Source organism: Passer montanus, unplaced genomic scaffold (assembly GCF_014805655.1).
Source record: "Passer montanus isolate IOZ18808 unplaced genomic scaffold, ASM1480565v1 scaffold15, whole genome shotgun sequence".
Taxonomy (NCBI): Eukaryota; Metazoa; Chordata; class Aves; order Passeriformes; family Passeridae; genus Passer; species Passer montanus.
In genome coordinates this window covers 10583060-10640304 of record NW_024362051.1, presented here as the reverse complement: position 1 = coordinate 10640304, position 57245 = coordinate 10583060, and the positions used below count along the sequence as shown (strand labels likewise).

The 57245-nt window shown below is 47.1% G+C and overlaps 3 protein-coding genes across 5 annotated transcripts; 2 read left to right on the top strand and 1 right to left on the bottom strand.

The window, feature by feature from the left end:
- Nucleotides 1-53: 53 nt before the first annotated feature.
- On the top strand, nucleotides 54-7691 carry SOX30 (SRY-box transcription factor 30). Of its 2 annotated transcripts, none has more exons than XM_039701859.1 (5): nucleotides 54-787; nucleotides 1948-2187; nucleotides 3543-3716; nucleotides 4846-5323; nucleotides 7257-7691. In XM_039701859.1, exons 1-5 carry the CDS (start codon nucleotides 181-183, stop codon nucleotides 7624-7626), a joined length of 1869 nt encoding a protein of 622 aa, XP_039557793.1. In that variant the 5' UTR covers nucleotides 54-180; the 3' UTR covers nucleotides 7627-7691. The 2 variants fall into 2 exon arrangements, with proteins under 2 accessions (XP_039557793.1, XP_039557794.1); XM_039701860.1 differs by having other exon boundaries at nucleotides 660-787; nucleotides 1852-2187.
- Nucleotides 7692-12312: 4621 nt separating this feature from the next.
- ADAM19 (ADAM metallopeptidase domain 19) lies at nucleotides 12313-45068 on the top strand. Its single transcript, XM_039701693.1, has 23 exons — nucleotides 12313-12394; nucleotides 12653-12732; nucleotides 15844-15914; nucleotides 25329-25407; nucleotides 26942-27018; nucleotides 28680-28872; nucleotides 29307-29372; nucleotides 30663-30734; nucleotides 31548-31714; nucleotides 32609-32693; nucleotides 32940-33079; nucleotides 34317-34494; nucleotides 35299-35388; nucleotides 36575-36770; nucleotides 37031-37139; nucleotides 37626-37818; nucleotides 38375-38455; nucleotides 38959-39067; nucleotides 39170-39305; nucleotides 39521-39587; nucleotides 40200-40406; nucleotides 41763-41909; nucleotides 42647-45068. The coding sequence occupies exons 1-23, from the start codon at nucleotides 12334-12336 to the stop codon at nucleotides 42719-42721; spliced, it is 2679 nt and encodes an 892-aa protein (XP_039557627.1). The 5' UTR covers nucleotides 12313-12333; the 3' UTR covers nucleotides 42722-45068.
- A 147-nt stretch (nucleotides 45069-45215) lies between these two features.
- NIPAL4 (NIPA like domain containing 4) lies at nucleotides 45216-54027 on the bottom strand. Of its 2 annotated transcripts, XM_039701695.1 has the most exons (7): nucleotides 53947-54027; nucleotides 51997-52245; nucleotides 50040-50096; nucleotides 48625-48715; nucleotides 47293-47453; nucleotides 46611-47194; nucleotides 45216-46186 (listed from the first exon to the last, which is right to left on the bottom strand). In XM_039701695.1, the coding sequence occupies exons 1-7, from the start codon at nucleotides 53981-53983 to the stop codon at nucleotides 46175-46177; spliced, it is 1191 nt and encodes a 396-aa protein (XP_039557629.1). In that variant the 5' UTR covers nucleotides 53984-54027; the 3' UTR covers nucleotides 45216-46174. The 2 variants fall into 2 exon arrangements, with proteins under 2 accessions (XP_039557629.1, XP_039557628.1); XM_039701694.1 differs by lacking the exon at nucleotides 45216-46186 and having other exon boundaries at nucleotides 46199-47194.
- Between the last annotated feature and the right edge of the window lie 3218 nt (nucleotides 54028-57245).

Sequence of the window (57245 nt, the reverse complement as noted above, 5' to 3'; positions counted from 1 at the left end):
GTGCTGGGACCCCGGGGGGGGCGGGGCGGGGGGACAGCGCGAACGAGCCGGCGGGGCTGGGGCTCGGTGCGCGGGGCCCCGCGGTTGGTGCGAGATGCGGGTTCGGTGCGCGCCGGCGGCGCGGGGCCGCGGGGAGCGTTGGCGCAACGGTGGCGGCGGCCGAGGAGCGGCGGCGGAGCGATGGAGCGCAGGGTCAGGCACTGCCGCTTCCGCGCCCGGGCGAGCCCCGCCTCGCCCCCCAGGCACAGGGAGGTCATGGGCCCCCTCGGAGGGCTGCGCGTCCCAGTGCAGGAGCACCCGAGCCGGCCCGGGCACAGCGAGGGAGCGGCGAAGAAGAGCAGGTGCATCTCGGCTCCGGCGGCGGTTGAGAAAGAGGCCCGGAGTGCTGTCAGGAGAGACAGGGACCATGAGAGGGGCAGCGGTGACCGCCAGAACGAGGAGAAGGTCCTGGAGCAAACTGGGAATAAGTCCTGGAGAAGAGCTGCCGTCCAAACGGAGCGAGCCAACGCGACCTATGAGGCCCGCCCAGTGAAGGGGGAGAAGAGCGATGCCCCGGCTGCATCCCTGTGCGAGCTTGGGAACCCTCCGCAAGATCAGAATATCCCGGTCTTGTTTCAGCCCTTACCTGCCAGGTCCCATGTCCAGCTCCAAGGCCCGCTTTCCTCGCAGCTGATGCATGTGACTCCAGTGCCGGTAAAACAAGTGCCAGTTCAATTGCAGCCTCTACTGCAGCGGCCAAAGATTGAAACAAAAAACGTTCCCCTCACAGTCCTGCCCTCGGATTCAGGTATTATGGTCAGAGAGCTTGCAGGGTGACTGGTTTGAGGCAGGAGAACACAAATGGAAAGGTCATGTTGGAAAACCATCCCTTTGCATAGGCTGGGTTTAGCACAAGTCTTGCACAGCATAAGACACAAAAGCATGGGAGCACAGAGTTCTGTGGTGGTTTGTTACAGTCAAGGCAGTTTTGTCACGTTCCTCCTGCCTGCATGAAACCCCTTAGGACAGCATTCAGAATTACACTGAGTTGTGATTGCAGTTTTAAGGTCAGGAATCTGCTTGATTTTTAAAGCTATAAAGTAGTCATATATCTCTCTGCAAAGTTCTGGACCTGTTAAATGAAGAGCATTTTGAAACATCTATATTAGAAGGGGTTTTTTTAATATCTAGACAGTCAAAATTAATTAAGTAAGGTCTTAAAGACTTTTTCCTTTTATCAGTGATGTGAAAGAGTTAATTTTTAAAATTTTTCCAGGAGGAAATTGCTTGCTCAGGGATCAGTTTTAAGGGCCTGTGGATTCATCATATTGCCAGCTCAATTTAAATGTAGCCTGTGTTTACAAAGAGCCAAAGCCAGGTATCACGTAACAATCATTTGGGAATACATGTTCCTCCAACAAAATAAGTGCCCAAATCCAAAAAAACCCCCACAAACATATATATTTGTATCTCAAAAAACCCCAACTCAACAAAACACAAGCAGAAACCCAAAACATCAACAACTGTGGTTGAGAGGGCAGGGAGTGCACAGGTGTGGGACTAAGCAGCCTCCCCATCCTTAGTGCTAGTCCCTGCATCCTTAGGGTTTGGTTACTTAGTTCTGGTGGTGATAATAAATTTGCAGTGGTGTGGTCTGTGCCATGCAACAATTAGTTTATAATTTCATAAGAAAACAAGCCAACTGAAATCCAAACTAGTGTGTTAGCAGTCCCTGTTTATATACTTTTTAAAAAAATTATATGTAACAAAAGCCAGGTAACTGATTCCTTGTGCAGTGACTCAGCCAAGGGCAGTGCAGGATTTTGTAGGAGCTGCTCTCCAGATGTGCACTGAGTTTCATCTGTTCCACAGCTCTGGTGATGCTGTTACCAAACACCCTGTGGGTGTGACACTGAGTGTGAGCTGCTGTGATGGAAGGTGATGATCTTTCCTTGCCTTGTTGCACAGGGATGCCAGACACTCCATTCAGCAAGACCAAGAGTGGCCGTGTGAAGCGTCCCATGAACGCGTTCATGGTGTGGGCCAGGATCCACAGGGCTGCTGTGGCCAAAGCCAACCCGGGGGCCAACAACGCCGAGATCAGCGTTCAGCTCGGCCTGGAGTGGAGCAAACTCACTGAAGAGCAGAAGCAGCCCTATTACGAGGAAGCTAACAAAATAAAACTGAGGCACAGGGAGGAATTTCCTGGTAAACATCTTAGTTATTTACCTGAATGATTTAGAAGTGCGGGGCTTTTTTGGAAAATTGATCTCTTGCATTATGGCAATTAATAGAGATGGAAAAAAAGTACAGGTATTTCAAGCACACAATCCTTCTGGGTGCTTGAAATGATGAATTTTTTAAAGCATCCAAAATGCTGGTGCTTAGAACACTGCAGCTATAGCAGCTTTTTTGAATGCTTTAATAGTCTTAATGGCCAGAGAGTGAGTTTGTGTGGCCTGCTGCATCATTCCTTGCTCCAGAAACAGCTGCCCAGGTGGCCTGTGGTGACACATGTGTCCATTTCTTAAAAGCAGGAAAGGGAAATGTCACAGGAAGCACAAACAGCATTGTATTCTGTGGGATTCTGCAACATGTAGACTTGAGGTTCCCACATAATGGTGTGGAAAATGTTTCACAGCATTTGTCAAGTATTAAAATTTGTACTCTTAACAATTTAATTTATCCAGAAGATAACAGAATGTAAAACACTTTAAAAAAGCTGTTGAGATACCAGGTGTTGTGATCCTTTCTCTCTCTGTTGTCATAATGCTGCTTGTTCATGATCCTGTCTAATCTTTGTAAACAAAGAAAAGAGCATCACTCTCCCTCTCTCCTTGCATCTTTCAAAAAAAAAGAAAAAAAACCTGTTTCTTTAAAGTTGCATTAAGAATTAACCTGTCTAGGAAACTCAAAGAAAAGAGCATCACTCTCCCTCTCTCCTTGCATCTTTCAAAAAAAAGGAAAAAAACACGTTTCTTTAAAGTTGCGTTAAGAATTAACCTGTCTAAGAAACCAAATAGCTCAGTGTAAATTCATAATATGTTCTTGTGACTGTTAGTGTTTGGTTAATGTTGTCGGGCAAAGGCAAACCTGCTCTTCCACAATCTGTCCAGGGTTCCCAGTGGATCATATTTTCTATGTCTTGTAACCTGCAGATATATGTGAGACTTAAGGGGTTAAGGAAACCATGAGGAAAGACCACATTTGAGTAGCCGTGGTTTTCCTCCACACTGCCCACAGTACAGTATCATGTTCTCCTTAATGTGGTTTCCTCAGCTGGGCCACATCACTCCCCAGTGTTTGGTATTTTTTTGTCTCACAAGCAGCTACCACTTGGTAACTTCTAAACAATACCCAAATATTTCTGTTTCATTTCCATCTCCAGTAAAATTCCCCATTTCTAGCTCACAAAAACAAGTGGAGCATTGCCATTGCCTCAAGGAGCAGGTTTTGGATTTGTCTTATCAGATCCTTCAGAATTACAGATAACATCGCTTTAGATAAATAATTAAACCATCCAAAATATTGGATGTCTGCATCTTTTTTTTCATCTCTGACAGGTTGGGTTTATCAGCCAAACAAAAAGAAGTGTTCTCCACCACCTGGCGCTGCTGCATTTTCAGGCACTTCCCAGAGTACCATCGCTACAAATCCAGCTGGCACCCTTTCCTTCTCAACACCTACTTACTCTTTTGTCAACACCAGTGTTAAGAACAGTATTGGACGTCCAATCTGTGAGTTTTCAGTAGTGAATTATTTTAAAAATTCAGAATTTACCTGTTCCAGTAGTGACAAGGCAAGGGGGAATGGCTTCAAATTGAAAGAGAGTAGGTTTAGATTAGATACTGGGAAGAAACTTTGCTGTGAGTGTGGTGAGGCCCTGGCACAGGTTGCCCAGAGAAGGTGTGATTATTTACCAACACTTCTTTGTACTTAAGATGCTAAGCTACAGCTGCTTCTTTCCCTCGTTTGGTCTCCACCTTACAGATACCCTGGAAGGATCCTTTTTTACAAAAAGTCCACACTGGCAGTGAAATAGTGTGAGAGCCCCAGACCAGTGCAAGAGCTGATCTGCTTGTTCCTTAGAGAAAGAGCTCTGGCTCTGTCAGTGCAGGGACAGTGGATTTCAACTGAGCAAATAGCTCAGATCCAGGCAATGGCATTTTCCTCTTTAAGCATCCTGGAAAGGGCTGCTTTCTTTGCAATGAGACAAGAAAACGGAATGCCTGATTATTCTGTGTGGTAATACTTGGAGATACCAAAACAAAAGAATGCTAAGCTTTGTTCTTATGAAGTTCTGAGTTAGTGATGTCTGAAAATTGCTGTGCAATGTGTTTTGAAATCTTTCCCTATAAAGGCAGCCCTGTTGATGAGGTGTGATTTGAAAGTGTACATTGAAGTTTGTGCTCTGCAAAACATTTCAAAGTAAAAAGTGTTTAGTGGGTACATTCATTGATGAAATAAGGAAACATATTGGGGATTAGGGTGTTTTAGGCTCCTCAGCACACAGATTTGTTACAAATTTGGCTCACTTCACATCAGTAGACTTGTGAGGTCTTCTGAGCTGAAGGCACACTCCATCCCATTGGTGGGGCCTTACTAGGACAAGACAGAGCCTCACCAGAGCAATGGACCCACATCAGCCACTTCCTTCCTCCCGTGGGTTTCTGTGCATGAAGCTTTGCTGTGTGGGCTCCAAAGCCATCTCTCAGAATGGTGCCTCATTAGGTGTATGACATGAGTTGCTGGGAAATTTCAGGGGGAATTATTCTGTCTGTACCCAGAAATGCTGTGGTTTGCTCTGATGCTGTTTATCAGAACTCTCTGTTCCTGTCTGATAAGTATCTGTTTTATTTCCTGAAGGTGAGTCTCCCGCCATCCATCTGCCGGCTTCTTCCATCCAGCACGCTGTGCCCATGACCCTTTTCCAGACCACGGCTGCAAGCACCACATCAGTGGCAGTTGCAGTTCCAACCCTGCCCCTGCACCCTGTAGTTTCATCACAGCACTTTGCTGAACCTGCTCAGACAGAAGCTTTTGTATCACCTGGGCTCAATTTCTCCCTGAAGAGACCTGCACCCGTTTTCGCTGAGAGCTTCAGCAACAGAAACCCGAGTAACATCAGCAGCACTAGTGGCAGGTTTTCTGTCTCTAGCACTGAGATCCCAGGGATTTCTGTTTTTCCTAGAGGCGTAGCTCTTCCCCAGGCTACCCCTTTTATTCCCTCACCTGCCTACGTGTCTGCTCCCATTGGACAACCAGCCAGTTTGTTTGGAGGAGCTCCTCAGTTTCCATTTTGCCACCCTTCCTTTATACCTGGACCTCGCTGTTTCCCCTCAAGGTAATGAAACCATTTCAATACCAGTAAGAAAAAATGCTGAAAGGCAGAGAATCTTTTCACTTGCAGACAGCAGGTGGAGCATTCAGAGGGAAAGGAGCTCTGACCTTCCTGTAGCTGCTGTGTGCTGGGACCCCCTGGCCTCAGCCTGCTCGTAATACGTGCCCAGTTACTGAAGGCTCCATAGAACTGCTGCAGTAATTGGCACTCCCAAGGCCATGGAAAACAGAAGTATCTTCTTTCCACTTTACGGGTCTAAGTGCAGTTGATTTCAGCAGAAGAGCATTAGGTAGAGATAATGTAAATATAGTTTGAAAGTGGTTAGATAGAATTGGTGGGTGTGTCCTGGAGGTGTCTCCTGGGTACACTGTGAGTGCCATAAGTGCTAATATTTCTGAAACCCAGCCTGGTGGGAAGTGTCTGCAGAATTCCTGTGTAAGTAGTAATTCCCAGTTCTTCCTTTTCAGTCAATCAGAGGTCCCCTAATCAAAGAATTTCCAGGCTAACACACGTGGTGTCCTGTGGGTGTTTGTGGGCTGAGCATGCACAGGAAGCAGCAGTGCCCTGGTGCAGGTGGCAGCTCAAACACCAGGCATCTGTTGCTTATTCTTTACAAGGCATAATTTTGCTTTCATGAGTGTGCAATAGCAAACCTAACAAATTATTACGATTTTTAGACTTAAATTTTGCCTGTTCATGCACTGTTGTTCTCACTAGCAGCAGCAGCCAATATGTTCCTGTGGCAATAAGACCACCTGGTCTTTAATTAGGGCTAATGATGACCCATCAAAGTCAGAAGAACTTAATGACAAGTGCAATACAAGACATTTCTATTTTTGAGGTCCTTTAAGGAAACACAGAACACATATTCCCAAAATTGCTAAAAATGATCTTTGCTCAGCCCTTGGTAGAATTAAATGAGATGGTTTTGTGAGGCCTCTGAGAGAGAAGAGTTCTTGTAGCATAAAAGACTGTTCTGATGTTCTGATTTCACACATTAATGGACTTCTGAAGTCCATTAATGCCATCTGAATGCCAGCTTTGCAAATGCCAGGGTCTTTCTAATACAGTGATTTATAAGTTCTCTGTCCTATAAACTAATTTCTTGCATACAAGAGTCATGATTTCTGAACTGAAAGTGCAGATGTATGCACTAAAAATTTAAATATTAGATTGGAATGATGATTAGTCCCCTTGAAACCTCAAGAGCTATTGTATCAATGTCTTTACAATGCCTGCACTGTGGAGCTCTATTACTTCTTCACATATTTTTGTTTTCTTCAATTAACAATGTAGTTAATTTCTCTAAAACACTGTAAATTACAATCCCTGTGTCTTTCTGCATCAGAATAAAAATTCAGGTGTCTGCCACTGGAGGAATGCAGTTCCATTTGACATAGTAACTTCCTGCAATTTACCATGTGTTTACTTTTAAAAAATGTATTACTATGCATTCTTTAAATATTAACATTGACAAGCACATATTGGGCACAAGGACTTCCTGTTCTGTTTGCTAACAGTGTAACAGATGTAAGATCTCACTAAAAATTACAAATAAGAGCATTTTACCCCAGGTCTGTCACAAAATTTGGCATACAGAAATTACACAAACTGACTTTTGATGATTTTTAAAATTAATCTGAGTATGTTGGTTAACTCATTGTATGCTGGTTTATCTATGATTTTATTTGATTGATAAATACAGTGGGGTTTATGTTTGTTCTCAGAGCAACCTTGTGTGTGCATGAGGTTGAAGAGATGCTTATGCACAGAAATGGAATCTGAGCTACTCTTGTCCTGGCTCTAGTGCTGAAACTAGGTGTGGTTTTAAATTTGTGTGTTTTAAAGAACAGGATAAGCTGAGTAGCACAGACCATCAGTGTCCTTGTGCAGCCTTGCATTTCTGAAAGCCAACCTTGAATCTCTTCCCTTGCAGCACATTCCCACTCAGAGCTCCCTTTGGCTACGGGAATTTCTCCAGCTCAGTGCCTCAGTGCTTTGGCTTTTATGAGGAGAGGAACCAGAGGCAGGAGGTGATATTTTCCACTCTGGATGAAGACTATAGTTTCAGGGCATACTCAGAGGAGAGGCTGTGTGAGAACCAGCGTGTCTGTGGGAGCCCTGAGGTGGTGTCCTGCCAGAGCACCTGCAGCGAGGAGCGAGTGCTGAGCCCCCTGCCACAGCTGGACGTGGAGGTGGTAGAGGAGGTTCTGCCATCCCCCCCATCTACTCCCTCCAGCACTTACATTGTCAATGTAACTGACAGTGATGAGGAAGAGGAAGTAAAGTTTTTTCAAGTATTGTAATTTTTAAAACTTATTATAATCCAAAGAGATATTATAGAATGGGAAATAAATGTTTTCCTCAACACAACTTTTTCAGTCAGCGTGTTCAATGGGAAACCCAGGTAGCTTTAGTAAGTTGCACAGGTCCTCATCTTTTGAAGAGTCTGATGAGCTGTTTGTGTAAGGGGAAAGTCTTATAAATAGCACAAAATGCCTGTTCATTTCTAAATTCTCACTGAAAGCTGATATGGCCTGCAGGAATGCATGTGGCCAAATGTACAAATCCCTCCAGAAGTATGTTTTGGGGTATAAAACAGCTGTTTGTGAGATTATTCTCCAGATCTAACTTCCCTCTTCTCTCATCTTTCTTTTTATACCCCGTGGAGTAGGATATCAGACATATTTCAATGCACCAGAATCTAGAATGGTGCAATGTTGTGATTTATTCTACCAAGGCCAGAGAAAGGGAAGACTGGTTTAACATATCCTGGATATACTAATGGGAAACTACTTGTGAGGGTGATCCCTTCTTCCCTCCCAGCTAGAGCTGATGTCCTGGAGTGGTTGTGAGGGACCTGTGTCTGCAGGTCTGTGTCACTGCAGCCAGCCCTCAGCTGAGCTCTCTTGAAGGCTCTTCTGTCTTGTCTACACCAGAAGTGAAAATTACACAAACAACCCACTCAAACCTGGCTTCCTCTGCATCATCCCTCAGCATGTCTGGTAGCTCTGCAGCCGGGAAAATGTGATAGAAGAGGTTTTTAGTTCCCATTTCTAGGTGATTTGCAGTTCACCCACAAATCTTCCCGTCATGCAGATTCCTGAAGTGCCAAGTATCTGTGCTGTTACTTCTCCTGAAATGTGGGAAGTGGCTGGTGTTGGCAGGGCCAGTGCCTTGGTGGCTGTGTGCCCTCCTGCAAGTCTTCATGGCAGTGCAGAGGGTAATTGGGACATAAAAGGGACATGTTCTACTCTCTTATAATTATTTTCTTCCTAACTGTCCACCTTAATCTAAACTAAAAGCCACCTTGCTTCCTTCTCAGCTTGAAAAACAGATGAAGATTTTCTGTACAAAGTTTGTTTTCCTCCTGCTACTGTAAAAGTCTAAAGACATTTGATGCTTCCCAGTACATCACTCATCCATTTACAAAGACAACTTTCTTCTTCTAAATTACTGGATAGTTTTATGGAGTGGATGTTATTAAAAACCCTTGTGCTGTTATGCCTGTTTCCCTTTTCTTATTAGAATTAACAATTTCAATATAGGCACTGTTGTGTTGGAGAGGGTTGCAGGCAGCACAGACAGGATTAGAAGTGTTTCACATGTGGAAATTGAGTTAAAAGATGTGTCTGCAAATATAATCATCTTCAAGTTCACTTGCCTGTTGGAATGAAGCAAAAGTCATAGCAGAAAGTGGTAGCAGTGACCCACCCTTTAAAAGAAGCACAGGGAGTGCTTTGATACCCTTCTGCTATCAGCACATCAGGACAAGCCCTTGTCTAGCTCCTGATCATCTTACAGCACTTCTCCCTCTTTGGCAGGACAGCTGCTCCAGGGCCCTTCCAAATATTCCTGCTGTCCTACATGGGTGGTGGAAAAGCAGAGCTGAACAGAATATTCTGGGTCAGCTGAAGCTGCTCTCAACTGTCAAGACACTGGATAAAGGAGTTAATTCTTGAATCTCCAGTTTCCTTCACTGATTCACAGCCTCCTTCCTTTGATCATTTCAAATGATCTGAACTAGAAGAATGTTCTGTAAAATGGGAGATTTCACATTCCACTCGAGTCAGCCAAAGTTGTAACATTTCTCTCATCAGTGAGAGTGTGTGTAGTGCAGAGGTTAGGCAGGACAGTCCTCTCCCTTCTCCCTTCTCCTGCTAAGGTTTGATTCTGGGAAAAGTTTCCTTCAGTGTCAGCAGGAGTCTTCTCAGAGCACTTTGTTCCACAGCCTTTCCTAATAGAGTTCACATGAAATATTACTGAGCTGTGGTACATGTCTCTGTCATTCTCTGCTCAAGTCTGGTTCTTGAACAGGCATTTTCCTCTCCCTGGGTCCATTTCTGTCTAAGTGCCTAATTCCTGATTTACTATGAACATAAAGGGACAATCCTCATCTTTTGCACTCCAGCTATCAACAATAGCATTAAATCATCTTGAAAATTTGTCAAGCAAGTGCAGCACCCCCTCTGCAAAAGCTCTGTCATCAGCTTTGCCCTGGGGAGGCTGAAACACCTCACCCTTGCTCTGGCTGCTGCATGGAGGCTGCTGCTCCATGCCTTGGCCATGGGGATGTAACAGATGAGGGAACAAAGCAGATTTGAAATTCCCAGCTGATACTCCTAATCAGACAGTTTGGATCCTGGAGGAAATGAGTCTGAGCCTGTGTAATTCTTAGATAACCAGGAGTCTGACCTTGTTCTGTGAAATCCAGCAAGATTTAGGGGAAGAGCTTTTGAAGAGGTGGGCACAGGCAGGATCTGGGATCTGACTCACCCTGTGCCAGAAACAGCATTACAGCACCTGGGCACTGTTAATAAGGCTAAAATACCCTGAATTTTTCTATACAAAAATGTCTCAGTAATGTAAGTAATATATTTTATATATATATATATATACACACACATATATATATGTATATATGCATATATGTGTGTATATATATATAAACCTAAACCTATATATAACCACTGCACAGCCTGTCATTATATTTTTATACAGGGAGTTTCTGGTGGTTTTAAAGTGAGATATCCGTTCTCATATTACCAAGATCCAAAGGTAAAAATATCACTATATAACAAATGCAAATATTACACATATTTTATTTTTATGATACTTGACTGCTGAAAACAATCATAACCAGATAGTTGTTGGCCTATGTATTTTAATAATCTTAATATAAGGCTCATTTTATTCCATTTTGTGCTTTTTTGAGCTGATCTTCTTTTAGAGAAATATATAGCTAAATTTGTGTCTAAATTTGGCTTGCATTTTTACTTATTTATAATATAGACATGCACAATAGTGGCATTGTTTTCTTCTATATTACAGGCAGCTATAAATAAGTAGGGGAATTCACAGGAAAATAAAAATCAAGATTTCCCTTCAGGATATTCCATATGATTAGAGAGGAGCTGAAATTTTCCCCCTGCATTTTTTGCTCTTCGAAACAAGAGGATTTACTTGTGCCGTGAAAATTCATGACCTCTCTATGGGCCAGCTAAAATGTCACTTATAGCCCTCTCACCCTGATTATTCCCTCTAGGTGTCCCTACCGTGCCTGACTTTCCTCTGCCAGGGTGATACCAGGAATAATCTGACCTTCACAGGATCAGAGAGATTCAGTTTGTGCAGTGCTGGGGGACAAAGGGGACATATGTGAGATATAAACTAAAATGGTACCTGCAAAAGGGAACAGTCACCTTTCCTTTGGGCAGCCCTGGCAGGAGCCCACAAAAACCTTCAGCATAAAATATATTAAAGTTTTCAATAGCATAAATAATATTCTGGACAAGAGACAAAATCATTACTGTTATCTGGCAAACCTTGATTTTGAAGGGAGTATTCACTTCCTACCAGCCTGATTTACTTATACACTCTACCCTTAACCTCTCCACATGCAAATTGTCCCCATTTCTCGTTTCCCTGGTGGTTCACCTACACAGACAATTGAAGCACAGAGATGAATAGAGTGGAAAATGCAGATCAATGTCTGTCTGAAGAGTGTGGTTAAGAGGTAATGGCTCTTCCTGCCACTCGGGGCTGACCCCATAAAAATCCGTGTCAGCCAAGCCTGGCAGCCTTGAGTGGGGCTGCAGCTGAGCTGGCTGTCACTCCCTGACACAGGACAGGCAGTCTGTGGGCTCAGCGTGTGCAAGGAGCTCCTACAGCACCATGGAGTCCCCCAGTGTTTGCAGCTGGTACCTCGGCGTGGCCCCACTAGCTTGGGCTCTCCTGTCCTGCCGTGACCCCGACCCCAGGGGCTGATTCAGCAGCCGTGCACCCCCCAGGCGCTCAGCTCCCTGAAGGGCAGGGATCCAGCAAAGAGGCGATGTGTGGACTTCAAGCCTTGGCTCAGCCCTGAAGGATGCAGGAGAAGACAGGGATGCTCCTTCGGGAGCCTCATGGCAGGATATATCCCCGTGGATATCCCTGAAGGGCAGCACTGGGAATACGAGCTCTGGATGTTCCCAAGTCCTTCCTCAAGCCTGGCCCTCCCATCGACCATAAAGGGGAGAGCGGCAGAGAACATCCTTTTGCTTCTGCCCTTTTATACAGGCACATAAAACTCTATCCTGTATCCTTTCCAGTATCCAAGAGTAATGTATTTCGCAGAAATTTAGGATGTCTCTGGAACCATGGAATCAGCTATGATAGGATTGCACATAAATACAGCAAACAAATAAATAAACAGCTCTTCCTTCCCCCAGCTCTCCCCTTTTTCCTAGCTTTGGAAGCACAATGGATTTCCGCGCTGGCGAAGGCGCTGGAGGGGAGGTTTTGCAGAGGGAGCCCCAGGGAGTGCTCGGGTTTCCCCCTGCCCCGGAGCGGGCACAGAGCCCGGCGGGGCAGAGCCGCTGGACCACCGGGAGTATCCCGGGATGTGCGGAGGGAGAGCAAGAGAGGAGGGGGCTGCGGGGCGGACGGAGCCCGGAGCGGTGGGAGGGGACAGGCGGCGCCGGGCGGGTTTATAGGGCGGCGGCGGCGGCCGAGAGCGGTCCCTGCCCGGAGCCATGCGGGGCCGGGGGCTGCTCTGCGGCATCGCCCTCTCGCTGCTGCTGCGGCCGCCGCCCCGTGAGTGCGGGGTGCCCTTTCCGAGTGCGGGGTGCCCGGCCCGGAGCTGTGCGGCAGCGCTCCGGCTGCGGGAGCGCCCGGGGAGGGAGGCTGGGAGGATGGATAGATGGATGGATGGATGGGTGAGTGGGTGGGTGGGTTGGGGCATCCTCCTGCTTTTCCTACAACCAGCGCAGAGCTCCCTCTCCTCTCCCGCCCCGGCTCCGTGCTGCCTGAGCCCCGGGCCGGGATGCTGAGCCGCTCCCCTTGTCTCCGCAGCCGCGGCCGCCGAGGAGCGGCCCCAGCCCGAGGTGGTGGTGCCGCGCTGGGCAGCCCCGGGTGGCCCCGGCAGCCCCAAGGTAGGTCCAGCGCTTGGTCTCTGTTTTGTTGGCGGACCTGCCTTTGGGGGCAGGGGGTGTCGCGGGTGGCGCAGCACCTGGCGAGGCGCGGTTGGGCTTTGCTAAGCCGTGGGGATGAGCAAGGAGCTGCCATGGCTCCTGCAGATCGCAGGAAAGGCTGAGCGAGCTGGCTGGTGCATCTGGGAACTGCATTCAGCCTGCCTTCTGCTGTGCCTTAAAGCCTCGGTCTGTGTCTGTGAAAGGGGAGCGGGGCCGTGCATTTAGGTGGCATTTAGGGAACGGCTGGATAGAGTGAAAGGGGAGCGGGGCCGTGCATTTAGGGAACGGCTGGATAGCAGGATCTGCTGTAGGAGAAGATAAGCCCAGAAAGCCATCTGTGTCCTGGACTGCACCAAAACAAGTGTGACCAGCAGGTCAAGGGAGAGGATGTGACCCTGTGCTCTGGTCAGGTGAGACCCCACCTGCCGTGTCTGGGATCCCCAGCACAGGAATGATATCGACCTGTTGGAGCCAGGGCTGGGCAGTGAAGATGCTCCAAGGGCTGTAACATCTCTCCTATGAAGACAGACTGAGAGAGTTGGGGGTTGTTCATCCTGGAGAACTCTCTGGAAAGACCTTGTAGCATCTTTCAGTACCTAAGAGAGCTACAAGAGAGCTGGAGAGGGACTTTTTACAAGGGTGTGGATTGACAGAACAAGGAAGAATGATTTTAAGCTGAAAAAGGGCTGGTTTAGATTAGATATTTGACAGAAATTTTTGACTGTGAACTGACAAGGCACTGGGAGAGGTTGCCCAGAGAAACTGTGGATGCACCATCCCTGGATGTGTGCAAGGCCAGGCTGGATGGGGCTTGGAGCCATCTTTCCTAGTGGAAGGTGTTCCAGCCCGATGGCATGGGGGTGGAACAAGAGGATCTTTAAGATCCCTTCCAGCCCAAACCATTCTCTGGTTCTGTGAATCCCAGCTGTGGGGGTGCTTCACTAAGTAAGAAAAGCCAGCCAGCAGCTCAGGTGGGTTTGGCTGTGCCTCAGACACTGTGTTACTGCAGCTCTCACCCCTGCTGCTGTTCCATGGGTGGATGAAGGGATATCTCAGCAGCCTCCAGACTCTGACAATCACTGAGGTCCAGATAACATCAAACACAAAACACAGTTCCCTTTCCCAGGCTTGGTGTTGCTGCAATCAAGAAGTAATTGCAGTTGTGAGATTGACAGAAAGAGGAAAGTCCACAGGGTGTTTTTTACATTGTGAACCAAAAAAAAAAAAAGGAAGCTCAGCATTATGGAGACATGTCATTTTTCTTGAATATAGTGGTGTTATTTGGGAATTTACTAATGGGTCTTTTCCATAATATGAGACTTTCTAAAACTTATCATTGTGTCCTATAACACACAAAACCCTCTACAACGACTCTCTTGTGATCTCAGTTCTTTTCAAAATGCCCTTGTGATACTGCCTGCAGGTTTTGGTTCTGTTATTGATAGTGATGCAAATACATCTGGAGAGCATTTCCCCTCACATAAATTTGCTGGGTCTCAGGGGTCGCACTTGGTTTGTTTCAGGCAAGTTCCCATTGGCTTTGAAATGAGTGTTAGCAAAGCTTATATACAGCTGGGATATTTCATTTACACAGCAATTGATGGACTGAAGCAGTGGGATTACTGAAGCAGGAGGGAGGGTGATATGAGTAATAATGATGTTAGCACAACCTTTGTGAAGAGATTTTATGGTGATGGAGACCCTCAGCTATTGGCAAGGCAGCCTTACAGTGCTTTCATGTTAGTGACTGAAGCACAGACCTACCCTCAGATGAATTGTGCACCTGTGATTTAGTAAAAGAAGCTCTGCCTGTTGCAATTATCCCTTTTTGTATATCCTAAATGTATTAATTTGCTTTGCATCATCTGCGTGGGCCTGATGCCACGTCCTGGAAACTGAAGGATGAGCAAAACCCAGAATATGAGCAGGGAGATGATGAAAAGAAATACTTATATTTGCTGAAATGGCAAGTGAGCATAACTCGGGGCTGACAGAACATCCCATTCAGTCAGTCTTGCTTTCTTTAATTTTCAATGTTCTGTTCCTCAAAGTCTCCTCCAACACTGATTCAGAAAATACTCGGGGTTAATAATTTCACCAACCCTCATGATTTCTTTATTCTTCCAGCTGAATAAAGTGCACTGTTATATTAATATGAGCTATTTCTCTTCTGGGGAATTTCTTCATCCATTTTCTCTGTGAGAAAGCATTCAGACTTGGAAACCCCAAGCTGACTTTACTAGTTTTGCTTTGAGGGGGGTAAAACTGCAGACCCCAGAGCCTCTTTTAGTTGCGCCTCTAAAAATCTCATTCTATGCTTTAAGCCTCTGGAATTATTATTATTTTTTTTTTTAATTTTTTTTAATGTTGGGGTTAGTGTATGCATTTGGCATTGCACTAAGAAATTGAGGTGCATTCTGTTCAAAGCAGCAGGCTCTGGGGAGGCCTGAAATTCTGTCTGTACAATGGCTGGGGTCTGAAGGCATCCAAGGGTCCCTGTTCCCTGCCTTTCACTGGCACTTTCTGTGAGTAAAGGAATGAATGAGAATCTCTGGAAGAGGCGTGATTCCTCTTGTCCTGAAATAGGCTCCTAAAAATGTCTTTCTGCTGTGACAACAAAGGAAGCTTTGGTTAACTAGCTCAGACATTTGACTCTTCAATCTCTGGGGGCAAGTCGTGTGATGTGCTGAGCACAATCTAGAGCAGAGGGACATGCAGGGAGCTCTTCCCATCCAACTGCACCTCCAAACACTCCAACACAAGGACCTGTTGCCTTGCCTGAGCACTGTATTCCTCCTGGGATACCAGGTGGTGTCTCTAGCTCAGGTACAGCAGCCCAGCAGAGGCCTGCACTGCTTGCTGCCTCAGCATGGCTGTGCTGTGGATGCAGCAGCCTGCCGGGAGCTGGGAGCCACCCTGGTGCATCCCTTCCCTTCCCCACCACTCCAGCTCTGAAGCAGGAGGAAGGTGAGGGGTGGTTTGAGGTCAGCTGCCATTTCCAGTTTGTATTTGTGGATGTGTTCATAAGGATGATGATGTATGAGTAACAGGCACCCTCTCCCCTGCACACAGCATCCACCCCGAGCTGAAGTTACAGTGGAGGCAGAAGGCCAGGAGCTCGTCTTGGAACTGGAGAAAAATAGGTAAGTGTGCTTGTGCCCTGCATTGTGATCCCTCTTCAATAATGAATAAGAATTACAGTGAGGTCAACAGGAAAACCTCCACTGACTTCAGCAGGGTTTTGATAAAGACAGGATGTGGAAGTCCTTCACTGGATTTCAAGGTTATTCTGAGTCCCCTCAGATGTTAATCAGCCAAGGAGCACATTATAGCAGAGCTTTGTCAGCAAAAAAACAGATGGTGACCTGGCCCTCAGTGTGTAAACTTATTTTTGCATCATAATTCTTCCTACATTAACTGGGAAATGTTGTTGATATGAAGCTCCCTATTTACCAAATGGCTCAGTGCTTTAGAGTCAGCGTGACTCTAATGAGGATTTCATTTGCTGTGATCCAAAGAGGTCCTTTTCCTCTTCCTAGAAGAAATGATCTGACAGTTTCAATTCCATTAGTGCCCTTCATGCTAAAGCAGACTGAAAAATTGTTTTTGCATTAACTGAAATGCAGCCTCCTCTCAGGCATGTGAGAGCAATGCTGTGTGCTACCGTAGGGGGTGATGAATATTGAATTCAGCTGAAGCTGCAGATTAAGGTAGGGAGAAGGACTCTAGTCTGGAGGCCACCCCAGAGCCTCTCTGCCTGTGAGCACATTAGTTTCCAGCAGTGCAATAGCAGCTGGGAATTTAGCTGCAAGAAGTTTGTTTTGCTCAGCAGTCCACTTGCACTGTTGGTGTCCACTTGCACTGTTGGTGTTTTGTTTATTTTTAAATGGGCTTGAAGATTTATCTATGGAAAGACAACCAAATGTTTGTCTGCTAGAATCAGTAGGAATAATAACCTCAGAATAATGACCCTGTTCATATTTTAAATGTATTTTATGGACATTCCAACCACAGAGATTGAGGGCTCAGCTTTCCTCCTAAAAGAGTGAAATGTTAGAAGATCTTACTAGTTCTGATGGCAGTGCATAAACCTAAATGATAGGAGAAAAAAACAGGGTTTTTTATCACCATTTTCTGCAGTAAAGCCTGAAATGTGATGGCTGATGGAAGGTGAGTGTGAGGTGTTTTCTGTAAAAAGTCACAAAACCTACTGAGAGATCCAGTGCTGCAAAAAATGGATGCTTTTCATAGGCAGTCATGCACCTGTGTAGAACTAAACAGAAACAGCTATAAATTCTGTGTATTTTAGCATATTTCAGCTGGGAAAACAAGGCCAGGCACCATGAGCACTGCTAAGCCAGTCCTGCCTGGAGGAATTGCTGCTGCTGATGACAGTGGCACTGTGCCAGGTCTGACCTGAGCCTGGAAGCAGCACAACCTCTGATGCTGCTGGGGGTCTCCTTCCAGCACTGCCAGGCCTTGCTGATTCTGCAGTTGCTATGCAAAGGTGAATATTTCTGGCACAGCAGAAGCTGGCCAGAGGAAGGGTCCTTGCTGAGCTGATGTGTTTGGGCTCCAAGCACAGTGATGTCAGCTCCAGGTGCTCGCGGGAGCGGTGCCATGCTATTTCCAGCACAGAAAAACCCTTTGCTGGTGTTAGTAAACACAGTTATAATAATAGAAGGTTCCTATTGTGTTTATTTCCTGAAGTGCATTTTCATTCATTGAGATGTATACAGACAGGGTTGGAAGTGTGTGCACACACTTCCACTGCAGGATGGATCTCCTTTGCAAGTGCTGATGAAATAGCACTTGGTTGAAAACCAACTGGTTTGGAGCTTTTAATTTTTATTTTCAGTGCAAAATGCAGGTGATTCATAGACAGCAGTGCTTCATGTGGGAGTCTTGCTAGGCCTCAAGTCCTTGCTCAAGAAAGGTGAGGGTACAATCACAAAATGCAATTAGTGGAAGGGCTCCACTTCTCAGAGACTTGTGAAAGTGCTGAAGCAGTTGAGAGACTTAAATTAAAAGAGGAATGATGGAGCCCTGCGTATTTATCAGCACCCACAGAGCACTTTTAAGTGGAGACAAACCTCTTCTCCTTGTTGAAGAGAGTGGCAAGGCAGAGCCCAGCCTGGGTTGCTCCACAGCACCAGGAGCTCAGCACTGCTCCTGCTTGTCTCACAGGGGAAGCTGAGGTTCTGGGTGAGGTTTGGGGTGCTGGGTAGCTGCAGCATCCAGGATTTCTGCTGGGAAGAGTTTGTTGCCCAGGCAGCAGAGAAAGTGAAATCCCCCAAGAGGGAAGTGTCCCTTCAAAGCTGTACAAAACCTGTCAGATCCAGGTTGCAAATTCACATGAAAATGGGCATAAGAGAACTGCAACTTCAAGGAAGGTACTTGAGGCTTTTTTAACTAAGATAAGCCTCAGAGAACTGGGCTATTTAATTGCTCCAATTTAGAGGAGCATTTGGAAACCAGCTTTTCTGTTGAGGTTGGTGCTGTGCTCCCCCTCTGTCCCTGAGCTCAGCACAGGGATGTGAATGCACACACCTGGCCCACATTTCACTCTTGTATCCACATCCCAGACTCCCATCATTCAAGGAAAGCAAGAAATTGCCATAATTTGAGTTTGGTTGGGCTATGATTTACCCAGTGGTTCCCAAAACTAGAAAGTAGATATGCCAATCCACTGAAACTGCTTCAGGTGATGTTCTTGGTGGATTAGGCAGCCTTATTGCATGTTCCCCACTCTCCTTCTGGAGAAATAACTGATTAAATTGCTTTGAAAAGTGAAGGAAGTGTCATAATCTGTACTCTAGTAGGGATGCTAGCTTTGGAAGAAACATTCTAGTTTCAATATGTGGAAGAAATGTTCACACCATCCAATTTCATATTCCGTATGAAAAGGACATCATGTTCATCCACAGAGGTGAAACACAGAAATTATTGCATATCTTGCTTCAGAGCTGTGCCCAACCCAGTGTTTTGTAATAAGCTCATCACACATCTGCATTTGGGCTTCATATATCTGTGAATACAATTATTGCATTAGCAGTTAACATAATATTGCATTATTTCCTGTCCAGGAATTTGATAAGAAGTCAGAAACACACTGGAGTTTCAAGCAGAGTTCATGACACACTAACATTTCAGGATAATGACAAAATATATCACTCAAATGACTCTGGCTTGTTTTAAATGATTCAAATCCATGTCCTGCAGCTGTGGGATTGGAAAGCTCAAAGCTGCACAAACAACAAATATATGGAGAGTTGCCTATAAAGCAGCTTTAAATTTGGCTGGGGCTTAGGAGCGGAAGAATCTGAGTTGCAAACTTTGGATGAAAAGTGACTTTTTAAAAAGGCATTTGCATTTGTTAATAAAAAGCAGCTTTGAGCCAAGCAGGGACAGACTGAGAGCCTCTCAATGTGTGTGGCAGCAGTGACTGGGGTGAGGCTTTTCTTAGTGAAGAGGAGAGCTCCCATTTGCACAGCAGAAACCTGCATGGAATTTGGCTTCTCACCTCTGTGAAAGACAGGGAGCAAAAAGACCTCTCTTTGTCTCTTTCTCTCTTTCTCTCTTTCTCTCTTTCTCTCTTTCTCTCTTTCTCTCTTTCTCTCTCTTTCTCTCTTCTTCTCCTCTCTTCTCTCTCTTCTTTCTTTCTCATGTCTGTCATGGGAAGAACACACTTGGGAAAGGCCCTCTCAGCTGCCTCTCAGGGGTATTGGAGGCTTCTCCAATGAATTCCTGGGAGATCCTGGGGTGTTTGTTTCAGCTCCTTATTCCGGGCACTGCCCTGGGTGGCAAAGCCCCAGTGGAGATGTGCAGGAATTGCCTGAGGACACAGCAAAGGACACCCAGAGCTCACCTGGTCTGACCTCAGGAGCCAACAGAAAGTTGTTTTTAGGTCACTCTGATAGGAAGCAGCATCATTTCCAAGCTCTCCTGGCCCCACCTGGGTAGGTGACAAGTGTTCCCACCCAGCCTGGTGCTCTCAGTGGTGCAGTAAAAGATCTGTCACTTGTATTCCTGTGTTTCCTGCTTTTGCACATTTCCAGGGCCTCTCCTACCAACTGAGTGAGGAAGTTGCTGCCCATTTCTGAGCAGGAAGGATATATGGGATTATTCCACTGATGGCTACACATCATCAGTGTCTAATGGGCTTCCTTCATGGGCAGGGGTTAAGGGTTATGCAGAGGGGAAATTGAGTTTATCCTGCTCTACTGTCTCTTGGAATCATCAGAGAAACAGGGGTGGGATCTGGAAAGCCACAGCTGCTTTGCAGCTTCCTGATTCCCTCAGGATATTCAGTGATTCCTCTGTGTGGGGCAGAGAGGAAGAGACCTGGAAATGAAGCCTTTTAAACCCTTTGTGCACTGACTCATTATCAGCCAGTTTTCCATTTATTTCATTTCCTTTTTCCTCTCTGGGTAACCTTTATGGTTCCTATTGGTAAGTCAAGGGTCTATGTGATAAATCTTTCTTGGGTCCTGTAACACAATTTACACAGTGAATGTCACAGATGATGTGGGTGGGAGAAGGAGATGGAGAGTCTTTAGTCTGTGATGCTTTCCCAGGCCTTAAAAATGGCTTGTTTAGTTCCACCTCAATAGTTGGAAATCCACTTTTTCCTTCCAAACTGCTGTGTTTACACAATAAACATGTTCTTAGCAAAAGCTCTAGAGGAAGGGAGCTTAAGAGCTCCAGGATTCATCTGGATGGAACTCACCAAGAAAAAAAAAATTGGATTTAATTGGTTTTATGAAGTGCCAGGTTTTGACTGCAATATTCCAGAGGCTCCCATTTCTCACTAGTGGTGGATATGGAAAGCAGGCCTGCCTGCTTGTGTTGTCATGAGTCATGTGTTGGTGATGTTCAAGATGGGGCCACTTCAGGTTTTGATAATAAATTCTGGCTTCAGGGAACATTTATGTGACTGAGAGGCAAGAGTTCACATTCCCCTTCTTACCCTACTTGGATCCTGTTGAGAGGCAATGGAGTGGGACCACAAATTGTAGATGGAAATCTCATGTCTAAGGTTTCTTGGGAAAATCAATTCCCTCCACCCCCAGATGCAGTCAGCCTGGCTGGACAGATTTATTGTGATTTGAGAAAAGGGACAGGGAAAGAGATGTAAGAGACTGCAGGCTCCACTTTTCTTGGTCCCATGACTGAAAAATCAATGTCAATGTTTCTCATGAGAGCTTCATGGACCATTTGGCTTTTGTTTTTTGGGAGGAAATAAAAACCATGTCCATCTCCTGAATACTGCTGGGTGTTTCTAAACTGGCAGCTGTCCATGCAGACTAGCCCCTCTGTAAAATGAACCCAAACAAGGTTGCTGATGGGACCAAATTATTAAAAGTCCTTCTTGCTGTAATTAGTAAGAAAATCAGAGTGCTGCTGGGGTGCTCTGGGTGCCTGTGCGTGATCTCAGGCTGGTGCATCTGAGTGTGTTCATGGCAGCCCTGAGCTCCTCTTAGGCTTGTGCTGACAAGTGATGTTTTATAGGCAAAACTCTCCTGTTTCTCAGGAGAATAGGGGTGAGGTTCTCAGGAGCAGCTGGGAAGTGTGCAGTCCCTCAGGAGGACGTGGCCATGCGAGCAGGGCCCCAGCTTGTTTCTGCTGTTTTTGGGAGTGTTTGGGTGTGCCTTGCAGCCCCTCTTCCTCCAGCTGCTCCTCTGCTCCTCAGCAGTGGCCAGATGAGCTGGAAGCCACGTCCTCTCCCTGTCCCCAAGTGCCACAAGGCAGCTGCCTGCCAAGAGAGCTGGGTTTGCCCGTGCCCTCAGCCCGCCTCTCCTGATGAGAACCATCTCAGTTCACGAGTGAAGGATTGACCCCCTGTCCCAGCAGAGCCAGGCTGCCCTGTGCTGCCAGCTCTGCACGCAGGGAGGAGGGCTCTGTGTCAAACAATGATATCATTGAGGGGCTGGAGTGGGACCAGCACGGCTCCAGGACAGCCATCAGCAGGAACCGCTCGGGCCATCTGTACATGATGGCACCGAGCCACCCTCCCTTCCTTTGGCTTCCTTGCTGACATTCAACCTGGCTCCCAAGGCTTCCCAGGGAGCAAACCCTGCCAAGAGCAGGCCGTTCCACCCTGAGCTTGGAGGCTGAGCTGGATGCTGGGGATTGACTGATCCTGCCGAAAGCTGGTCCCGTTGGAAAGGTGTGAGGCTCCTCTAGAACATCCCAAGCTCTCCTGTGCAGCTTCCCCTGGCCCCAAACCAGCTGCAGCTGCTATCAGCTTTAGCAAAGGAGAGTGCTCCCATCCCCAACCAGCTTTTTCTCTGACTTCATCAATTCTTCATGCTGATAACTCCTCTAATGAGAGACTCAGTGCTGCCTTTTAGGAAGATGATGTGTGCTAGCGATTTGCCAGCTGCCTGACTGGATCTCAGAAGCCTTTGAGTGATGTTGTTTTGCATCCAGACTTTTGCAGCTTCAGCGTGAGCTGCTGGAGAAGTGGTCACCACAGAGGCATGTAATGTAACTGAGAAGAAAAAACCAAATTGTGTCATTTTTTCCAGACTTTCCCTCTCCAGCAAGGAGGTGAACTGTGTGTTTTTCTGGAAACCTCCATCAGTGCTAATTCCCCTGGAATTAGCTGCTCAGCCTGGCAGGGATGTTGTCTTTCTCTTGTCAGAGAAGGTTTTGGGGTATGGGTGTTTCTCTGCTGTTTATCAAACAACTGGTACACGTGGAAAAAAGTCAAGACTGGCTGAGAACTCTGCTGCACTCTTGGTGACAGGAAGGTTTGTTTGCTGTTTATTTACAGTTTGGTGGAAAGCTTGGTGCTTGCTAAAGAAGTGAGTCAGACTGGGAATGAAATTTTACGGGCTCAAAATAAGATACCAAGGGTGTTGCAAGATGTTCTGTTGTTTTTCCTCTTTCCTCACTGCCCTCCCCACCACACCTTGTGCAATCCCCTGTGATAGCCCTTTCTGGCAGTGCTGCAAGAGCCACATGGTCCCCCTGCATTAAGGCTGGGAACTGTCTTCAAGCTCAGAATGAGAAACTGGACTTTTCTTAGGGACCTGTGGTGCAGAGTAGGAGTCAGCTGGTGCAGAGAGGCTTGCAAGTTGCACCATGGAGATGACACAGGCTTTCAGCTGAGCAGCTGCCTAAGTGTCCCTAAAAATCCAGGCAAAGCTCCTTAATCCACTCTAATGGGGGCTGGAGCCTGAGTGGAAGGGATGTGCACACCCTTGTGCTGAGGGGCCTCATCCTGTGCCCTCCCTGGGCAGGACTCAGCTCTGAGGAGCCTCTGGGGATGCTGAAGGGGAGATCAAGTGGCTATTCATGGCTAATGCTTTCCAAGAATAAAGGAGCAGGAGGAAAACACAAGAGTGCTTGTTTGGGAATGAAGCAAGCAGGCTGTGCAAAGCCTCAGCTACTGGAAATCCAGGGGCTGGTGTCTGGCTGTAATAGCACAGGGCAGATCCCACTGCTTTACTGTCTGCCCCTGACACAGACCAGATACCTGCCAGAGCATTGCTCAAGGCAATTTCCTGCGAGTTAATGCAATCTGTTGATTAAATATTTGTTTCTTGCACCCTTGCTGAGCAAGCTGCTGCAGTCAGGGAGATGAAGGGAGTTATGTTCTGCGGGATGTTGCTTATCTTGGGTTTACAGACCTGGGACAGCTGAGCGCAGCAACCTGGCCTTCTGATCACTGACAGCATCTGGGGATAAGAATTAACACATCAGAAAGACACAAAATGAGCTTTTCTGGGCCATGCTGAACTTCAAAAGTGGAGATAAAAGCCGCTGGTTTCCTGACATCAGGTGCTGTCAGACACAGCAGTGGCACAGTTGTCTGTTGTTAAGCTGTGGGTACTTGTTCAGCTGTCTGAGCCTTTGGATGCCAGGTGGGTGAGGCACTTTCAAACACTGATAAAAGGTTTTGTTTCCTGTTGTTCTGGTGCAATTTAACTAGATATCACAGGCACCCACTTCCTTTTTTAAGCAGAGATGCTTTCAAGGTTGACAAGATCTGACTGACAGGTACCAAAAGCCAAGATGGAAAAATCTTTGTGTTTGTGATACAGCTTTCTTCATCCAGCCTAAAGAAATCAGGCAAAGAAAAGAAAACCTTTTCCCTACTTTCTAGCAGTTTAGTTCTCAAATCTGGTGCATGACATTTTTTGAACAGGGATGCAAAGGGATTGAGCTGCAGCTGCATCTGACAACACATTGCCCAGGGTGCATGTGGCATCCTCATGGGTGGCAAATGTGGCACTTTGGTGGCCTGACAGCACCCTGGGGTTGCTGCAGGAGTGTTTCATCAACAGGGCATGTTCTGTGATCCTTCTCCAAATTTTTGCAAGACAAACTATTGTTTTTAAAAACTGCTTTAAACCTACATTTTATGGCTGCTGAGATGGACACAGGATATGACCTTCTTGGTTTGGCCCAGATTTTGACTTGCTGTAATTTTACATCACTGTTTAGCAAATGCAGATGTTTAAAAAGAAGAAGGCTGTTTCCTCTGGAACAAAATCAAAATGCTTCTTTCTTTCTAAAGGAGCATAGGAGCTCCTTTTATAGACTTTTGGTCAGATCCTGGGTTGAAGACAGGGAGAATATTGTGTACATGGGGATGACATGAACAAATTCAAATTGGGGAATCAGCATTTTCCCATAACAAATATGTGAACCAGCTTCTGGGCAGCAGTTGAAATCAGATACAGATTAATTTATGATTGTACTCAGATTTGGACAGTGGAGACAGGCTGGGCTTGAGCTGAGGACTCACACCAGCACCCAGATGTTGCCTGTGTTGTGTTTGCTATGCAGGACTTGGTGCTTTGAATTTAATCCCAGTACATTTGGGGCATAATTAGGCGATAGAAAGAAAACTGCAGAGACTGACCCCATTAGGATCAGTGATTTGGTTGGGATTCTGAGTCTTTAAAAGTCCTCACGCAAAAATTGAATTGTTTACTTGCAGCTGCTGGAATTGGATCTTGGTGCCCAATTGACTCAGGGACAGGCTCTCTGTTATTGTTTTAATTTAATAAATGGCTTGAAAGAGCACTTAGATGGCTTGTGGGGCCCTTCCAGGAGCGGATGTGCTCTGTGAGAGGTGCTCAGCTCCTGCCAGGGCAGAGGAGAGGTGGAAGTGGCCAGGTCAGCTGTGCTCCCACCTTCTGACCCTCTGCCATCACACTGTGCTCTGCACAGGCCCCACAGCCCATGGTGATGGTCCTGCCATGGATCCCAGGGCTCCTGGGCCACCAGGAGCTGCTCCCTGAACAATCCTGGCAGGAGGGACGCGTTGAGAGCAGAGCACAGCTGGTGTCCTGTGAATCCCTGTCTCTCACCTGCCCTCTCAGGGTGTTGTAGGTGGTTTCACACCATGGGCAGAAAACAGTGACTGCCCCAAATCCACAGCAGTGGTTCACAGCAGCAGGAATATTTACATTGCCTTCAGAAAGAGCTGGATCTGGCTAATTTTCCAGCATTCCTAAGAAGTAGAAATCCAGGTCAAAACAAAGGTCTTACCATCTTGATTTTTAAATTTGCCTTTTTCACTCCCTCCCCTGTGTCTGCAGAAACCTCTTTGCACCAGGCTACACTGAGACCCACTACAGCCACACTGGCCAAGCCCAGAGCACCCCCCTGAGCCACACGGTGAGTGCAGAGACCCTTCCCTCCTGTGCCTGCATGGGACACCAGGCTGGCGCTTGGAGAAGCAGGTGAACCTCTTCCTCCTGAGCCTTTTTTTTTTAAGGGCACACATCCCCACAGCTTAAAGCTGAAGGAGAGGGCAGTCCAGCTTTCTGATCTGGGAGGTTCCAGTGGGAAAGCTGCTCCATCCCCCAAAAATGGTAAAAACATCTTTCTGTTTTGCCTGAGCTCTGTTATGAGAGCCAAGGTCAGCAGCCAGCATTGCTCCCCTCTCTCTGGGTGCTGGGGAATTGTTTATTCCTCACACTGCTCACCCTCTTGCTTTTAGTTTTGCCACCAAGTTCTCCACACTGGGGGAACCTCTGGGGAAAACAGCCCCTATAAACCAGCTCCCATTTAGTAAAAACCCCATAAATTACTGATCTCAGCCAGACTTGGCTGCCTCTGCTGCAGCAGCACAAAGATGTGCATTGGTCACAAAGCAAAAATAAAAGATAAAATCCCCATGAGATCATCTTTCCTGCTGCTGCCCCGGGGTGAGGGGAAGGGATAGAATGAATATGTTGGCGTTTCTGCCCCAAAGCCTCCTTGTCCCCGCCAGAGGCTGCCTTTGTCCCACCAGCAGCCCGCGGTGTCACCCTCTCTGGGGCTGCAGCCACATCCCCTGGGGCATGACCCAGGGCCAGCTCCTGTCACAGGCACAAAGCTTTGGGTCTGCCCCAGTGCTGCAGCCAGCCCAGTCCTTCCCTGGGCGATCCAAAGCTCTCCATTTTTGCTGGCAACAAGGAGCTGTTTGATGCTGTTTGATGCTCTGGCCCAGGCGGGGCTTGGCAGCCAAGAGGCGGAATTTCGCAGCGGAGTCACGGAGATTCAGAGCTGATAATCAGAGGAAAGGGAACAGCAAACGGAGCGTCGGCAGCGCTCGCACGGGACTCGTCACGGAGATTCAGCGCTGATAATCAGAGGAAAGGGAACAGCAAACGGAGCAGCTCTCGCACGGGACTCAGCAATGCCCAAATTTAATCCCATGTGCTGTGTCCATCCCTGTGGTTGTGTTTGAGGGTGCCAGGACGAGCGAAGAGACGAGAATCTTGACTCCGTGGAAGAGATGAGACTCTTGACTCCATGTTTCAGAAGGCTGATTTATTATATTATGATATATATTATATTAAAATGCTATATTATAACAGTACTAAAAGAATAGAGAGAAAAGGAGCCATCAGAAGGCTAGAAAGGACAGGAGATGAATGACAACAAAAGCTCATGACTCTCAGAGAGTGCAAGCCAGCTGACTGAGATTGGTCATTAATCAGAAACAACCAACATGCACCAATCACAGGTGTACCTGTTGTATTGCCCAGCAGCAGATAGTTATTGTTTACATTTCTTTCCTGAGGCTCCTCAGCTTCTCAGGAGGAAAATCCCGGCAAAAGGATTTTTCGGAAAATATCATGGCTACACATGCTGTTCGGGCACCACTAACCCTGCCTCCTGTGCCCTGCAGGATCCCACTAACCCTGCCTCTTCTGCCTTGCAGGAGCACTGCTTCTACCATGGCACTGTGCGCGGCTGGGAGCGCTCCAGTGTCACCCTCAGCACCTGCCGAGGGCTGAGGTGAGTGCCTGGCGTGCTGGAATCTGGGAATGCTTCGGGAATGCCCTTGGGAACGCCCTTGGAAATGCTCCTGGGAATGCCCTTGGAAATGCCCTTAAAAATGTCCCCGGGAATGCCTCTAGAATGCCCCCAGGGATGCGCTGGGAATGTCCGTGCTCAGGCGTTGCTGCCTCCCAGCTCAGCTCCCAGCAGCCTGCCTGCCCTGATTCTCTCTGAGTGGATGGAGAGCTCTCAAAGGCCGCCCAGCCTGGGTATAAAAAGGGGCATGTTGGGGAAAATGCAGATTTTGGGATATCATTAGTGGCCATGGCCTCCTAAGCCCCTCCAGGACCCTTCCCCCTGTGTGCTGTCAGCGTGGACTGGTGCAATGACTGAGTTTGGGTCCACTGCAGCAGAAGTCTCTTGTTGGTGGCTCAGCTGCATCTGTCACAGACAGGGACAGCACTCAACACGTCCCAGCCCAGTGCTCTACACTTGTGCAGAAACTTTCTCCCACTCTCCCACAGCTGGCAATTTTCTGTGTGTTTTGAAGCAAAGTCTTCACGTCTGAGCTCCCTCCTGGGCTGTGAGCTCTATTTTCTGCTTTGTCCCCAGCTGGTGCCAGGGCTGTGTGTGTAAAACCTGTATTTTGGGAGTAATGGAGTCTTTGGCCGGAAAAGGGGGTCTGTATCCTCAGCCAGGAGTAAATGAAGCAGTTTGTTGTGACCAAGGAGCTGCATTCATTTACACCAACTCTGAGTTTGTTTCCAAAACACCACACGGGCTTTATTGACATTAGTGGTCATCTGCTCTGGAGCCCTGCTGGAAGCTGTGCTGATGGGACTGGCTCCAGCCAGGAAACAGCCCCTGCCAAAGCAAACCTGAGACGTTTTAGTGAGTGTAGCACAGGCCAAAGGGCCCAGTGAGATAACCAGGACACTGCAGCCACCTGTGGCTTGCAATGAACATTCCAAAAGCAAAAGCAGTTGCAGGTGTGCCATGCTTCTGTCAGCCTGTGTTTTCCTAGGCTCTGCTTTCCAGAGGGACAGAGATGCTCAGAGTGCCTGTGCAGGCTTCCTGCACCCCTGAGCTGTCAGTACCTGCTGGCAGCTCCTTGATGTCTTTTTCTGACTGCTGGGGAAGCACAGGAGCTGAGCACACGTGGCTGTTCTCACTCTGAGCCTGCATGGTGTGGGTGGTGCCCATAAAGCCACACATTTTCTAGAGAGCATCACACACATATTTCCAGCTCTCCTGGCTCATTGAGAAATCTAGAACCATCTGGGTACGTGCATGACCCAGAGAGAACTCTGCCTTTCCTGTTGACAAAGTCTTCACATTTTTCAGGTCAGGTCTGTTAAAAGCAAATTTCTTCTCCTGGTAGAAAAGCTTCCACTGCCCCTAAAGAAAAAGCTGTAAGTTAAACTTCTCAGGTTGCAGCACATGCTCCAATAGCCTCTCAATGTCTGAGGCCCACTGAATGTATTTTAATATATGGAAGGTCAGGGATTTCCCCCTCTGAACTCAAAATATTCCCACCCTTTTTATTACTGAACTGCCTAGCCTAGTGAGGATAAGTGTCTTGCCAGAGTCAGATGGGAGCTCAGCAGCAGCAGCAGGATTTGTCTCCAGTTGCTGTGATAGTAATCAACTTTCCCTTTTATTGCTTCCCGTTTCAACAGAGGACTTATCATATTGAGCAGCAATTCCAGCTACATCTTGGAGCCAGCTCCTGACAGCCCAAACCAGCACTTGATTTACAGGGTGGACAACCTGAGGTTGCAGGGAGGAGCTTGTGGCTACCAGGGCACTGTGGATGCAGCTGAAGATTGGCTCAGGAACTTCACAACTGGGATGAAATCACCAGGCCAGAGGGTGAGCAGGGCTCAGGCTGAGTCCATGCACGATGCTCCAAATATCCCACTGTTCCCAGCCCTGCTGTTCCCTAGAAGCATAGCTGAGAAAGTGAAGTGAAGAGCATTTAGGAGGGATTTCAGCCAGCTGGTTGTGAAATAGTGGCTCCAGCAGGGAAGTAAATGAGTGCTGGGGACTGTGGTGGGCTGTAGCTGTTCCTACATCCCATACAGGTACAAAAGGTGGGCTGAGGACAGGCTTGTGGGCACTTGCTGTGGCCATACTGACCTTGGTTGCTCTTAATTAATCACATTTGGAGGTCGTGTGTGTTGGGGTGGGGTGAACAACCAGTGAGAAACAAACTGGGAAAAATGACCTCTACATATATTTTGTAAAGAGTTTCTTGGGGAATATTGGGGGAGTAACCCAGTGACCCAGTGTTGCTGCTGCTGCAGGTGAAACGGGACACTCTGCAGGCTACAAAGTACGTGGAGCTCCTGCTCGTGGCAGATTATGCAGAGGTAAGAAATGGGATTTTTATACCCAAGGAGCACTGGGCACAGAGCATCCCACCTGCAGCATCCCCAGGGGCAGGGAGGGCTGCTGGGGCTCAGCAAGTTTTCTCTTGCAGTCCCAATGGTTCTCAGTGGGCAGGAGAGCTCTGACTGTGGTCACTTTAGTCCTGGCAGCCACCCTTGGCCCAGGGAGAGAAGCAAATTTAGATGAGGGCTGAGAGTCTGTTCTGGTCTCCCAGGGTGGCAGTGGTCAGTCCTAGTTATGGCTGGGAGAGTCTGCCCTCAGAATAGGGAAATTTGGGGGTTTCCATGAGTGGTGTGCTTCTAACTGCAGTACACTTAATCTCTAGAGGAGATAACCGTGACTATGCTCTGCTCTGAGCTGCTAGCAGATATATAAATAGACATTTTTAAGGCTCCAGATCACAGAATAGGTCTGGGAGAAGCTGAGTGAAGTCAGCAGTCCCTCCCCCATCCCCAGCCTGGACAGGCCAGACACACTGAGTGCAAACCACAGGAACTTCAGTGTTTTACTGATTGTTTAATCTGCAGCACAGACGGGAGCCAGGCTGGTCCTATCCATAATTTACAACTTGAAACTCCAGTAGGGAAAACCACACAGTGCTCTGGGCTGTAATTTATTCTGAACAAAGCTAAAGAGGCAGAACCTATTTTGGTTTCTCTGTTAGGCAGCAGGACACCAGAGAAACTGAGAAAACACATAATACCCAGGAACTGCCATATGTTGTTCACCATTTGATCAGAGAAGCCAGGACAGAGGCTCAGGGTGTTGTTGTTAAATGCCCTTTCTTTGCTGTGTCCCTGACTAAGAGAAAAGTCCAGGAGTTTGACATCTGTTAAACAAAAATCTGAACATTTTGCTACTTTAACTCTTTGAACCAATTTTGCTAAAATTAACTCATTCATTGCCAGGTCATTTAATAGGAAAATTGGTTGGATGAGTGAGAGGTGATGAGAGGTCCAGCAGCCTTGACCTCAGGCATGAAGTCCTGTTATCACACCTTTTACCTGGCACATTTGCCAGTTCCTTGTCAGCCCCCATCTCTGGGGGCAGTGATAAGTTTGGGTGTGCCACCCCTTGATAACATCACTGCCATGGTGTGCCGGGGATAAATTCTGAATATACCTGTACAGGTGGGCTTAAAGGCAGATGTGCAGGGCAGGGAGATTTCACTTCATAGTTGCCTTCTTATTTCCAGAATAATGTGGCTCATTTTAACACATTTCAGCTCTTTGTAGTTGCCTCTGTGCTCCTGACATGTTCATTTTGTTCAGTTTCAGAAACATCACTTCAACATTGAAGCAACAAGGCAGAAATTGGTGGAGGCTGCTAATTATGTAGATAAGGTGAGACTGTGTGTGTGTGAAAGGAGGAAAGCAAGGCCCAGATTATAAAATATGAGAATAAATTGGGCCAGAGGAAGGCTGGCTTTTTGGGAGAGAGAATAATATTTTGGCAGTTCTCCCCAGTGACTTGGGGAGAGTGGCTGCCAAGCAATTGTGTTGTTGCAAATCCAGAACAGGGTGGGGGGATCCCCATTCCTAGGAGCTAGCATGAGCAGCTTGTGTTTTCCTACACCTCTGTAAAAACTGTTACCTAAGTAATGCTTTTTGAAAAGGAACTGAGGTATTCACTTGAAATGGTAGAAAACCTGAGAAGTAGAACTGGAAGGAGCTTTCAGAAGTCATCCCTGCAGTGGTATCTAGTGCTGCTGAAGTAAAACTTCCTTACTTTTCAGATCTACTCCCCTCCTGCTCCTCTTAAACTCCTTCCAGCCCTCTCTTCACCCCATTACTCATGAATGCTTCTCCTATTTGCACTTGACATGGCAGAAGATTATTTCCTTACTCTTTTCAGGAATTTTGACTATTGGAAGATGAAACATCATGTCAGTCTTCAGTCTTTGTTTCTTCAGATTATGTCTTTGCCAATCATTCAAAAATGAAAGATCAATGTCTCTGTTTCAGTTTGAGTTTAGGTGGTTGCACATTTCTGTCTGCAGAGCTCAGCACTAAGCTGAAATGCATTTCCAGAGGGAGCATCTTTTCTGGACATGTGGATCTCTAGTAGCAATTAGCAGTACATATTTGAGATTTAAAACAGAGTAAAATAACTTTGTGGTCCTCATTTTATCATCTCTTTTCTTTCCTGTATCTTAGTTTTACAGGGCCTTGAATATCCGGATTGCCTTGGTGGGGCTGGAGATCTGGAATTACGGGGATAAATGTGATGTAACAGAGAATCCCTACTCCACCCTCAAGTCCTTTCTGGCCTGGAGTAGCAAAGAGAGGCTGCACAGAAAACATGATAATGCCCAACTAATCACGTGAGCTCACTCCTCCTGTTTCTCACAAGTGGGTTGGGTGGGTGGGAAATCAGTGTGTACCACAAATCCTTCCAGGATTCAAAGTGGCTTTGTGGAAAGCATTAATTCCTAGCCCACCCCACTGCCACACAGAGCCCTGGTGCTGGGAGCCAGCTGATGATGGCCTGTGGCTGATGGGCCACTGACCCACCAGGGCCAGTAGCCTGGCCAGCAGTGCAGGTGGCATTGGAAGGAAAATTTGCAGCAGCTCCCAGATCTCTTTACCTCTTCCACAGAAATTCATCCACCAGGATGAGTCAGAGGACCTGTAGGGTTGAAATGCAGAGATACAATGCCTTTCCCTTGTTTTCTTTGGTTGGGTTTTTTTCCCTTTAACATTACTGTATTTCCTCTCCATCTGGTCATGTCCTGACCACAATTTCCAGGACTTCCATTTCAAAGATGCTGTCAGGGTGCTGCAGAATTCCAGCTCAGAGGCAGGAGCAGGGCATGGCTGCACCTCAGAGGTGTTACCTACTACTCTCTCAAGTCCCCAAATCCCAGGCTGGCAAATACCAGGCTTATGATAAATTAATTATTCACAAACAGTACTCAGCTAAGGATCCAGAAATAGTCTTTTCTGTCCTTGTTGCAAAGCTCAGCAGGAGGACTTTTTGGAACCAAACCATTATAAAAAATAGGATTGTCTGGCTGGCCCATAAAAGAGAGTATCAGTCCAAGATAAACAGACCTAAAGGCTTTGTAGCTCTGCTATGATGTCCTGCTCTGGAAGACACTAAAAAGACAATGTGTCCCCTGACACTGTGTAGGGAGCTGTGCACTGCAGGGTGCATTTCTCTGCCTGCCTCCTCGAGTGCCTCAGTGCCATTTCATTCTTTTTCTGGTTGATTTTAGGGGTGTGCCCTTCAAAGGTACCACAGTAGGCTTGGCTCCCGTGATGGCCATGTGCTCTGATTTCCAGTCAGGAGGAGTAAACATGGTAAGTAATTGCCAATCCCCAATATAAAGCTTCTTGCCAGCAGTGAATACATAGGAGAGATGCCTCCTAAAGCCCAGGGAGAAAATATTTCCTGTGAAGTTCTCCACTCACCTGCTTATAGGCAGGAATACCTCCAGTAGATATTTTCTACATGTACAAATGAGAAGTTCCCCTCACCCCATCTACCCAGAGGTGCACAGGACAGGCACAGGTAAAATGCTGACGTGCCCCTTTGACCTTGCACAGGACCACTCTGATAATGCCATTGGTGTTGCTGCTACCATTGCCCACGAGATGGGACACAATTTTGGCATGAATCATGACTCTGCTGGCTGCTGTACCACCCCTGCAGCAGATGGGGGCTGCATCATGGCTTCTGCAACTGGGTGAGTTCATCCTCATGGGCTCAGCGAGGAGTGTTTGTTACCAGAGCCTTGGTGGAGTAAGAACTAGAAATGTAGAGTGAAAGTCGGTTTGCTGCTCCCTGCTGGAGTCAGTGTTTATAGATAAAAAATTGCTGGGCAAACCCTGGGTCATGGAGCAGTAGCAGTTTGCTGATTCCCAAGGAACTGATTCCTGCCTGAGATTGGCCTTAGGTAAAGGCAGCATTTGAAAGTGGAGCTCTGAACTGTCTGGTAAAAGGAAAATTTTCCTGTTCCCTTTTCTTAAGAATACTCCTTGGTTTCTGAGAACCTGTGTGTAACAGGAAAGAGGTCTTTGAGAGAAAAGGGAAGCAAGAGTGGCTCTAGAAGCCCATAGGAATTCAAAATTTGATTTTGGATGAGGAAATATAAAAATTTCTACAATGCAGTCACGAAACATGCCAGATGAGCCCATACACTTAAAGCCACATTCACCATTTTCTCAAGCCTTCCTCTGTTTGAACAGATCTTGTTTTTTTCATAAGCATCTTCTTTTATGTGCATCATTTCCTCCAAAACCATTTGGGTGAGAAGTGAAAGCACAGTGGCATGCAAGCAGAGCACACAACATCCACACACATGCACAGCCACGCGTGGAGTGCACTGGCGTTGTAGCAACAGAAATTAATAATTTGTGTCCCAAAAAATATTCAAAATTCTTCAAAATGAGGTGGTACATAGGAAAAATTAAATATTCTTTTTAGCAGTTAGGCTCACAGGCAGTTATTCACAGGCTGAGTGCTGGATGTTCAGGGTTGTTCAAACAACATTCTTCAAAATGAGGCGGTACATAGGAAAAATTAAATATTCTTTTTAACAGTTAGGCTCACAGGCTGAGTGCTGGATTCTCAGGGTTGTTCAGGCAGTTGGGAATAAACCACAGCTCCAGTACTGAGGAGGAGAGGACAGCCATGCTTGTCAGCAAGCACAGTCAAATATAACTCAATGTATTTTGGTTCTATAAAGCTTATTCTGTAAGGCCATTATATTACTAAACAATCTTGCAGTGTAGTCTCACTTGTGTAGTGCAGGCAAGGAAATCACAGCCTGCTTTAGCACAACTCCAGGAATTTCAGGGAGAGACCTGTGTCCTTTGGCACTTGTCAGGGTTTGCATGTGCTCCTTTTTGCTTCTCTAAACCATTGCCCAGACCTGTCTTCATGTTTTGCTCTTCATGTTTTTCTACCCTGTCTCTGCTCAGGCACCCATTCCCCAAGGTGTTCAACCAGTGCAACAGACAAGAGCTGGAGAAGTATCTGCATTCTGGTGGAGGGATGTGTCTCTCCAACATGCCAGACACCAAAAGAATGTATGGTGGAGGGAAATGTGGAAATGGCTACTTGGAAGAGGGGGAGGAGTGTGACTGTGGAGAGGTGGAGGTAACAATTGTTCAGATCCAACCATTTGGGGTTTAGTGGGACACTTTTTTTTAATTATGGATTTTGCAAATGTAGTTTTGTGATCTGTAATCAGCTTTTCTTTGAGCAGGAGACAAAAATATCTTCCCTCTGTGTAAATGTAGATCAAGGTTCTAAAATATTACATCTGACTTCACAGTGTGGTACAATCCAGGATGGTGTGGTCCAGGGCTGAACTGAGATGATTAAAACTTCATTTAAAAAGGAGATGAAAAAGTCATTTTAGGTCACAGAATCACAGATTCATTTAGGTTGGAAAAGACTTCCAAGATCATCAAGTCCAACCTGTGACCCATCACCACCTTGCCAACAGAGCCACAGGACTGAGTGCCACATCCAGTCCTTTCTTGAACACCTTCAGGGACAGGGACTCCTTCACCTCCCTGGGCAGCCCATCCCAATGCTTAACCACCCTTTCAATGAAAAAGTTCTTCCAGATGTTGCAGTTTCATATATAAATTCACTTTACCTCCACTCCTGTTAAGGATGGGGCTTCTCTGAGCACTGCATCTCACTTCTGCAAATCCATCCTTTGCCTCACAAGAGAGCAGGGAGCTGGAACCAGCAGCCCAGATGTGATAAGCACAAGCAGCTGTGTCCCATCAGAGGGAGGCTGTGCAGTGCTGGCATTCAGCTCGTGCTGGGCACCCTGAGACACCCTGGGAGGGAGGGTTTTATTTTGTGTGTGACCCACTGTGAGTGAGAACACAGCAGTGCCAGCTCAGATCTGCCCTATGAACTCTGCTGCACCTCACTGTCTTCCAGGACTGCAGGAACCCCTGCTGTGACCCCAGGACCTGCTCCCTGAAACCTGGTGCTGAATGTGCCCATGGCAGCTGCTGCCATCAGTGCAAGGTGGGGTCTCTGGGTTTTCCTGACAGGGAATAACAGGGGGGCAAGTGTGAGGCTGGGAACTGGAGGGGAAAGGGGAGAAAACACAGCCAAATATGGAGTTTAACTCCTCATCTGGTTTGATTTGAATTTAGGTGCAATGGCCATGAGTGTAATCAAACTGGTGGGGTCCTTTCTTCTGGCTGATTAAATTGACTCCTGTGGTATCTTAAGATGAGCTGTGAGTGCTGCTGGAGTGAAGTCACACTGCCTCTCTTAAACACTGAGGGATAAATCAGAGCTGATATTTCTCTCCACTGGTTCTAGAAGAAATCTAGACAGAGCTCTTAGAGCAAACACTTCCTCCAGGGATTAGGCTGGATGCTGTGTTTGCTCTGAACCCTCTTTTCTGGGGTGCAGCTGAATCCCTTTAGCTCTGGTGTTTGCTGAAGAACTGCTGGCAAAGAGTATCATTTTAAATCTCAGCTTTCCTTATAGTGAATGGTTAAAATGTGTTTCCGGTTTTGGGGCCAAAGATCTCAAATTTAACAACAAATTAGCTGAAAAATGAACATGGGCAAGCATTTTTCTTAAGCTCATCTTTATATTTGCACATTGGCTGTTTGCTCTTACTGACCTATCCTGAGCAAAATGGGGAAAACAATTTCTAGAAATCCACCTGGGCTCACTTGGAACAAGCTCCCAGATGTGACTGTGAATGCCCTTTGTTCTCCACGTGTGTGGTGGACAAGAGAAGAATGAGCTGAGCAAGCTCGTAAGCAAGGGAGAAATAAGTTATGCATCAGGAAAATGTCTCCAGCAGAAATGACAGGCAAACACAGAAACAGACTTCCCAGCCAGGGAGGGTTTAGGGAGCAGATTACATAAACATCTGTCAGAAATGGTTCAGGTAAATTGGATCCTTCCCTAGGGTAGAGTGAGATGGGTCAGTGTCCCCTTGAGGTCTGGCAGCCTTACATTCCATGCATGATCTCATTTCTACCTGGGGAAGGGCTCCAGTCATTAATTGTGCTCTACAGAGTTCACCCAGCTAATGAATCCCAGAGGCACAAGTCACTGCTAACCTCAAAAAAACCCCTTAGGCAAGGAGGACAAAGTGACACACACAAGGTTCTGCCTTATCTACAGACAGGAAACCACAGAGGAGCCAAGCAATAATTCTGGGTTTCCCCCACTCTCTCTTTTTTAGCTGATGTCCCCAGGAACTCCCTGCAGGAAGAGGTCAGGACTCTGTGACCTCCCAGAATATTGCACTGGCGAGTCCCCGTTCTGCCCCCTCAACTCCTACCAGATGGATGGGGCTCCCTGTGATGGAGGGAAAGCCTACTGCTACAGTGGCATGTGCCTCACCTACAGGGACCAGTGTGTGCAGCTCTGGGGGCCTGGTAAGGACACTGCCTGCAGCACAACCTGCTGTCCTTTGAACCAGAAATGCTCCTCGCCCTGCTGTTCCTCACCCTGAGCAAGGCAGGAGTGCCTTCCATGCCTGCTGTCAGCAGCAGAGTCTCAGCAGCCTTTTCTCCTGCCTTACTCACATGGGGGACGCAGCAAAAAAATTCCCGTGCTCCAACCATTCCAGAAAAAGGACAAGTGAGTGGTTGGCACGGGGTGGGATGAAGCAGCCACCTGAGTCTCTCCCATGCAGGAGCACAGCCAGCACCAGATGCCTGCTTTGAGAAGGTCAATGCTGCTGGAGACATCTACGGGAACTGTGGGAAGGACATCTATGGGAATTACAGGAAGTGCGACATGAGGTACAAAGCAGAGGGGCAGCCCAGAGCTGGAGAAGATGTATTTTTATGTCATAAAATTGTGGGCCAGGAGATAAAACCACTCCATGCATTGGTTCACTCCCTACTCTGCCTCCTGGGAAGCCAGCTGCATCCTTGTGGGACTTGGAGCCCCTACAGCTGAAGCTTTCAGCTCATCATTTTCAAACATCTAGTTGATATTCTTCCAAAGCAACAGAAGAGGGGGAATTTTTAGAATCCATAAGTTAAATGTAGCTTTCTAACTGAGTCAAAAATTTCTTAGTCTTCTGATTTTGTTGATGTTGTCCATCCATGGGGGCATCCCCCATCCATGGGGACTGTGGGGTGGTACCATCAGTATCCATCAGATAATTCTTGGGAGATGCCTGCTCATTTAACAATGGCTCAGCACTGCTGCTTTAATTTACACTTAGAGCAAAACATTCAGCAAGCCAGGAATAATCACTTCAGCCTTTCCTTTGAAATCAGAGATGCTAAATGCGGGAAGATCCAGTGCCAGAGCTCGGCTTTCAAACCCCTGCAGCCCAACGCAGTGCCCATAGACACCACGGTGAACAGGCAGCGCTGCCGGGGCACCCACGTGTACAGATCTGACAGTGAGGAGAAGGAGATGCTGGACCCTGGCTTGGTGCTGACAGGAACCAAGTGTGGGAGCCATCATGTAGGTACAGTTCTGCCTGGAGTGGCTTGGGGGAGGCTCAGAGTATGTCTTTTCCACCCAGAATGTGGTTTGTGGTTGCCAAGCTATTAATTTTTTATGTACAATGCTTTTCTAGGAGATTTCTGTATTCGTTAGAAAAATAATTCCTTAGAGGTTTTGGAGAAAGACACACACCAAAGTCTCTGCCAGATGAAGTTCAGAGCCAGAGCTAAATGTGGGATTTGCTAGTTGGTTGAAGTTGTCCTCTTAAAGATGAGACAGAGTTGGAACCAAAGACATGTGAGAGCCCCTTCAGGGCCTTGCCACATGGGCATGGCCAGGCTGTGGCCAGCTGAGCTCCCACTTCTCTCTGATTGACATGGACTGGGATTTGGGGTAGTGATTAACTGTTTGGGAATGAACCAGGTTAACTTAATTTCCCGTTATTCTGTCCAGGGAGTTAATTAGTTGTATTTCCAAGGTGTCTTGGACCTGCAAGTCACAAAACAGCACAAGGCAGTGATGTGGTAGATAACTCAGAGAGCTAACACTGAGTTTTTGGATGCTTTCTGTGCAGGTTTGCTTTGAAGGGCGCTGCCAGAACATGTCCATCATCTTTGATTCTGAGAGCTGCAGCAAGAAGTGCCATGGGCATGGAGTAAGTGTCTTCTTTTTCATCTCCATTCCAGGCTGAAGCAGAATGGGCTTTCATTCTTCTGCAGCTGCTTCTCCAGCTCAGTTCTGATACCTTCCTTAGGTTTGCTCTGTGCTTTGGCTCCTTGGCTATCAGTTTGAGTATTTCTTTCCTGTTTGATGCATTTTCTGGTCCATGAATGTCCCTTTGACATAGGATTTAAGGAGGTCTGTTGGAAGGATATGAATTTCAATAAATGAAAAACAAGGAGTAATCTTAGAGAAAAATATCTTGGGCCCAGTTTAGATTGAATAAAAAGTATTAGCCATACTAAAGAAAAAACATAGCAAAAAGTAACATTTAGGACAGTTTAACCCAAATTCCTTCTATTCCCTGAAGAAAAAGTTTCCAGGCACTCAGCTCCCATTGGAGTCTCTCCTGTAATGTTTAATTCAGCAAGGGCTTAATTTTTCACTTGCAGGTTTCTCAGTAGCTTCCACTTGAATCTCTGAATCTTCCCACTCCAGGTGTGCAACAACAACAAGAACTGCCACTGTGACCAGGGCTGGGCCCCCCCGTTCTGCAACAAGGAGGGGACAGGAGGCAGCCTGGACAGTGGTCCCCCTCTGCCTGAAGGTGAGAGGGACCAGTTCTGCTGCAGGGCTACTTCAGAAGGACTTCTGTTGGTTGGGAGCAGAGAGTTTTCCATTTAACAAACTCCATTTTCTTTGTCCTCAGGCTCTTCAGCAGTTGTGATAGCTCTGGCAGTCCTGGCTCCCATTCTCCTTCTCACAGGAGTCTTGTTTTTATTCTATTATCTGAAATGCTGGAGTAAATTTACCATCTGTTCTCTAAAGAAGACACCTCAGTTCAGGTAAGTTGTCAGTGCTGTGCCTTGTCTCCTTGTCCCCCCTCCTGCCAGGACAGAATTGCAAATGCTGTGAGGAATGTCACTAAATTGATTTGTTGGTATAGTTACTATTGGCTCATTTTTTCACCTCAGTGAAGATAAAATAGTAAATACAGGAAAATAAAGGAGAAAACATATCATGACATTAATACCCTTCTTTTTCTTTCTCTCATTGTCAGTGATGCCTCTGGAACTGGCCATGCAAACCCTGCCTTCAAGCTGAGAACGCCCCAGCAGCAGAGGAAGGTAGGGGCAGGGTCCTTCCACCTGCAGGGCAGAGATGCAGCTGCTCCAAGGTGTGGGATGGGCTTTCCCCTCACACTGGAGCTAGGGAGTGGTTTTATCAAAGGGTGGGAAAAGGAGATGGACATCACCCCGGGCTGAAAGTCAGTGGTAGCTGAGTGTGGCCCCTGTTCCTGGTGATTTCCTTAAAGGTAGGAGCTGGGATTTGACAAGGCTTGTGTGGCTGCTTGTCTCTCCTGCTGGATCCTCTGTTGTCACATCTCAAAACTGGAGAAATGGCAAACCCTGGGTTTATTTGCAAAGTGTCACACTGATGACTGGATTACTCTGTTCTCTTGATTTCCATTTCTGCCTCTTGTTCCCAAGTTGTCCCAGTCCATCTAATCAACACTTACCAGACATGCCCAACACATGCTGGAGTTGCATACCCAACACAAACTGATGTTGCATACCCAACACAAACTGATGCTGCATACCCAACACATGCTGGTGTTGCAGGCAATATTTTCTACTCTGTGGCTCAGAGACCTCACGTGGATCCTCAGAAGTGTCGCAGCGAGTATAAAGGGTGGTTTGAAGTGGAAATACATGAGGATTTGTGGTTTTTCTGCACAGGTGATTGGCTTCCCTGAAATCCCACCCAAGCCTCCTTCTCAGCAAGCTCCAGGGCTGCAGATGAGCAGGCAGCAGCTCCCCACCTTCCCTGGCAGCCCCAGCTGCAGCGGGGGGCAGCCCGCGGGACCGGCGCTGCCCAAGGACATTCCCCGGAGGACACCCCCGAGCAGGCCAGCACCTCCTGCTCCCAAGCCTCCAACCTCTCAGGTATGGAGTCGTGCTGCTGTCCTGTAGATGCTGTTTGATGGCAGGTTTGTTCTGGTGAGGCCTCTCGCCCTGGGGGAATTGTTAGCCTTGACCCAAACTGACCCCATCTTACTTGATCTTCCTCTCCGTGGGGCTATTTTGAAGGTTAAAGGGAAAGATTTATTTCTTTTGCTGGCAGCTCTGTTCTAAACTTACTGTGGACCCCACACTTTTATTGGAAAGATGTAAATCACTCAGACTGGCTTCAACCCATTTTGCAAAATAATATTATTATATTGGGGCCCTCAAAGAAGCAAAGGCCCAGCTACAGCAGGTAGCAGGAGGCTGGCTCACAGGCAGTCTCTCTCTGAAGGACATAGAGGAAAACAAACCCTGTGGAGCAAACTCTTAGCGAATGGGGTTTGTTTCTAGCTCCATTGTTCCTGTGAACAGCCGGCACTTCAGCAGGAAAGAAAACTAAAACAAAAGCAGGAAGCTGAGTGCTGTCAATAAGGAATAGGTATCCTTCCCAGCTGCTTGTTGACAAGTTCCCCATGATCTCCTTTGTGCTCCCTCCCCAACACATCTAGTCTCTTTATCTCAGTCAGCCTTATGAGATGGAACCCTTCTCATAGGATTTCCACAAGAAGCCTTGCTGTTTCTGGGTTAGTGGAGAGCCATGAGTTGGGGAAGACAAAGGGGAAATAATTAATGTCACTTTTTGCTAGTTGCATTGGCCTTCCTGGATGTTTGCAGCATCTGCCAGATTTGCTCTCTTGCTATTCCTATAGGAGCTATTCAGACCTGGCAGTCAGTGGAATTTAGTCTGCCTTGTCCTTCCCTGAGTCACAGGGCAGGATCCTTGGAGAGCAATAGATCCCCAAGCCATCAAGCATTGCATTTATGCATAGTCTGAGGAGACTGCAGGGGTTTTGGGTGCCCTCCAAGTCGTGAGTGCAGCTGTGTTTGTTAAATCAACACCTGTAAGGCAGCAGCTTAGCACAGACCCTGAGCAACAACAGGCAATTGGCTCTTGTGGGGGTAACCTCTCCCACTGGGACATGCTTTCCACTGAAATTCATTAGATGAATGGAAAATATAATGCTCTGAGCATCCTATTAGGGACAGCTGTGTGCACAAACAAATAATAACAGCTTGTGGGTCTCTGTGTGTTTGTATGGGCACAAGAACATGCACATATATAGTGTTTACAGGCATTGTGTAGGCAAACAAACAGTGAGTGTATATGTGTGGAACTTGCTTCCAGCCATGAAGTACACCAGTTAAAGTGACTAATTAAAAATGCTCTGGAACACAGGTTGCTTATTATTTCCAAAATGTAAGGCTTAAATTCAAAACTATTTCTTTCTTCTGTAGGATATTGCAAGGCCCCGGCCGCCCCAGAGAGCTCTGCCAGCGAATCCCATCCCATCCAGGTCCAGAGGCTGGCAGGGGAGCAGCCCTGCTGTCCCACTGCCCCCCGGGCACAGCAGAGCCCCTGGGCACCTCCAGCCTGTGGCAGAGGTAAGCACTGAGAGGGGTGGTGGGAAGCACCACTCACCCCTGAGGAATAAAAGCACTCAGAAGGGAATATCGGCCTGCAGAACACCTTTGGCACAGCCCAGTGGGTGCACACAGAGAGGCTGTGGGTGGGTCACCTTTATTGCAGGGGTCTCTGTTTTCACCTGTTTCATAGTAAGAATTTAGGGAGTTGAGCAAAGTAGTGAATTCAGTCCTCACAGCCCTGAACACTTCCTCAGGCAAGGCGTTTGTGTGAGTGGGGCAGAGCAGTGGGGTCAAGGGCTGTGGGACCCAGAAGTGTTAGTGAAGAGCAGCAAAACATGAAGATTCACACAAGACTTGAAGATCCCAGTAAAGAACAAAAATTCTTTCCAGCCTCTCTAGCTGTGGCTAAGGAGATGCTTTCTCTGCAGGGAGTGTTTCACAAAAATCATCCTGAATAGGGGACTTACTAAGGGACTTCTAGGCACTGAGTTCAGTGCTCTGCAAACTGGGCCCTTTAACACAAAACATCTCCACTCCACACAGCACAGTTATGTGTCTGCAGCCTGCAATACACTGGAGTCCAGCTGTAGAAAATGGAAAAACTTCCAGGAACTCCTTGTGGGAGAGTTCCTATGTGATGCACTGGGTTGTGAATGCAGACGGGCTAACATCAGCTACAGGAGAGGGCAAGGACGGTGCTTGTTCTTCCATCAGTGCTCACTCCTCTTCTTTCCCCCTTTTTCCATCTCACCCAGGGTGCTGGTGCCTGGACAGCTGGAGCAGTGAGCAACTTGAAGGTGGGACAGCCAGGCTCCCGTGGGCATTCCTGAGGCAGCCTGTTCCTGGCTGGCTCTGGCCTTCGCCGGGCACTGGATGGTCTTCATCACCCAAAAACACTCTCACACCTTCACTGCCAAGGACAGTGTCTCAGTTCCTCTCTCCTGCCCCAGCCCTGCTCCCTCTGTGACTCGCCAGGCTGCAGTCAGGCATGGCAGGGGTGCCCCAGGTACACGCCAGGCTCAGCTGGACCCTCTCTGCCTTTTCCACATAGGGATGACTCGTTTATACGTTATTTAAATATTGTTGTGCAATATCCACTGCAGGGGTGGGGTGATGGGGGTTTCCACATGTTTTTAATCAGTTATTTAAGTATTACCAGGGAGAACAAGCTGTGAGTGCAGGTGCTGGCCTTGATGGGCTTTCATGTGAGCCCTGTTGGCTTCCTCAGCACCCCCAGCAGCTGCAGGAGCATATTGGTGCTATACAGAACCCACTGCCTCTGGGGAGAGCAGCTGGTGATAACAATCTTCAGTTTATTCTCTGTTTACAGGGGGTGGCAAATGGGGCCCCAACAGGGAGCCAACTGTGGAAATACAATTTGTGGGGCCACTGTGGATTTTGGTCAGCTTTAGCAGAGGGGATTATTTTTATTTCATTACTTTCCCCATATAACCCTCTTCAGCAGGAACATTGCAACCCTTCCGTCCTCCAGCACTTGCTTGTCTTGCCCTGGTGCTGTAAATCCCAAAAGCAGCCCCAGCATGGCCCATGAGCTCCAATCCAGGTCTTTAGGGCACACTCAAGGTACGACAGGGCAGCTCTGGCCCAGAGCCAGGGCAGAAGGCCAGCAGGAACTCAGCAGAAGGCAGTGCCCAGACCCCTCTGCAGCGCACGGTACCGTCAGCAGGAGATGTTTTTGCACGTGTCTGTGCTGAGCTGTAACTCAGCATGGGCTGTCTGCTCCCCAAACCACTGAGAAACCTACCTGGAAAACGCCCAGGTGGTGAAACAGCTGAACTGTTAACACAACACATGGTGCTTTTGTAGGGCAGCTCTCTTACTTCAGGCTTTTTCTCCAGGCCATGGATGGAGAGAGCTGTCTGTGAGCACTTTAAGCAGCTGATAGTTCTGACCCTGAGGACCCTCCCTTATGAATTTAATTTTTTCTTCTCCTAATAGTTTGGCTTTTGTATGTGGTTTTTTTTTTTTTGGTTTTTTTTTTTTTTTCTCCTCAGGATTTTAAAATAAGACCTTCTGTTATGCCAGATTTTTTTTTTCCTTGAAATTATTTCCTAGGAGAACACAGGGAAATCTGGAGCTGTAGTTACAACAGCCCTCTTGTGTCTGACTTATATGGACAAAGCCTCAAACAGCATGACTGCTGCTCCACATGTGAGAAACTGTATTAGTCTCATAAAGAAAATGTCTTGTTTGCTGGTTCTCTTTCCCTAAGATCTACTCATTAAAGAAATCCCAGATAAACCCCAAGAACTCATTAAAGTTGTAGTTATATGTAGTAGTGTACCTGTAGGATGACTTAAGTCACATTAGTTTTCACAACTTTACTACCTCTTTCTCCACAAGGAAACAGTTCACATGGTGTGTCTTGAAATTCTCACAGGTTATTCCTTATTTTACTAATTTTAAACCTTTTCTTACCTTTTATGTGCCTGGAAAACAAACCAATCAAAAAAACTTCTTTCTGAAATAAGGGAGGTCAAGTAAAAGACAACAGCTTTCTAATCTTTGCCTTTTTCAATAGTTGGGGTATATTACGTATAAAACGGTGTGTTCAAACAACCCCCAAACTTGTTTCTTGGTATGTAATGGCAGGTTTGGCTGCTCACAGTGCAGCAGGACTGTACATACACTGTAATTGTTGATTCAACCACAAGATCTCATAGCTGAGCCCTCACTGAGGGCAGCAGCACTTCTGCTCCAACCCCTGATCTTCAGCAAATGGCCACTGAAAGTCACTAAAATTATTTTCACTGCTTTTCATGTGAGCATGGGATCAAGGTTTCAAAAAATGCCCCCACACAATGCTCAGAGAACAACTGGACATGCCCAAACTCTAACAGAAAACTTTATTGCTGGAATATCACAAAAATCTCCAAAAGGTAGTTTTAAGTAAGTCCTTTTAAATTTTCAGATGTGTGCAAGTTGAGTGAATGAGACCAGGGGAACTGCAGGAGGAGTAAAAAATGTCAAACCTGATTTTTTGAAAGATAATATTACTTGGGAGAACTTATAACAAATACATCTCACTTTCTCCTATGTCCACATGTTAATGGTTTACAACAATGCTCTCTATGCATCTATGCAAATACTTGAATAATGCAATTTATTGTGCCTTTTGCCTAGTTTTAATAAAATTTGTTGGTTGTCATTAACAAATACTCTTTCACTGTCTATTATTTCATTACCTCAGTTCAAATCTTCATTTTCTACATGGCATTTCTCCAGGGACGGCAGGATTGCTTTAATGAAATGCACTTCTAGACTGAGGAAAGATGAGTCCCATTTACAGCCATTTTCTAAAATAAAATGCACCAAGCCTCACACTGATTAGGATGCCAAAACCAAAGCTGGAGTGAGTGACTTGGATTATTTTCTGCCACCAAAGGAGGTCGCTGCAGTTTTAGTCTGCTCCAGATGCTTTTTCTGTTGTTCTCAGCCTCTTTATCCTTTAGGGCTACATTAGTAACATGAAATAATGAAAAACTTTCAGATCTACCTGCAACTTTTTCAACTTTTTTTATTTTGAAAAAACCCTTTATTTCCCTTTCCACATTCCAAAAAGATAGCATTGAAATGTTATTAAAATAGGAGATTGCATTGTCATCTCTCCCAAAGCCCCACAATATATTTGCTCAGTGATGCTCACACCCAGGTATAATCAGGTGAGCATCTCAGAGGACAGCAGGACACCTCATGGGGCTTAAAGAATTTGTGGGGTTTTCCAATGTCAATATATTTCTTGAGGAAAAAAAATACTGTATATTTACAGCCACTTGGTCTTTCAGACTGAAAAAAATTGTCACAAGAAGTCTTGGAGACAGTGGTAGAATTTCTCTTGACATGGGGTTTACCCTGCCAGAGCTCCCCAGCCCTTCCTCATGTGGGGTCTAGGTCAGTCCCAGCAACTTCACCAAGGCCTGGGCACCAGGGCTGCTCAGGAAAAAAAAAAAAACAACAAAAAACCCAAACAAACAAAACTCCTATAAAAATAATTAACACTGCTTCAGGGAAACTCCTGCACCTCACAAAAAACCAAAAGCTGAAAAAGATCTCTCTGTGAAAACACTTCATGGCTTGAGTCCTGCCCCTGAGCCTGAGTGAGCAGCTTTTGCAAAATTCACCATGTTTTGCCCATATTCACCAATATTCTTGTCCCCTTATTTGCAGAGCAAGTGATTAAACATGGATGAGCAGAGTCTGAATAGCACCGTGCAGTCCTTGTCTCTTACCTCCTCTTGAGATGCTGGTGTGTATTTTAGAGTTCATGCAAGTGTCTAGAAAGGAAACAAAAAAAGACAAAACCACTGATCAATGATCCATCAAGGCCTGGAAACAAAGACATCAATGGCCACCCAGGGGAAGGAGTGAAGGGTAAACATCAGCCGTGCCAAGAACAAGAGAGGGAAGGGGCCTCAGAGAGGAGCTTTGCTCCAGCACTATCATATTTCTAGAGGATTTTTGTTTCCAGTGGCTGCATGTATTAGGGCCCAGAGAGGATTAAACACACCCCTTGCTGCCACACCATGACAGAGATCCTGTCCAAAAGCCTGGAGAAAGATTTGACTTTGGAAAAGACACTGTTCATTTTATTTTCTGCTTTTCCTTTTCAAAATTTTCCCCTGGCACTTCAAATATTGATATCACCCACCCAACCTCCAGTCCCCTGCATGTAATACCCTAAGTGCAGAGCATAAATACTTTGGGTTTATCCTCTGGGGCAATGCTGGAGTTGTCCACCTCTATCAGGATGTTCTTGTCATCTCTGGTGACCGGAGCTGGCTGTTCGTTCTGAAGGACTTGGGGTAGATTCCCTAAACTGACATCCATGTCCTTGAAAGCGTGGAGTAAAAACACCCCCAAAATGATGGTGAGGAAGCCACAGACTGTCCCAATGATGTCAATCACAGTCATGGTGACCCACTCCTTAAAGAGGATGATGGAAGTGGTGATGACGATGGTGGTGAACAGCACGTAGTAGATGGGGAACACCAAAGAGGTGTTGAAAATGTCCAGAGACTTGTTGAGGTAGTTGATCTGCGTGGTGATGGATGCCACCAGTGTGATGACCAGGATCCAGGTCAGTGGGTGCTGCAGCACAGGCTGGCCAGCAAAGAAGCCCTTGATGGCAATTCCCAAGCCCTTGACTGAGGACACGGAGAAGGCGCCGATAACGGAGCAGATGGCGAGGTAGATGAGGATGTTGCTCTGGCCGTAACGGGGGCCGAGGTAGAAGATCAGGAGGAAGCAGAGAGCCAGGAGGATTGCAGCATAAGCCAGGAAACCTGCAGCAGGGAGAGAAGAACTCAAAACTCCAGCAGTGGGCACGGAAAGAGGTTTGCACTGCCCGGCCCTGAGAGGGAAAGCACGGCTGGCTGCGTACCCGGCTCCTTCAGCTTGGAAGTCATCTCCTCCAGAGTGGTGACCTCCTCATCCTCTGGGGCGTGTATGACCATCACAGTGCTGCCCACCAGGCTCAGCAGGCAGCCCAGCTTTCCCAGCAGGTTGAGCCGTTCTCCAAGCAAATATGAAGACAGAATGGCACTGCACAGGACAGAAAAACATCAGCCAGACAGAAAAACAACAGCCGGACAGAAAAACATCAGCCGGTGCTCTGCACTCCTTTGAAGGAGGAGCAGCAGCTCTAGGAAAGTTAAGAATGCTTCCATGTGATACAAGGACACAATTTTGGTGTAAATCAGTTGGATTCCAGTGGGTTAATACACAATCACGACATCTATCACAGCCGAACCTGCAGGGGTGCAGGTGTGACCTGTAGATCACAGCTCTTGTGTCAGCAAGGTGCAAAAATGCTGAATGTTTTAGCACATCCTCAGAAATATTTTTTTAGGGTTGGCAGAATCATTCAGGAGCTGCTGAGCATTATGAAGCTCTTAGTGCTCAAGAAAATTACTTCAAGGGCCAATGTAACAGAGAAAAAACCTGAACCTAACAACAAAAAAAGCTATGTTAATTTTAACTAAATCATGAGAACCATTAGAAAGAGAAACTCTAAAAGTACTGGAGCTACAGATATATCTGCAAAAATATCTAGTTTTTGTCCAAAAAATATCAGGGGCAAAACACCAGAGCAGTCCTCACTCTCAGTTTGCCTATGCATTTCACAATACAGTCCTTCTATAAAACTCTAAGCTTAATGTATTTTGGTAGGAATCTCCTATTTAAAAATAAAGAAATTAAATAGGGTTTTGGCCCTTTTGGGAACAGCCAGAAATATAAAACCCTGCAACATGAGAGGACCCTAAAAGCTTGTAAAATAAAAGGCAGGTGAAAGGCACTTTGAAAACAAGCCTGGTATTTTTGACCCTTTTAAATTGTTAGTACTCTTGATTACAAACACAAAACGAAACAAAACAAACAAACATTAAAACCCCACCAAACCTGAGTGGTTAAAGAGCTGGAATAAGGAATGAAGTAATGCAGATATTTGCAATAATTTAAACTGCAGTGTATGTGGTTGCTCTACACATCCAGCATTTCCAGAAGGACAGGCTACTTAATTCAATGGCTCCCAAGTGATCCCTCAAAAAGGACAACAACTGTTAAAGTGTTTTTTAGAAAACACTGAGACTTTTTTCCCTTTGAGCAGAATAAATCATATTCATATCCTTTCAAGTCTATTTTTACAAGTCAAACAGGCAAACCAGAAAAAAAGAAAAAAAGGCAAATTTCAATTTAGACACACAAAAATCACCTTATGAGCACGCTCAGAGCCCCCAGAGGCGTGACAATAGTTGCAGGAGCAAAGGCATAGGCAGCAAAGTTGGCAGCTTCCCCTCCACCCACTAAACAAACACAAGAAAAATAAATACCAGTGAGTTCCAGAGCATTTTCTGCATTTTCTCTTGGGGGTTTGCAAACCAGCAAGATGTCACTTGGAGAGTGGGTTTTATGCTGGGGGTTTCATCCTGCTGATAACCAGGGGCAGACAGTGGGTGAAAATCTATTTCAAATTAAAAGAGGCACCCCTGGAGAAGGGAAGCCCTCCATGGGAAGGGCTGGGGGTGCCAGGGCTTGGCCAGGTCAGGGCTAGGAACCCCCAGCCCAGCCAGGCTGTGTGGAGGCAACGAGGGAGGGGTGGCTGTGGGAGCCCCAGCAGCTTCCCCTCCACCCACTAAACAAACACAAGAAAAATAAATACCAGTGAGTTCCAGAGCATTTTCTGCATTTTCTCTTGGGGGTTTGCAAACCAGCAAGATGTCACTTGGAGAGTGGGTTTTATGCTGGGGGTTTCATCCTGCTGATAACCAGGGGCAGACAGTGGGTGAAAATCTATTTCAAATTAAAAGAGGCACCCCTGGAGAAGGGAAGCCCTCCATGGGAAGGGCTGGGGGTGCCAGGGCTTGGCCAGGTCAGGGCTCAGGAACCCCCCAGCCCAGCCAGGCTGTGTGGAGGTAATGAGGGAGGGGTGGCTGTGGGAGCCCCGGTGCAGGGAGGCTGCTTGTCCCCTCCACACCTCTCCTTGGGGCTGTGGTGTCCCCCTCTGGCTGGGCTGTCCCTGTCCCTGAGCAGTGAGGGCAGAACCAGCTGAGGGCACCTTGAGCTGCAGCTGCCAGGGTGAGAGCCAGAAAAGGGTTCTGAAACGGGCTGCTGTACAATCTGCTTCTCTGTCCAGCTTTGAGCTCAATTTTAGGAGATACTGTAAAGCTCTGAGTCCAATTTTAGGAGACACAAACAGGAAATAAAGATTTATTAGTCTTGTTTGAAGGGAAAGCAAGTTTTTTCAAAGAAGGAGGTGCTACCAACACCTCTTTGTTATCTCCCTGTGCTGCAGCAGGAAACATTCCAGGAGCCCCCAGGCACCCAGGGGAGGCTGTTTGCCCTGTGCCTGGTACACAGACAGACCTGCCAGCTGCCCTATTAAAACCTGGCTTCTCATGCTTTTGATCAGGTAAAACTGAGCTAGCAGGCTCTGCCAGTCCTGCAGGAGGATGGGGAGGGAGATCCTGTGTGGATCTCTGCCTCTCCTCTCCCCGAGGAACCTCTGCTGAGGATGGGGGAGCTTGACAGAAAGCAGGCTTTAAGCACCATCCTCAGTTTGTTCCACACCTCATTCACAGGAACAATCCCTGGAAAAGCTGCAAACCCAGGGAAACAGTTCCTACTTACTGGTTAACAAGCCAGCCCACCAGAGCCAGTCCTTTAGGTAGCCATGGCCTCCATCTCCTGAGGAAGAAAAGCACATGCAGGGGTTAACAACCATATTCTTCAAAGCAAGAGATGAGAATGTTCCTTTGGAGAGGGATAAATTGCAAGGGGAAGAGTGTGACAAAGAGTGTGACAGGGAAGAATGGATTGTGTTTGGAGCTAATCCAATTCTGGTCCTAACCCACGGGCTGTTGGACACAGGGAGTTTGAGCCTGCTGTCATGCTGACCCCTGATTTTGCTAGGTCAGGGAGAGTCCATACTTTTGATAAATCTGACCCAAGTGGAGCTGTCAGTACCAGCAGTGTTTGACTTGCCTTGGAGAAAAGTGATGTGCTCACATAGCAGGGGTGACACACTGGGACTGAGAGATTACAGGGCAAGATAGGACAAGGGGCAATAAAGAGATGAATAGAAAGACTTCAGGACACAGAGAAAAATCTTTTGCTAGAGTTCAGCCTCTTCTATTTCCTCAACAACTCCATAAATGCTGAAGTTCAAATGTTATGCTCTGGTATTCCTCAGAAATTGCTGGTTTATTTGTTTTAGGGTCTTTTTGCTTGGTCAGGGTTTTTCCCAAGAACTCTTTCTGTCAGCTGCAATTTTGTGTCATTAATCTCTAATTCCTTTCAGAATGTTAAATATACTGAAAAATAGGGAGGGGCTTGCTCTTGTTTTACTTGCTTAACTCTGCTGTGGGAAGAATTCATGGAGGGAAGGAGGAGTGAGACATCTACAGTTGAAGCAATACTGATATTTCATTGTGCAAGTATAATGTCTAAAAGCAAACCCATCTGTGTTCAGCAGCTGTGTGTGGCCAGCCCAGGGATAGAGGATGGAGAAGGACCTGAGACTGCCCAGTGGCTCAGCTGCTGTTGGTATCTTTGCTGGCTGTCTCTGGACAGTCACTTCATCATTCCATGCTCTGTGTCCCCATATGGGCAAGGAGTACAATGGGAATGATGATATTTACTTCCTCTGAAAGATTATTTAAGAACTGTTCCGAGGCCAGAACTAGGAAGCAGCAGTATTTTAATTATCATTGCTCTGTTTTGCAGTTATGCAAGTAGGTCAGCTGCCAGGTAGGACTTACCCTGCTGCTGGAGGACGTTTGCAATGCTGATGGGATGTGTCCAATTCCACAGTGCAATTCTGCTCTAGGCAGTGCTGCTCCACCACTGCCCATCCATATATATATATATGTGTGTACACATAAACACACGCCTCACCCTGAGAGCCTGGTGCTAGAGGAAAGTTATCTACAGGTTGTTGTGCAACAGAGCTCCAAAGGATCCCTTCTGAAACCACGGAGTTCCCACAGAGCCTGTCTGTCCTGCACTCACAGGCTCCTGCTAACGCAATCCAAGCACGCGGAGCTGCGTCCTCGTCTCAGTGACCTGGTGGCAAAGTTTCACTTCGAGCCAGTGTGGGATTGGGGCTGTGCTGCTCTGCTCACAGCTGTGAGCTGCAGCTTTGTGCAAAGGGACCCTTTTCAAAGAGCTTTTAGCACTCTGCTTGCTCCTGGCCTCACATTCCGAGTGTTGGGCACACACTGTTCTGTTCTGGGGGCACGTCTGATTTCACAGGACCATGCCTGGGTATTTGTGGTGCCAGGCAGGGGAACACTGCTTTTAGCTGAGCTCCTCCAGTGCAAGGCTCTGTAAATTAGCTCCTTCCAATACAGAGACTGTAAATTAACTCCTTTCCAATGCCAGGCCTGTAAATTAGCTCCTCAGCTCCCACATAGCACTGCTGTCTGCTCTCACACACCAAGATGCATCCACAAAAGCTCCTATTTACATTGCTGATGGAAGATTGACTGTACCCAGAGGTGTTCCCTTGCCTCTGGAGTGCTGAAATTTGGATTGTGTGTGTAGTCCCAGGAACAGGTGGTCGCTCCTGCCCTCACAAAAGCCTTACCTGCCCTGGTGCCTCCCTTCTCCACCAGTCTCAGCAGTCCCTTTTTCTTGAGGATGACACTGCTCCCGATGAGGAAGCTGGAGAAGATAGCCAAGCCCAGGCCAATGTAGAATCCATAACTGTTTTCCAGCCGAGTTATCCAGGAGCTATCCGAAGTCCCATTCTCCTGGATGGAGTCAGCTGGGACAGCACTGCTGATCACTTGGCACACAACCCGGTGGGAAAGGCACGAAAGGGTGATCAGAGACCCTTGGAAATAAAACAGCAAATTACTGACATGACTATCAACAGTGTCCTGCTCCCCTAGCCTCATTCAGGTGTCCCCCTGCACAGCCACCCACGCTGTCACCCCAACAACACCCAAAGCTCAGGACACCTCTTTGCTCACACGTGGAAATGGCAGGGTGTTGTCTGACAGATTTATGGCCTGCAGTTCAAGCATCTCTTTGACACTGAATGAGTCTACATACCGAGCTGGCAGGCCACAAGGACCTCTAAAAATAATTTGAATTTCCAAATATACAAGCCAGAGTCTCTCCACCAAATTCCAGTGTTACAGAGTTGAACCAGACCTTATCAATGCTTAACCTTGTTGATCCAAAGGCTTTGGTACTTTCCAGCCAACTAATCCTCACACCTGCCAGCTCATCTGCAGTTGTAACTTTGGGTTTAATGTGGAGTGATGCCAACACTGTAACTGTGCATCTGTTCCTACTCTGAGCTGTGTCATAAGACAACATCAGATTAATTTTTGACAATTCACTTCCTCTACTGTTCAATGGTTTTATTCTGCCTATTTGCAGGTAGAATGCCTGAGAGCTCCTGAAGCAAACCCAGTCCTGCCAGTGTGGAAGGACTGAGAGCAGGCAGCGTTCTGCTGTTAGCACCAAAAGCACTGCAGCCCTGCGGCCAAGGTGTGTTGGTGTGTGGGGGTGGGAAATTGCTGGGTTTCTTCCTCCCCTGACACTCCTACCACACCCAGCACATCTTTCTATCACAATCTTTACTGCAAGTGTAGTAAAGATGGTGTGACTGTGACCAGGAGGAACAGAGCAGCCAGGTGGAGTACAAAAGTCTCTTTGTAGTAAAATATTTCCTTTTTTTTTTTTTCCTGAACTCACATAGGAATTATAGAGCAAGTATTTGTGTCTCTGCAGGCAGGAGAGTGGAATGGCTAAACTGCTCCCAGCAGTGTCAGGAGCCTGGGCATGTGCCCCACATTTTTCCTGAACCAGGAGCCTGGCTTAGATTTTAAGTAGCTGCAATCCCTGGCCCTGGTACACACAGCTGAGGTTTTGGATCTGAACCGGCTATAAACGCTTTTCTAAAGCAAAAAATAGCAGTGACTTTCTAGATGAGTTTCCAAGAGTTTCCCAATAATACTTTTTTTCCTACTAGGAAAAACATTTTTGATCGTGGAAATATTTCCTGGGAAATAAGGGGGGAAACTTGCCTCCTCGGCTGGGTGAAAACCTCCACAAGGTACAAGCATAAAGCAGCGGGATGAGGTGATTACCGACTGGATTAAGTAATCCTTAAAGGAAAAAAACCCCAACAAAAAAAGTCTTCTCTGTGCACTCTAGAGCTGGCAGAGCGTGGTGCCGGCAGCTCGAGTTTCCCCATTCCTATACACACCTCGAAAAAAAAAAAAAAAGAACCACCAGGAAGCCAGGAACTAAAACAAAAAAAAAAAAAAAAAAAAAAAAAAAAAAAAAAAAAAAAAAAAAAAAAAAAAAAAAGAAAGAAGGAAAAGAACCACCAGGAAGCCAGAAAAAACCCCAGAGCAGAGCAGTGACAGAGGACAGCCCCAAAGCCGGGGGGATGAGGCAGCGGGCTCGGAGCCGGAGCGGCCGCGCTGTCCCGGACCCGGACCCAGCCCGGTCCTGTCCCTGGCCCGGCGCTCCGCGGGGCCGAGCCGGGCCGGTCCCGCTGCCCCGGGGCTGCACCCACCGTTGCTGCAGCTGCTGTTGGTCTCCAGCGGCTCCATTGCCTCCGTTGTGCGGCCCTCAGAGCAGCCCGGGCCGAGGGCAGGGCCGGGCACACCTGAGCCGGCCCCGCTCCTCCCCCGGCCCGGCCCGGCCCGGCCCCTCGCCGGGCCCAGAGCGCTGGCAGTGCCCTGGGGAGCCTCGCACGGTGCCCTGGGCCAGCCCCGCATCCCCAGCCCTTGTCCCCATCCTCCCAGCCCCTGTCCCCATCCTCCCAGCCCCTTGTCCCCATCCTCCCAGGCCCTGTCCCCATCCCGGTCCCCGCCTGCCCGCTGGGTGCGGTGGCATCTCCGGGGGTTCTGTCCCTTGGCACAGAGCCGGGACGAGGCTCCTGCCGCTGGGTTTCTCCTCTGGAGGGTTTTTGCTCGTTGCAGGGGCTGGAGAAGGCGCTGGGGCAGCAGCTGGGAGGTGTGTGAGCCCAGGTGTGCCCTGAGGGGTTGTGCAAAGCCGGGGCTGAACGCAGGTGTGGTGGAAATAGAAATTAAAGCTAAACGAGAGAAATGGTAGTGGGAATGTCAGGTTAATGGTTGGACTCGAGCATAGAGGTATTTTTCAGCCTTTTGGGCTGAGCAATATAAGGAGGACACAAAGTTGTTAGGGAGCATCCAAAGGAGAGCCACGAAGATTGTGAAGGGTCTGGAGGAGAAGCCATGTGAAGAGCACCTTGGTTTGCTCAGACTGGAGAAGAGGAATCTCCATCAACTCCCCCTCCAGGGCAGCCGAAGCCTCCCTTGCTGATTCTGGTGTGTGAATGTTTCAGAACACCAATTTTGCCTCCATCCCCACCCTCTCTTCTGGCCTCCCTTGTTCTGCCTTCATCCCCATCCTCCTCTGCCGACCTCCCTGCCTGCATCTGTGCTCAGTGGCTGTGTGTACACAGAAACCTATTGCTGATAGAACAGTCCTTTCGTTGCCAGGTTCTGCTGTAGGTCAACAGAGATAAGTAAAACCAGTAGTGAAACAAGAGCTTTGCTTCAGCAAGCCCACATTTATAGGTAGAAAGGCAATATAAAGATAAATGAATTGATTGCTTGTCATAAGGCAATATAAAGATATAAGATTTGCAGGAATTGAACATATCTGAAAATTTGCCTTTTTTTTTCCCACTCCCCCATAAAATAAATTGCCTGTTACTACAGGAATTGCCCTTAGACCATCAGGCTGCAGCATTGCTAACACCTCATGACGCCTTCATTCAGTGCCTGATCCTATCTCTGAGCAACTGTTTTCTCCAGCAAATGTAATGCTCAAGTGCTGTGTGAGTCATTTGATTTTAATCAAGTCTGTTCATCCATCATAGTCCTGCGGGTCACTGGCTGGGGGAGACTGTGCCAGCCAAATCCCACGTTCTCCCCTTTATGACAGGGCACTTGATAATCAATCCAAATCATACAGCAGCAGGTTTTGAAGTAGGAAATGAAATGTGTGCTAATTTATCAGTGTTCTAGAAGCAACTTCTGCTGCTGTTATTTATTATGCAACCAGAAGGGACAAGACCCTGGGCAAGACAGTGATGGTGGGATTTGGCCTCTGTTGTGTAAATTTACTGGCTGATGCTGGTTAGGAGCTATTCATGCAGTGTGTGAATAGAGGGCTGGGTAGAAAACCAGTGTGATGGTGAAGTGGGACAAGTATTTGTTGTGTTTGCAGTGCTGGCTGCCTGTGCTGGCTGGGGGAATTTGTGTCCCCTGTCCCCTCACAGGCTGCTCTTGCTCTGCCTGTTCACTCTCCCCTTTGCTGGACTTTTTCCAACACCTCGAGGTCTCGCTCATAGCCAGGGGGGCCTAATTGTGGTGTGGTTATTGGCAGTTAAACTGTGTCCAAAATAATTTCCAGGCTTTTTCAGATGAGTGTCATTGACATCTGTGCTCACTGTGCACAAAGAGGTGTGAAGGAGGCAGCAAATTTTGATAGAAGGGGATCTGGGGTTAAAATAATCCTTTTGGTCATGGTGCAGCTTCATGCATTACTGCCACAGAATGGTGCAGGCAAAAGAAAAAGGCACTTTGGGCCACATCTTTACCTTGCTCTGTCAGCTTGATTTCCTAAAGGGAAAGGCTGGTGTGACCAGATACATGTGTGTTTATATATTCCTTTTCATCCCCAAAGACAGATTTGAGTCTGTGGGCCACTTCTGCCAGATTTGACAAGGGGTGAGACCTCCAAGAGAAGACATTCTAAGTCCTGAGAGGAGAGACATGATGAGGAAAAGGTCCCCAGAAGGAGGGGACACTGCAGTGTGAGCTGGCTCTACCAGACATTGGGGAGGGAGTGTGCCAGGGTGCTACCACTGAGGGAGAAGCTTCAGTCAGATTTTGAAATCAGCCATGGGTACAAGTGTGTCACGTATTTCCTTCTTCCTGGCACTGGGACTGCGGGGGGTGCAGGCTATAAAATCACGAAGTCACAGGAGCTGCATTTGAAGGATTTAGCAAGGCTGTGTACAGCAATATGGGAGTAAAGAGCCAGGTAGGGTTGGCATGGAGCCCTCTGTGCTTAGTCAAGGGCAAGTTGAGACTGATAGCAATAAAGCAGGGATGCAGCCAATGCCTGTTTTATTGCTTCATATCCTAATTTTAATGGGAAAGCTGTAATTAAGTGAATTTAGCTCCAAGCTATGACCTCACGGGTTGATACATCAGATGCTGCCTTAAAAATAACTCATCAGAAATCAGGGAGTCTTCCTTAGCAGTTCATCTTTTAGCAATGCAGTTCCTCCTGAAATACTGGTTTGAAGGCCAAAACCTTGACTGGAATCCAGGGGGCAGAACAAGGCAGCTTTGCATGCAAATACCTTCTCCAGCAACATCAAAAGGCTGTTCTTTCCTCTTCTTTTGTATGTTCATCTCTTCTGTCCTGGAAAAAGTGATGGAAAACTACTGAGTACCAACTGTCCTCTGTTAAAAATAATGGTGGAAGTATCCTGCTAACAGATGATGGAAACTTTTGCCCTTGGATGTCTGTTAGGCATGGTTTCTGTGGAAAGTTTCTGAGCAGCTTTGTAATAATCTGCTCTGGTTTTGTATCATTTTAGAGCTCCAAGGAGCTCTTTGCTGCTTCAAAGAGAGGGTGAACCTTTTTCTGGCAATGATTTGATAAGGTAGGGGATAAGGGAATTGCCTGGTGTTGGATGATTGCAGCACTACATGAAAGGTTGCCCAAAGTTTGAAAGATTGAACTTTGATGAGCAGACAGCTTTTAATTCAGCCTGTCTGCAGGTGGTAACCATGTCTGCAGTGGCTGAGACTGTCATTTGGTGCCACC

Bases quoted from the DNA above. Each gene is read 5' to 3' on its own strand.
- ADAM19 (XM_039701693.1), top strand. From the start codon at position 12,334: ATGCGGGGCCGGGGGCTGCTCTGCGGCATCGCCCTCTCGCTGCTGCTG. The intron at 35,389-36,574 runs GTGGGGTCTCTG...TCTCTTTTTTAG, and splicing joins GCTGCTGCCATCAGTGCAAG to CTGATGTCCCCAGGAACTCC. The intron at 39,588-40,199 runs GTAGGGGCAGGG...TTTTCTGCACAG, and splicing joins CGCCCCAGCAGCAGAGGAAG to GTGATTGGCTTCCCTGAAAT.
- SOX30 (XM_039701859.1), top strand. From the start codon at position 181: ATGGAGCGCAGGGTCAGGCACTGCCGCTTCCGCGCCCGGGCGAGCCCC. The intron at 2,188-3,542 runs GTAAACATCTTA...CATCTCTGACAG, and splicing joins GCACAGGGAGGAATTTCCTG to GTTGGGTTTATCAGCCAAAC. The intron at 3,717-4,845 runs GTGAGTTTTCAG...TATTTCCTGAAG, and splicing joins CAGTATTGGACGTCCAATCT to GTGAGTCTCCCGCCATCCAT.
- NIPAL4 (XM_039701694.1), bottom strand. From the start codon at position 53,983: ATGGAGCCGCTGGAGACCAACAGCAGCTGCAGCAACG. The intron at 48,716-50,039 runs GTAAGTAGGAAC...GTGTTTGTTTAG, and splicing joins GTGGGCTGGCTTGTTAACCA to TGGGTGGAGGGGAAGCTGCC. The intron at 47,195-47,292 runs GTACGCAGCCAG...TCCCTGCTGCAG, and splicing joins TTCCAAGCTGAAGGAGCCGG to GTTTCCTGGCTTATGCTGCA.